Source organism: Convolutriloba macropyga, chromosome 7 (genome assembly GCF_964194025.1).
Source record: "Convolutriloba macropyga chromosome 7, txConMacr16.3, whole genome shotgun sequence".
Taxonomy (NCBI): Eukaryota; Metazoa; Xenacoelomorpha; order Acoela; family Convolutidae; genus Convolutriloba; species Convolutriloba macropyga.
The window spans coordinates 47,465,138-47,537,226 of NC_134474.1; the positions used below are offsets into that span (position 1 = coordinate 47,465,138).

General features: G+C 33.5%; 1 protein-coding gene across 6 annotated transcripts; it reads left to right on the forward strand.

The window, feature by feature from the left end:
* Positions 1-1,788: 1,788 nt before the first annotated feature.
* Positions 1,789-47,359, forward strand: LOC142342323 (uncharacterized). Of its 6 annotated transcripts, none has more exons than XM_075393621.1 (4): positions 1,789-1,858; positions 39,153-39,446; positions 39,944-40,121; positions 46,773-47,359. In XM_075393621.1, the coding sequence occupies exons 2-4, from the start codon at positions 39,293-39,295 to the stop codon at positions 47,332-47,334; spliced, it is 894 nt and encodes a 297-aa protein (XP_075249736.1). In that variant the 5' UTR covers positions 1,789-1,858; positions 39,153-39,292; the 3' UTR covers positions 47,335-47,359. The 6 variants fall into 6 exon arrangements, with proteins under 6 accessions (XP_075249736.1, XP_075249733.1, XP_075249735.1 ...); XM_075393618.1 differs by lacking the exon at positions 1,789-1,858 and adding an exon at positions 25,492-25,779; XM_075393620.1 differs by lacking the exon at positions 1,789-1,858 and adding an exon at positions 28,495-28,643.
* Positions 47,360-72,089: the final 24,730 nt, after the last annotated feature.

The following is a 72,089-nucleotide window of genomic DNA, read 5'->3' on the forward strand; positions in this document are numbered from 1 at the left end:
TGTATGCGATTCGCCGAAGCTGTTTCGGAGACATAAATTTATGGTGTTAAGGGTGGTAGTGATTGTCTGACGCCTCACCCCTTTTCAGGCCCCCCACTTCACCCACCCCCAAATCTCCACGCCGTTCTTTTCGTTCCACCCGTAAACCAGCGCATTTGAGCCCCCCCCCCCCACCACGACCCTTCAATTGAGCTAAAGCTTGCCACACTATACCGTGTTTAGCTATTGATGATGGCAACTGCTTTTCAGTCATTTGAAAGCATTTCCCCCGAGGTAGTCGATTTTTTTATTGATGAGTTTCTGACTATGAATTCGATCAGTACACCAAACTAGGCTAAAGGTAACCATAACCAAAAAACAATTATGAAATCAGTTTTTACCTAATAAAACAGTTTTTAGTCTGTGTCCTTCCAGCACATGATACGTTCGTGTAAGGTGTCAATTGAGTCTGGCATCTTGACCTCTGTCAGAGTATTTATCTAGAATCAGATTTAAAATCGCATATCCTATGATTTCTAACTCGGGCACACTTATACCTCATAATCCTATGCGTGACAGCGTTTTATTTCATAATGTCATGCTATATTGATGCAATATTCATTAAGTCCGCTTCATTTTTAGTTTCCATAGCGAATTTCTCTTTATTGGTTTCATAGAAATTAAACAATGATTTTGGTGAATGGTTTCGACAATGTTTGCTCGGCCAATAAGAGCACAGATAATTGTGACAATTTATTGTAGAATTTATGGACTCTGACAGTTGAGAATTATTTTGTTTGGATATTATGTTGTGTGTTTCAAGTGGCTCTCAACAGAGGTCATTCTTCAGTTCAGGTCTAGTGTACACCAGGGGAACCTCCAATTAGTCAGAAACGTCTTAAATGGCTGCCCAGCTCTCCTTTGACCAACTTTGAGACTTGGCAAGTTAATCGGGAAAATTGAGATGAAAAATCACCTCAGCTTTTGTATTTCAAAAATTAGACGTTAATTATTTATCAAGCGATTCATTAAAAATTAATAAAAGAACGGACCTCACTAAGATTAGGATTTCATCTCGGAATAGGGTAAAAATTATTGGAGGATAGATAAATTTAGTTTTCATAACAGTTAAGCCTTCTGGCAAAAATAAGGGAATCTTTTCCAGAATATGAGTTTGACAATCCAAGATTTGTCTTCCATGAATACCTTTTGGCCTTGCTTAACTAAATTTTATCCATAAATTCCCCCCTCTCCTCTAATTTTGTGGTTATTAGTATTCCAATAGTGCATTTTGTTCACAGTGGCGAAAAATCAATAAATTTGGAGTAAATTATTTGCTGGAGGCTGGTAGAGGGATTAATCGGGAGACATTTATTGATTTTATTTATCTATTTAACCATCTATCGATATTAAGAGATTACGGGGTTGCACACTTACTATTGCTGTTACTACTACTACTAGATACGAATTATTTACTAACTCACCTCTAACCATTATAACTTGTTGTCATTGTGGCTATAACTCATACATATATAAGCTGATAGGTGTGGATTTTGGAATTAGAAGTTGGTCTGCAAAATGGATTCCTGTTTACGTTCCAGACAATTTCTTGATAAATATAGGCCAACCTGAAAGTTCTAACGTGTTAATCGTTGTTAATACATTTGATTCGAACTGCCCTGTTCCTGTTCAGTTGCATTGAAATTGAAAACATTCGCGTCATCAATAAAAAAAACAGAAAACAGAAAAAATACAGAAACCGTGACTAATTTACCGTGCATAATTTAGCAATTGAGTGTTACAATTAGTAAATATGCGAGTAATGCAAATGAGCATCAGTGGCCATTGTTGGATCTGGACACGATTGAAGTGGATGATGGTAGGTACTGTTAAGTAACCTAAAACATGGAATAACTGACTTTACATACTTTGAACCCACTGCCTTAGGTTCTATGTTTTCCAATTCAATTTATTAATTTTAAGTTTTTAGTCGATTACATTAAACAGTCAATTAGGTGCTCTATTGACTCAACTAACTGCCTCACATAGCTGCACTTTCTTCATCAACGAAAAAAAGCTTTCAATCTTTTATTGGAGCTGTCGGATGCGATAACGGAACTACATGGGATTAGTTTTAGCCATAAATTTTTCAAAAATAAAATGTGATCAGTTCTGTAGATAGCAGATCTAAATTATGCATATCGTCTGATTTAATTACCTTCAATTGTTGGGTACATGGAAAACATTGGACAATTGAAAGACTGAGGAAAATTTACACAACATAAGTTTCTCCCCGGGCCGAGATGTCAACGCTAAAAACGCAAAATTAACCAAGATAGGCGGTGCATGCGTTGGTTTAATGTAAGATCTACGCTTGAGGAGCTGAAAAGAAACTATTATCGTTTCTAAGCGTAGGTAGACCTTGCATAAATCGAGGAAGCTGGTTGGGGGAGGGGTAGTATGAGGAGGTATAGAGTACAAAAATGGCTATTATTGAAGCGCCAACGTTATGTAAGATCAACGATAAGAAACGCAGTCTTATGTAAGATCTGCACTCATAGACCGAAAATGTTTTAAGCTTTAAGATTGAAAACGCAAAACTATATAGGATCTACGCTTCAAAACGCTAAATTATGTAAGATCTAGGCTTATAAATCAAAATTATGTGAGATCAGCCGTAACGCGGTAAGTAACACTGACAATTTCGACATTTAAATGAAACTTTCTTTAAAAATTTGGCGTTGAATGCATGGACTTTAGCGATATGAATCCATTACTAAAAAAAATTCATTTAAACAAAATGCGATTAACTTTGTAACTTAACAAATCTAGTTATCGCTTCTCTTACACAATGTTAACAAAATTCCTTGGCTCAGGTCTAAACATTTTTCCGCTGCATTTTTTTTACGTATTTCGAAAGAGTATACACAATGATTTGAAAGTAATCCTTCATTTTGCGTCTGCGTTTAGCATTTATACTAAACTTTTCAACATTGCTATAATTTGTCCAACATAAGGTAACAATAGAGTGTTTATTATCAGACACTGAAAATTGCGTTGTCTAGAATTTGAAAGTCTGGCGTTAGGAACTTTCTCTTCCCAATAAACAAAAAGAATCTTAATATTCGTTGAAATAAAATAATAAAAGACTGTTACCTCGTTTAATGGAGAGGGTCATATCAAGCCCTTCCACCACTCTTATGATTAAAACTGGGAGGCAATAGTTTGTTTTTTCAAGGAATAAGCGAGTTTGATACCAACTTGTCTAATCTCAACTACCAAAAAACAATAATAAAAACAATACAGCCAAGTTATACTAAGAGATCAGTCCAAAACCCAAAGAACAAATAAGTAAGGGTGGCCAAAAAAATAAGATTGTCGTTGATGGTTTTACTAGCCAAGCAGAATAGTATCAATTTTTTCAAAGAACAACCATGTTCTAGTGCCCTTCAGCTATTTCAGGGTTACCAAAGAAAGTTTCATTTGTCTACTTGATAAACCCCTCATGACTACATGCGTTGGTCCTACTAGGCAAGTCAGCAGTGAGCAGGCAACCTTAACCTCGGAGTAGCATCGCTAATTCCGTTACCAATGAAGCGCAGCAATTGATGCTCTTCGAACCATTCGTCCAATGACATCGGCTGTCGAGCTTTTTCATTTTCGAATCCCAAGAGATCTTGATTTAAACCATCAACTGATTGATTACTCTATAACCAACTATTTTTTCTAGAGATTCCATGCTCTGCTTTGATTTAAATCTACACACGTATTGTGGGAAAATAGATTTTCCAAATAAACATTGAAAAGCTACCAAACCCTTTTTTCTTACCAAATTGAAAACTAGAGTCAGTCAAACATATCATCGGAAAACTTCTTCTATTTTTCTTCTGAAACTCAATCACCATGTCTATGTTACTTTTTTGGATAATCAAAGACACTTTAAACTGATGAAACGTTTATATCATTTTGAATTAGAGCTATTGTAAATTAGTTGTAATTTTGTTTAATTTCAAGATTTTTGGTTACAAAAATTGAAAGGGCCTAAAAATTAACGTTATTCAAACTCTCTTATTTTTTCCTCTGCTAAAATAATTGACTCGTCAGGCTCTGTTTAGCTTGTGAAAAAAATACCTGCAAGGGCCTTAACTTGGCTTGATTTCAAGGGTTTTTGTAGATACGTACGCGTTAAGTGGGATCTGAAAAATACGCTCCGAGAACTTTTGTCATGACTTCGTAATACTTCAATTTTTTGTGTGTGTTGAGACGTGTTGTTTAATACTTAATTAGGATCGAAGAACTGATTTTGTTTAAGTTTGTTACCTAATTACTTTGAGAAAACCATATTATTACTCTAATGTTGATCTGTGAAAAAGAAGTCTTTCTCTTCAGTTTTTTTGGAGTTGACTTACACTGTTGATCAAAAAAATATTTATAGGTTGTGGTTTTCATTTTTCTGTTTCCTTCTTTAATTCTTAAGTTAAAATTTTGCCACGTTGTTCATGAAGCCCACTTATAATTTACGAGCGTCTGCGCAACAATCAATTGGAATTAAATTGAAACCTACTTCATAAGATCAAATAGTTTTTAAATTGATCAAATAGTTTCTTCCAAAACAATGTTGAGCAAAAAGGGGGAAATAATAAGCTTCAAATTTTCAGACAATTTTTTAAAGTTAATGGCGCAGAAGTATAGAAAATCTTCGTTACAGACTATATAATGAAAAATTTTCAACACTTCGACAATGTAAATCCAGCTGCTACCCAGGCGGAAGATCTAGACGGATTATACCTCTAATAAGACAATCCCAGACTGAAATCAGCTCTGATGAGACTGTTTCGAGCCGAAACCGCCTCTTTTGTGACTCAAGACAGCTCCAAATTTTTCTGCGCTTCATTTACGCTCCAAATTATTAAATGTATCATATTAATTGTCTGAATATGAAGGAATATACTCACTTGCTAATTTACATCTTTGTTGTCGAGAAAACAAAGCTAATTTCACGTGCAGTTTCAACTGATGTTTTCCAGAACTATTTCGTTTATACGTAAATGCTTGATGTTGATGTTTGATTGATACCTATGATAAAATGCTAGTAAACATCACAGGTCACCGAAAGTCATTTATATGTAATGTAAAAGGGCGGTAATAACAGGGTATATAATTCGATCAAGATTTGTGCCTATTGCCACAGTTGTCACACATCAATTCTAATCGAATTATTTGATTACAAGATTTGTCTCTGCGATCGCATTAACCAATAGGTTATGGGCCCATAGATTTTCTGAGATAAGTAATCAGCCCTCCCTAAAATTGACACTATGCTGTTTTGTCTCTGGGCTGCATTAGAGGATTGCTGACGTCAATTGGAAAACGAACCGAACGAGAGGACAAGGAGAGACAAGACTTGTAGTCAAGCAGTTGTCAAGAGTGAGAAGGAAAGCAAGTGGGTCTGAAGCTCTGGTGTGCTCTAACTACCTTGGAGGACGAGTTTGTGTAGCTGATTAGAGGACTCTGATTGTGGAGAGGGAGCATCTAGTTAATTGTGGACTCTGTTTGTGTGGAGGAGATTGTGTAGCTGATTAGAGGACTCTGTTTGTGGAGAGGAAGCATCTGTAGCTGATTGTGGACTCTGTTTGTTTGGAGGAGATTGTGTAGCTGATTAGAGGACTCTGTTTGTGGAGAGTGAGCACCTGTAGCTGATTGTAGACTCTGTTTGTGTGGAGGAGATTGTGTAGCTGATTGGAGGACTCTGTTTGTGAAGAGGAAGCATCTGTAGCTGATTGTGGACTCTGTTTGTTTGGAGGAGATTGTGTAGCTGATTAGAGGACTCTGTTTGTGGAGAGTGAGCACCTGTAGCTGACTGTAGACTCTGTTTGTGTGGAGGAGATTGTGTAGCTGATTAGAGGACTCTGTTTGTGGAGAGGGAGCATCTGTGGCTGATCGTGGACTCTGTTTGTGTGGCGAAGCTTGTGTAGCTGAATGGGGGACTCTGTGTATGTGCCTTTGTTTGTGGAAGCGTGTGGGGTTGTTTTGTGTCAGAGTAGATGTTTGTGTAGCAGAACTTTCTACGATGACTTCTCCGGCTTACTTAGTATTGCTGAGAACAGCTCAGTTTAAACAACTGTTTTTTTACCCTCATTTCTCATTGTGCTATCCTTACTGTTCTCATAGTGCTATCTTGTTGCTTTCTCAATGTAGTAAAGCATTTTTTCGGCTAACACAACGACACACCGATTCGTCGCTTAATAAAAAGGCCAACAACAGGTAACACATTTATCTAAACGCTAAAAAGACGGCTAGGAGTTTTGCTCTAAGTCCGAATAAATTTCACCTTAAACTATAACAAACGAGCAAATTCTTACGTAGATCAGTACTAGTTTTCATTGAACCAAGTAACTCAGGTTACATAGGCTAAACTACTAAAGTTTGAGTTATAACTAAGTAAAACGGGAAAAACTATAAAAAAAGAATTTAGGACAAACAGACAGGTTAAAATTGAGTTCAGGGATGAGTTCAAAGTCATAAACAATAATTTTTAGTGGACGTGAGGATATTTCGTATATTTTGCAGAACAGTTTGAAGCTCGTATGCACTCGTTGAAATTAGGAAAAGTCTTAGCTGGCGATGCCACACATGAAGATTATATGCCTAGTGTTACAAATGGCGCATCAGAGGAACAATGAGAACAAGCTGTAGATAAAGGAAGGGAAGAGCTAGAGGAGAGGAAAAGGACATTATGGTACAAACTTGTTCAAGCATTGCATAAAAAGTCAGTTCTGTTTCTGAGACCACATAAAGGTGATGGTACTAATGCTTGGGATATACTTTGCAAAAGGTTTAAGAGTTTCGAGAGGCCGCAATCACAAAAACTAGTATAAAACTAATATCAGAATTAACTAGCCTTAAGAAGAATTTTAATGAAAGCATATTAGACTACTTAACAAGAACAGAGGAAAGGAATTACAAATTGACACTGGTGAAAAAAGGCATGAGCAAGAAAATGTTTATTTCAAAAATTATGAGGGGACCACATAAAGAATACGAGAGCTTCACGACACTCGTAAAATTTAGTAAAGAAGAGAAAGGTTTAGAAGAAATGAAGCGAGACCTTATCAACTTTGATAACGAAAATGTTCAAAAGAAAAGTGAGAGTATAGTCTACGATAACGAACGAAAATGCTTCAATTGTCAAAAGGTCGGACACATAGCTAAGGATTGTCGACTTAAGAAGGCAAAACCAGAACAAATAAGGGGGCAGCCAATAAATTGTTTTAACTGTGGTTAGCAGGGTCACATCTCCAAGTTTTGTAAGAAGCAGAAACCAGAGAAAAAATTTGTAAGCCAGAGCAGAAAGTTTAGTAATCAGTCAGGGTCTCAGAGTTTAGCTGAAGAACCAAAAGCTGATTGCGAAGAGTACTTCTCATTCTTTCAAACCACAAGTAATAATCCTGCCTGTGAACTAGTGTTAGACTCTGGAGCAACAAGTCATATGATTAAGGATGAAAGTTTATTTATTGAGATTGACAAAGAATATAGCGAGATAATAACTAACGCAAATAGTAGCACGAGTTCAATTGAAGGACGGGGGACAATTGAGATAAGAACAGAGGACTGAAAAGGGTATGAGCGGAAAATAAGATTGTCAAATGCATTACTTGTACCTGATAACTCCAAAAATTTGTTCACGGTGTCGAAACTTAGAGCGGCTGATAATGAGGTTTTGATCGGTAAGGACTTAGAAATAAGAAATAAAAACGGAACAATTTTCCCGTTTGAGGAACATGACAATCTTTTCTTTTGGAAAACAGCCAATTCAACAGGTTCAGAAAACTGTAACTTAGCCAGTGAAGACCGGTTAATTTTATTGCACAAACGTCTAGGACATATTAATATTGAAGATCTTTTGAAATTAAAGGATCATGCAATAGGACTTAAAATAAGTGAACATGACCTAGGGAATTGTAAGACATGTCAACTGAATAAGTCAAGGATGCTTCCCGTTCCGAAAGATTATGGGACAAGAGCCAAGGATGTCTTAGAAATAGTCCATACTGATATTTTAGGGCTTATCAATCGAGAAGCTGTAGATGGCCATCGATATGCAATCGGTTTCGTAGACAGCTTTAGCAGGTATCAGAAAGTGTACTTTTTAAAGACAAGGGATGATGCAATAAAAAAGGTCAGGCAATTCTTTGCAGATATAGGAAAGCCAGGAACGTTGGTGTGCGATGGTGCGGGCGAATTCAATTCGAATGAGATTAGGCAATTATGTATAAAGCAAGGCGTAAGTTTTGAGCTTTCAGCACCTTATACACCTGAAGAAAATGGTAAAGTCAAACGTAATTGGGGAACAATAACACCAATGGCGAGATGTCTAATTGAGCAATCAAGACTTGATAAAACATATTGGCCTTATGCAATAAACATGTCAAGTGACATTAAAAACTTTTGTTACCATTCGGGGATCAAAAGAACACCATTTGAAGCAATGTATGGACAAAAACCAAACTTAGAATCACTAAAAAATTTTGTTTGTACTGCTTACGTTCATATTGAGAAATAATTCCGAGGAAAAATAGATAGGACTCACAAAAAGTTATATTCTTGGGATCATCAGATAACAGCAAAACATCTTATAGGAGTAAAATATGAAAAAGGCACATTTAAAGTTAGAAAGTCCAGAAACGTAACTTTCAACGAACAGAAAATGTTCAATAACAACACATTGAGTGCAGGTGAAACACGTTTAGAACAGGAGGCAGATCTGAATCCAGTAGCATTCCTAAATGAATTAATAAATGATAATGCGATACCTAAATCAACAGAAAAAGCAATACAAGACATAAATTGTTTTGAAGCAATAAAAACAGAGTATAATTCATTAGTTCAAAACAACGTCTGGGAACATGTAGATAACCAGGAAATCAAAACTATTGGTAGTCGTTGCCATTTTGCTCTAAAGTGCGGGCCTAGCGGGGAAATAGTGAGATATAAAGCAAGATTGGTAGCTAAGGGTTTTAACCATATACCAGGCAGAGACTACAACGAGACCTATTCACCCACAACGCGCCTCTCAACTATCAGTATACTTTTAAGTTATGCACTCCGCAATGGTTCTGGGCACAAAAAAATGGACATTAAAACTGCATTCTTAAATGCTGACATTGATGAGGAGATCTTTATGCAGCAACCCGAAGGTTTTGAAAAATACAATCTGCTAAGACTTGGTTCCTAACAATAAAACGTTTTCTTGGGGGTTTGGGTTTTGCTCCATCTATTCAAGATGAGTGCCTCTTTATAAAAAAGGACAAAGAGAAATAGAGGGAATGATCTGTCTTTGGGTAGATGTTATGGTTATATTAGGAACGCGACATAACTTTTGCGAAAATTTCAAAAACAAAGTTGGTGGGAAAATCAAAATAAGTAACTTTGGTGACTTGAGTTGGTTCTTAAATATTAAAACAGAAAGGACAGAAAACAAAATAATGCTAAGTCAAGAGACTTATATAGAAAAACTAATAGAGAAGTATAAAATGAGTGACTGTAGGACACTGGAAACACCTCTAGATGTTAGTTCAAAGCTTTCAAAACTTGATTCATCAGAAATAGGAAGCAAAGAATATCAAGAAATGCAGTCTCGTGGTTATAGGGGAATAGTAGGATGTTTAAATTATTTAGCATTGACTACCAGACCTGATATTGCACATACGGCTAATATTTTGAGTTCGTTTGTAGAAAATCCGGGGAACAAGCATTGGAACGCCGCAAAAGCATGTCTATGCTACTTGAAGGGTAAAAAATCCAAAAAATTTATTTATAGGAAGTGTGATAAATTAGATCTAAAAGGTTTTTCGGATTCGGACTGGGCTGGTAACTTAGGTAGCAGAAAAAGTACAAGTGTTTATTATTTCAAGCTTGACAATAGTTCAGGAGCAATAAGCTGGGCTAGTAAATTGCAAAAATGCGTGTCGACCTTCACAGCTGAAGCTGAACTCAATGCAGTAGTAGAGGCAAGTAAAGAGGCGGTACACTTAGCAAACCTTTTGAAGGAAATGAATATAGATGTTGAGCAACCTTTACAAGTGTTTGTAGATAATCAAGCATGTATTGCTCTTAGTAAGAATTCCATGAACCACGGCAAGACTAAGCACTTTGCGTTGAAGGTGCACTTCATTCGGAACTTAGCCGAGACTAGACTGTTACAGCTCAACTAATTGCCTACCGATTGCATGCCCGCAGTCACCCTAACAAAAAATTTGGGGAAAACAAAATTTTCACTTTTCCGTGATGTTCTCTTAGGTTCAAACACTTAGTATGGTAGGAGGGCTATTAAATGTATAATAATAATTGTCTGAATATGAAGGAATATACTCACTTGCTGATTTACATCTTTGTTGTCGAGAAAACAATGCTAATTTCACGTGCAGTTTATACTGATGTTTTCCAGAACTATTTCGTTTTATACGTGAATACTCGATGTTGACGTTTGATTGATACCTATGATAAAATGCTAGTAAACATCACAGGTCACCGAAAGTCATTTATATGTAATGTAAAAGGGCGGTAATAACAGGGTATATAATTCGATCAAGATTTGTGCCTATTGCCACAGTTGTCACACATCAATTCTAATTGAATTATTTGATTAAAAGATTTGTCTCTGCGTTCCCATTAACCAATACAAAGAACCTCAGCCTCAAGTGCAATTAAAGTCCGATACTGATCGGACACATATGTTTTCGTCCTTGATGAGACCATCCTTTGCTCGAAATACTCTCTGATCACACTCTTCTGCGCTCGAAATTGATCTGATGAAAGCAACCAGCGCCCGCACTGGTTCTTGAGTTTATTTTGCGCTCGAAGTTTTCTTTGATCCCAGCATCCTGCGTTCAAAACTGTCTCTCATCAAACTATCTTGTTCGAGATAGTCTGATTAGAGAATTGTTCAGTGTGCGAGACTTTTCCAGTTTTAGAATTATCTATATATTTCGTAAAGATTTAAATTTTCTTCAAAACATTGATGCAAGTTGTAAATTAAGTTAAAACACGTTTTGCCTGAAAAAACCTTATAAACTTTATAATTTTGCACTTTTTGTATGTCATTGTAGCAAGATGTGTGCTCAGTGACTGATGGCTGGCAGATTTGCGTTATAACGCTTTTTCCACGTTTGTTATACTTCGTTTTGAAGGCATGATTTCGCGATTCAGATTAGAACCAATTGATTTTCGGAGACTCTCGCTGATCCGACCGACAATTCTGCCTAATTGTCTTTTGGTAGAGCCGTCAACTTTCAATTAATTTTTAATCAAAAATAATAAACTTAAAAGTTTTTTTGGGCTCCCATTAGGCAAATGTGTGCTCAAACTGAATCTGACTAGACCCAATCTGAATCTGATTAGACCCAATCTGAATCTGACTAGACCCAATCTGAATCTGATTAGACCCAATCTGAATCTGACTAGACCCAATCTGAATCTGACTAGACCCAATCTGAATCTGATTAGACCCAATCTGAATCTGACTAGACCCAATCTGAATCTGATTAGACCCAATCTGAATCTGACTAGACCCAATCTGAAACTGACTAGACCCAATCTGAATCTGATTAGACCCACTCTGAATCTGACCAGACCCAATCTGAATCTGATTAGACCCAATCTGAATCTGACTAGACCCAATCTGAATCTGACTAGAACCAATCTGAATCCGATTAGACCCAATCTGAATCTGATTAGACCCAATCTAAATCTGACTAGACCCAATCTGAATCTGATTAGACCCAATCTGAATCTGACTAGACCCAATCTGAATCTGATTAGACCCAATCTGAATCTGACCAGACCCAATCTGAATCTGACTAGACCCAATCTGAATCTGATTAGACCCAATCTGAATCTGATTAGACCCAATCTGAATCTGATTAGACCCAATCTGAATCTGATTAGACCCAATCTGAATCTGACTAGACCCAATCTGAATCTGATTAGACCCAATCTGAATCTGACTAGACCCAATCTGAATCTGATTAGACCCAATCTGAATCTGACTAGACCCAATCTGAATCTGATTGGACCCAATCTGAATCTGACTAGACCCAATCTGAATCTGACTAGACCCAATCTGAATCTGATTAGACCCATTTTGAATCTGATTAGACCCAATCTGAATCTGACTAGACCCAATCTGAATCTGATTAGACCCAATCTGAATCTGATTAGACCCAATCTGAATCTGACTAGACCCAATCTGAATCTGACTAGACCCAATCTGAATCTGATTAGACCCAATCTGAATCTCACTAGACCCAATCTGAATCTGATTAGACCCAATCTGAATCTGACTAGACCCAATCTGAATCTGACTAGACCCAATCTGAATCTGATTAGACCCAATCTGAATCTGACTAGACCCAATCTGAATCTGATTAGACCCAATCTGAATCTGACTAGACCCAATCTGAAACTGACTAGACCCAATCTGAATCTGATTAGACCCACTCTGAATCTGACCAGACCCAATCTGAATCTGATTAGACCCAATCTGAATCTGACTAGACCCAATCTGAATCTGACTAGACCCAATCTGAATCCGATTAGACCCAATCTGAATCTGATTAGACCCAATCTAAATCTGACTAGACCCAATCTGAATCTGATTAGACCCAATCTGAATCTGACTAGACCCAATCTGAATCTGATTAGACCCAATCTGAATCTGACCAGACCCAATCTGAATCTGACTAGACCCAATCTGAATCTGATTAGACCCAATCCGAATCTGATTAGACCCAATCTGAATCTGATTAGACCCAATCTGAATCTGATTAGACCCAATCTGAATCTGACTAGACCCAATCTGAATCTGATTAGACCCAATCTGAATCTGACTAGACCCAATCTGAATCTGATTAGACCCAATCTGAATCTGACTAGACCCAATCTGAATCTGATTAGACCCAATCTGAATCTGATTAGACCCAATCTGAATCTGATTAGACCCAATCTGAATCTGATTAGACCCAATCTGAATCTGATTAGACCCAATCTGAATCTGACTAGACCCAATCTGAATCTGATTAGACCCAATCTGAATCTGACTAGACCCAATCTGAATCTGATTAGACCCAATCTGAATCTGACTAGGCCCAATCTGAATCTGACTAGACCCAAACTGAATCTGACTAGACCCAATCTGAATCTGATTAGACCCAATCTGAATCTGATTAGACCCAATCTGAATCTGACTAGACCCAATCTGAATCTGATTAGACCCAATCTGAATCTGACTAGACCCAATCTGAATCTGACTAGACCCAATCTGAATCTGACTAGACCCAATCTGAATCTGATTAGACCCAATCTGAATCTGATTAGACCCAATCTGAATCTGACTAGACCCAATCTGAATCTGATTAGACCCAATCTGAATCTGATTAGACCCAATCTGAATCTGATTAGACCCAATCTGAATCTGACTAGACCCAATCTGAATCTGATTAGACCCAATCTGAATCTGATTAGACCCAATCTGAATCTGACTAGACCCAATCTTGATCTGATTAGACCCAATCTGAATCTGATTAGACCCAATCTGAATCTGACTAGACCCAATCTGAATCTGATTAGACCCAATCTGAATCTGACTAGACCCAATCTGAATCTGATTGGACCCAATCTGAATCTGACTAGACCCAATCTGAATCTGACTAGACCCAATCTGAATCTGATTAGACCCATTTTGAATCTGATTAGACCCAATCTGAATCTGACTAGACCCAATCTGAATCTGATTAGACCCAATCTGAATCTGATTAGACCCAATCTGAATCTGACTAGACCCAATCTGAATCTGACTAGACCCAATCTGAATCTGATTAGACCCAATCTGAATCTGATTAGACCCAATCTGAATCTGACTAGACCCAATCTGAATCTGATTAGACCCAATCTGAATCTGATTAGACCCAATCTGAATCTGATTAGACCCAATCTGAATCTGACTAGACCCAATCTGAATCTGATTAGACCCAATCTGAATCTGATTAGACCCAATCTGAATCTGACTAGCCCCAATCTGGATCTGATTAGACCCAATCTGAATCTGATTAGACCCAATCTGAATCTGATTAGACCCAATCTGAATCTGACTAGACCCAATCTGGATCTGATTAGACCCAATCTGAATCTGACTAGACCCAATCTGAATCTGATTAGACCCAATCTGAATCTGACTAGACCCAATCTGAATCTGATTGGACCCAATCTGAATCTGACTAGACCCAATCTGAATCTGACTAGACCCAATCTGAATCTGATTAGACCCAATCTGAATCTGATTAGACCCAATCTGAATCTGACTAGACCCAATCTGAATCTGATTAGACCCAATCTGAATCTGATTAGACCCAATCTGAATCTGACTAGACCCAATCTGGATCTGATTAGACCCAATCTGAATCTGATTAGACCCAATCTGAATCTGACTAGACCCAATCCGAATCTGATTAGAACCAATCTGAATCTGACTAGACCCAATCCGAATCTGATTGGACCCAATCTGAATCTGACTAGACCCAATCTGAATCTGACTAGACCCAATCTGAATCTGATTAGACCCATTTTGAATCTGATTAGACCCAATCTGAATCTGACTAGACCCAATCTGAATCTGATTAGACCCAATCTGAATCTGATTAGACCCAATCTGAATCTGATTAGACCCAATCTGAATCTGATTAGACCCAATCTGAATCTGACTAGACCCAATCTGAATCTGATTAGACCCAATCTGAATCTGACTAGACCCAATCTGAATCTGACTAGACCCAATCTGAATCTGACTAGACCCAATCTGAATCTGATTAGACCCAATCTGAATCTGATTAGAACCAATCTGAATCTGACTAGACCCAATCTGAATCTGATTAGACCCAATCTGAATCTGATTAGACCCAATCTGAATCTGATTAGACCCAATCTGAATCTGACTAGACCCAATTTGAATCTGATTAGACCCAATCTGAATCTGATTAGACCCAATCTGAATCTGACTAGACCCAATCTGAATCTGATTAGACCCAATCTGAATCTGACTAGACCCAATCTGAATCTGATTAGACCCAATCTGAATCTGACTAGACCCAATCTGAATCTGATTAGACCCAATCTGAATCTGACTAGACCCAATCTGAATCTGATTAGACCCAATCTGAATCTGACTAGACCCAATCTGAATCTGACTAGACCCAATCTGAATCTGATTAGACCCAATCTGAATCTGATTAGACCCAATCTGAATCTGACTAGACCCAATCTGAATCTGATTAGACCCAATCTGAATCTGATTAGACCCAATCTGAATCTGATTAGACCCAATCTGAATCTGACTAGACTCAATCTGAATCTGATTAGACCCAATCTGAATCTGATTAGACCCAATCGGAATCTGACTAGACCCAATCTGAATCTGACTAGACCCAATCTGAATCTGATTAGACCCAATCTGAATCTGATTAGACCCAATCTGAATCTGACTAGACCCAATCTGAATCTGATTAGACCCAATCTGAATCTGACTAGACCCAATCTGAATCTGATTAGACCCAATCTGAATCTGATTAGACCCAATCTGAATCTGATTAGACCCAATCTGAATCTGACTAGACCCAATCTGAATCTGATTAGACCCAATCTGAATCTGATTAGACCGAATCTGAATCTGACTAGACCCAATCTGAATCTGATTAGACCCAATCTGAATCTGATTAGACCCAATCTGAATCTGACTAGACCCAATCTGAATCTGATTAGACCCAATCTGAATCTGACTAGACCCAATCTGAATCTGATTAGACCCAATCTGAATCCGACTAGACCCAATCTGAATCTGACTAGACCCAATCTGAATCTGATTAGACCCAATCTGAATCTGATTAGACCCAATCTGAATCTGATTAGACCCAATCTGAATCTGATTAGACCCAATCTGAATCTGACTAGACCCAATCTGAATCTGATTAGACCCAATCTGAATCTAACTAGACCCAATCTGAATCTGATTAGACCCAATCTGAATCTGACTAGACCCAATCTGAATCTGATTAGACCCAATCTGAATCTGATTAGACCCAATCTGAATCTGATTAGACCCAATCTGAATCTGATTAGACCGAATCTGAATCTGATTAGACCCAATCTGAATCTGACTAGACCCAATCTGAATCTGATTAGACCCAATCTGAATCTGACTAGACCCAATCTGAATCTGATTAGACCCAATCTGAATCTGACTAGGCCCAATCTGAATCTGACTTGACCCAATCTGAATCTGACGAGACCCAATCTGAATCTGATTAGACCCAATCTGAATCTGATTAGACCCAATCTGAATCTGACTAGACCCAATCTGAATCTGATTAGACCCAATCTGAATCTGACTAGACCCAATCTGAATCTGACTAGACCCAATCTGAATCTGACTAGACCCAATCTGAATCTGATTAGACCCAATCTGAATCTGATTAGACCCAATCTGAATCTGACTAGACCCAATCTGAATCTGATTAGACCCAATCTGAATCTGATTAGACCCAATCTGAATCTGATTAGACCCAATCTGAATCTGATTAGACCCAATCTGAATCTGACTAGACCCAATCTGAATCTGATTAGACCCAATCTGAATCTGACTAGACCCAATCTGAATCTGATTAGACCCAATCTGAATCTGACTAGACCAATTCTGAATCTGATTAGACCCAATCTGAATCTGACTACACCCAATCTGAATCTGACTAGACCCAATCTGAATCTGATTAGACCCAATCTGAATCTGATTAGACCCAATCTGAATCTGACTAGACCCAATCTGAATCTGATTAGACCCAATCTGAATCTGATTAGACCCAATCTGAATCTGATTAGACCCAATCTGAATCTGTCTAGACCCAATCTGAATCTGATTAGACCCAATCTGAATCTGACTAGACCCAATCTGAATCTGACTAGACCCAATCTGAATCTGATTAGACCCAATCTGAATCTGATTAGACCCAATCTGAATCTGACTAGACCCAATCTGAATCTGATTAGACCCAATCTGAATATGATTAGACCCAATCTGAATCTGATTAGACCCAATCTGAATCTGACTAGACCCAATCTGAATCTGATTAGACCCAATCTGAATCTGATTAGACCCAATCTGAATCTGACTAGACCCAATCTGAATCTGATTAGACCCAATATGAATCTGATTAGACCCAATCTGAATCTGATTAGACCCAATCTGAATCTGATTAGACCCAATCTGAATCTGACTAGACCCAATCTGAATCTGATTAGACCCAATCTGAATATGATTAGACCCAATCTGAATCTGATTAGACCCAATCTGAATCTGACTAGACCCAATCTGAATCTGATTAGACCCAATCTGAATCTGACTAGACCCAATCTGAATCTGACTAGACCCAATCTGAATCTGATTAGACCCAATCTGAATCTGATTAGACCCAATCTGAATCTGATTAGACCCAATCAGAATCTGATTAGACCCAATCTGAATCTGACTAGACCCAATCTGAATCTAATTAGACCCAATCTGAATCTGACTAGACCCAATCTGAATCTGATTAGACCCAATCTGAATCTGACTAGACCCAATCTGAATCTGATTAGACCCAATCTGAATCTGACTAGACCCAATCTGAATCTGATTAGACCCAATCTGAATCTGACTAGACCCAATCTGAATCTGACTAGACCCAATCTGAATCTGATTAGACCCAATCTGAATCTGATTAGACCCAATCTGAATCTGACTAGACCTAATCTGAATCTGATTAGACCCAATATGAATCTGATTAGACCCAATCTGAATCTGATTAGACCCTATCTGAATCTGACTAGACCCAATCTGAATCTGATTAGACCCAATCTGAATCTGATTAGACCCAATCTGAATCTGACTAGACCCAATCTGAATCTGACTAGACCCAATCTGAATCTGATTAGACCCAATCTGAATCTGATTAGACCCAATCTGAATCTGACTAGACTCAATCTGAATCTGATTAGACCCAATCTGAATCTGACTAGACCCAATCTGAATCTGACTAGACCCAATCTGAATCTGATTAGACCCAATCTGAATCTGATTAGACCCAATCTGAATCTGATTAGACCCAATCTGAATCTGATTAGACCCAAACTGAATCTGACTAGACCCAATCTGAATCTGATTAGACCCAATCTGAATCTGATTAGACCCAATCTGAATCTGACTAGACCCAATCTGAATCTGATTAGACCCAATCTGAATCTGACTAGACCCAATCTGAATCTGATTAGACCCAATCTGAATCTGACTAGACCCAATCTGAATCTGATTAGACCCAATCTGAATCTGACTAGACCCAATCTGAATCTGACTAGACCCAATCTGAATCTGATTAGACCCAATCTGAATCTGACTAGACCCAATCTGAATCTGATTAGACCCAATCTGAATCTGACTAGACCCAATCTGAATCTGATTAGACCCAATCTGAGTCTGACTAGACCCAATCTGAATCTGACTAGACCCAATCTGAATCTGATTAGACCCAATCTGAATCTGATTAGACCCAATCTGAATCTGACTAGACCCAATCTGAATCTGATTAGACCCAATCTGAATCTGATTAGACCCAATCTGAATCTGACTAGACCCAATCTGAATCTGATTAGACCCAATCTGAATCTGATTAGACCCAATCTGAATCTGACTAGACCCAATCTGAATCTGATTAGACCCAATCTGAATCTGACTAGACCCAATCTGAATCTGATTAGACCCAATCTGAATCTGACTAGACCCAATCTGAATCTGATTAGACCCAATCTGAATCTGACTAGACCCAATCTGAATCTGATTAGACCCAATCTGAGTCTGACTAGACCCAATCTGAATCTGACTAGACCCAATCTGAATCTGATTAGACCCAATCTGAATCTGATTAGACCCAATCTGAATCTGACTAGACCCAATCTGAATCTGATTAGACCCAATCTGAATCTGACTAGACCCAATCTGAATCTGACTAGACCCAATCTGAATCTGATTAGACCCAATCTGAATCTGATTAGACCCAATCTGAATCTGATTAGACCCAATCTGAATCTGATTAGACCCAAACTGAATCTGACTAGACCCAATCTGAATCTGATTAGACCCAATCTGAATCTGATTAGACCCAATCTGAATCTGACTAGACCCAATCTGAATCTGATTAGACCCAATCTGAATCTGACTAGACCCAATCTGAATCTGATTAGACCCAATCTGAATCTGACTAGACCCAATCTGAATCTGATTAGACCCAATCTGAATCTGACTAGACCCAATCTGAATCTGACTAGACCCAATCTGAATCTGATTAGACCCAATCTGAATCTGACTAGACCCAATCTGAATCTGATTAGACCCAATCTGAATCTGACTAGACCCAATCTGAATCTGATTAGACCCAATCTGAGTCTGACTAGACCCAATCTGAATCTGACTAGCCCCAATCTGAATCTGATTAGACCCAATCTGAATCTGATTAGACCCAATCTGAATCTGACTAGACCCAATCTGAATCTGATTAGACCCAATCTGAATCTGATTAGACCCAATCTGAATCTGACTAGACCCAATCTGAATCTGACTAGACCCAATCTGAATCTGATTAGACCCAATCTGAATCTGATTAGACCCAATCTGAATCTGACTAGACCCAATCTGAATCTGATTAGACCCAATCTGAATCTGATTAGACCCAATCTGAATCTGATTAGACCCAATCTGAATCTGACTAGACCCAATCTGAATCTGATTAGACCCAATCTGAATCTGATTAGACCCAATCTGAATCTGACTAGACCCAATCTGAATCTGACTAGACCCAATCTGAATCTGATTAGACCCAATCTGAATCTGATTAGACCCAATCTGAATCTGACTAGACCCAATCTGAATCTGATTAGACCGAATCTGAATCTGACTAGCCCTAATCTGAATCTGACTAGACCCAATCTGAATCTGATTAGACCCAATCTGAATCTGACTAGACCCAATCTGAATCTGATTAGACCCAATCTGAATCTGACTAGACCCAATCTGAATCTGATTAGACCCAATCTGAATCTGACTAGACCCAATCTGAATCTGACTAGACCCAATCTGAATCGGATTAGACCCAATCTGAATCTGATTAGACCCAATCTGAATCTGACTAGACCAAATCTGAATCTGATTAGACCCAATCTGAATCTGACTAGAACCAATCTGAATCTGACTAGACCCAATCTGAATCTGATTAGACCCAATCTGAATCTGACTAGACCCAATCTGAATCTGATTAGACCCAATCTGAATCTGATTAGACCCAATCTGAATCTGATTAGACCCAATCTGAATCTGATTAGACCCAATCTGAATCTGACTAGACCCAATCTGAATCTGATTAGACCCAATCTGAATCTGACTAGACCCAATCTGAATCTGATTAGACCCAATCTGAATCTGATTAGACCCAATCTGAATCTGACTAGACCCAATCTGAATCTGATTAGACCCACTCTGAATCTGACTAGACCCAATCTGAATCTGACTAGACCCAATCTGAATCTGATTAGACCCAATCTGAATCTGACTAGACCCAATCTGAATCTGATTAGACCCAATCTGAATCTGACTAGACCCAATCTGAATCTGATTAGACCCAATCTGAGTCTGACTAGACCCAATCTGAATCTGACTAGACCCAATCTGAATCTGATTAGACCCAATCTGAATCTGATTAGACCCAATCTGAATCTGACTAGACCCAATCTGAATCTGATTAGACCCAATCTGAATCTGATTAGACCCAATCTGAATCTGATTAGACCCAATCTGAATCTGACTAGACCCAATCTGAATCTGATTAGACCCAATCTGAATCTGACTAGACCCAATCTGAATCTGATTAGACCCAATCTGAATCTGACTAGACCCAATCTGAATCTGATTAGACCCAATCTGAATCTGATTAGACCCAATCTGAAGTTGTCCCTGATCAGACTAGCATCCTGCGCTCAAAGTCAATTCTGATCAGACAGACCATTTTCTGGTCATTGTCGTCTCTGATCAGACTATTCTGCACTCGAAGACGTTTCTGGTCAAAGTCACGTGCGTTCTTGACAGTGCCACGCCTTTGTTATATCGTTGTGCTCTTGATTGAGTCTGATAAGGGGTCATTTCGGTCTGGGACATATTCTTAAAAAAGGACAAATAAATGAAAGAGGAAGCAATGTTTCAAAGTGTTCAAATTCTGGTTGTGTCTGTAAAGGATTGAAAAGGATTGTAAAGGATTGTCTGTAAAGATCGAGTAACTGAAAAAACTCCACAATTTGCTTTAGAAACGATGCCGAATTTCAGATTGAACTGCTCTTTTACAAACCAAATTATTTCATTGGTTTTTGTTTTGGTCAGCTGTATTTGCTTGTTTAGCTTTTTTTTACTTCTAAATGATTTGTCAAAAACTTTGGCATTAATTTGACTTTTTAGCTCAAAGTTGACTAACGTTATAATCGGACGCTAATTTATTTCATTTGAGACGTGAATTAAGGATCCTTGGACATAATTCTTCAAAAATTATGCTTCTTCACATGTTTCCTTAAATTTCAAAAGTTTTGTTCTCGACTTTTCTAATTTCTTTTTTTTCTCCTACTTTCACAATAAAAATTTTCAATGAATTCATTTTCAAAAGTTTTTTGTGAAAGTAATTTCTTCATAAAAATTTTTCAGCAGTGAGTTTCCAAAAATTCAGAAAAGTGAAAAGTGATTGTGTTACGGCTGATATTAGTAGTGAACAACTTTAAAATATTTTTACGCACCTTCTGGTTTGTTTAAAGCTTTAGAAACTTTTCTTGACTGTAATTTCCTTAGGATTTTCGCAAAACTTTTAGGAGTAAGTTCAATTTCATAACTCAAAAGTCAAACATCTTGACTTCAATAACACGAATGTCCGTTCTGTTAACTTGTACAGCAGATGACATTTAAAAGTGGTAATTAAACAGTACATAAACGATATTTGCGACTCGAGGGAGTATCCCATTGAAACACTTCATGTGTTCAAAAAGCAAATTATAAAGTATATATAAACTTAACAGCACTTCGTCAATTAAAATGCTAGGAAGTTAAAATTTCAAATATAACAATATGGCGTCAGAATTGGAGATCCAACAATGATTACACAAATGTTTCTGACTTAATGTCTGGCATTTAAAACACATTTCAAACTTGATTCATTGGTCAAATATCAAACGAATTTTGTTCATAACAGAAAATAAAGAATGAATGCTCTCACATATCAAAAGCAAACATGATCCAAAGACTGCTCGTGACATTTAGAATACATGAATATACAATAGGAAAAGAACTAAAAAAATCATGGACAAAAATTAGGTTAAAAGTTGAAGAAGATCCGTTGGGCTTCAGTTGAAAAACTTTCAAAAAACAGACATTACGAGTAGCAACAAATGATACCATTTTAGCTGGGTTTTGTGCCAATCCCCCTTTTAGGGTCCTAACTTCAAGAATCTAAAAGCTAGAGCGTTCAAAAAAATACGGCAATTTCTCAAGGTAACCCGATTTTTGGTAACAAAAACTGTGACCTAAAGCTAAAAACTACCACAAAAGAGAGCACAGTGCTGAAGTGTTACAATACATATTAGACATGTACACCAGTGACCTTGAAGGTCATTTACCAAGGTTAAACATGAATTTTTTCATCGATTTTGGGAAAATTTGTGCAAAATGGATCGCTCTTGACCCTTTTCTGAGGTCGTTAATAGATGAGAAAAGCAAGAATATAGCATATCTATAAACTTATTCCAAATCGAACTGATAAATTGTTATGAAACAAAAAATATCAATTTTTGACCACAACAGGTTGATTGACGAAAATTTCTAACACTTGTCAAATTTGACCAAACTTTGCCATGAAGAAGCTTTTTTTCTATGATTAAAAGTTCAGTTACTGTTGACATTTTGGTGGTCGCAAATAGCAGTGGAAATGTAACTTATGCTACATTCAATAAATGCTGTCAAGGCGTAGCTGCGGCCAAAAATTAGGCCAGGCGTAGTATGGCAATATACTATCACACCAAGTTCTTGTGGACCCGGCGAACAATGGCGCCAGTGAAGCAAGCAGATTAAAGTCCGACGCACAACAATTCGTCACAGATAGTTAGAAGAAACTGAATGTAAAAAAATCAAAAGCTATAATTTCGAATTTTGTCCTGTTGTGTAATTGAGGATGTGATTTTCGTTTCGGTATATGAGGTTTTGCATTTCACTTGAAATGACAAAATTGTTGGAGACTTTGCGACATTACTTGCCAAAAAATTGTTGTTTTTTTCAATACCTCAGAAAAACGTTAACGATCTTCCATTTTTAAATTGTATTTCTATTTGAAAATAAGTGACATTCAGATCAGATAATGGTGAAAAAAATGGAACACCAAAATATTTTAAATATTTTTTTGTGCCAGATAAAAAACAAAGAGTGCGAATATGAATCTTTAAAGGCAAAACAAAATTAACTATACTTACTTACCATTTGATATTAGCCATCTTAGCATTGATGTGTTTTGTGAAAAAAATTGAGGGCAAGTTTTTGCACTAGTTTAGGCTTAAAAAACAGATGTGCTCAAAAGTATATCATGGCTTAAAAACTTATTGATTTCTCAATTAGAACTCATGTAAGTTGTTTCAAAATTAGTTTTTTATTGTGATTGTTTGTGCTGACAACAGTCCTCGGATAATTGTTACTTTAATGCTGCTATGAATTAGTGACTGTACCCCAGTCAAGACCAGGTGGTTGTCTTGCAAGATTCTGCCAAAATCTTGCAAAAACTGCACATCTTGCAATATTTGCCAGAATTGTTACATTGCAAGTTTCTTGCAAGTTCGTTCAGGTCGCGCTTTCCTCTGATTGGCTCTCGTTCATGCAACACATTTCATTTTGAATTTTCATCAAGAATCAGTTGCGTGTTTTTTAAGAAAAATAATAAATTTAAATAGATTTTAATTCAGGAAATATGAGTTATCTGAAGAAAAGAAATTAAAATCTGCCTTTGAGAACTGATAACACATAATAATTTAATCTTAAAAGCTATTTACATTCAATTTTATCTAGATTTACGGAACTACACGTCTAGATTACCTTTTCTGATGAAAAAATTTTGCGATATTATTCTTGGAATCTTAAACAGCTTCTTTTCATTCAATTCAGCTCCTTACGACTAAGTTTTCTTGCCAATGCCCGAAATATGTAACTATTCACTTTTTGCCATTTTTTTGAGCTTTGAAGGATTTCAGAAGAGCTTTCGCACAAATCTCTTGCTGTCAGAATTACTCGCATTAATCAATTCAGGTTCATCGTGTAGGATTTTGTGCAAAAAATTGATAATTTAAAGAATTTTGACAGAGAAATGATTATCTTGCAAGATTCTGGCAGAAAAATTGCTATTTTGCAAGATTATGGCAGAAAAATTGTTGTCTTGCAAGATTCTGGAAAAAATCTGGCAAGAATATGCATATTCTTGCAAGAATCCGGCAGAATCTGCCAGAATCTTGCAAGATAGTCATTCGATTTGGACCCGGGTAAGCTATGATACTAATTGATAATAAAGACAAAGTCCCAGCATTCGCCTTCGCGTTGAAACAAATTTTCCTTGAGGGGATATCAGTGAGAAAGTTAATCAAAGTTTGAGACAACTATTTGAGGTAACAATATTGCTCAATCGCTTACAACCATAATCTGCAAAATTATGGACAAAAAGTGTTTTAATTGCGAGTATATATACGCTTTCTGAAAAGGGCTATTTATGAAGTTGTTAGAGCGGAACTCGGACAAAAATTGAGCGAGTTGTGAGTACATCTAGAGCAGTCAAACAGCAACGCCTTGAAGATCTGAACGCCTGAAGTATAACAACTGCTAATTTTTATGTTTTTATCTTTACGAAAAAACTTGGATACGATAAAGCACACGGCTTGGAGATCTCCCTGCCTTCTTTGATATTATTCAGATTTGTATTTGATTAGACGTTCATTTGTTTTGACCATCCCACTCTCAGCCCAGCTAATGGGAGAGGAGAATTGCCACATTGTCTTTCATTGATTACAATATTGAAGTAATATAAGCAACATACAGTCGTTTCACTGATAAACAATTTGTTATCAGTTAGAAAATTGAGTATTTGAGAAATATTTAGTTTGATATTTGTGAAATTTGAGTGTAACAGTTATCCTCCGCCCCTAAAAACAATATTCACATTTTTTTTTTCAACTTCATAATTTTCTTACTTATTTGAAATGTAATTTGAATATCCTTGGTTTTCTATTATATTTTGTGCTGGTTAAACTGAATACAAGCAAATAAATAGCTATGATCTGGTGTGAGTGAATTTTGTCTTCTAAACATGCGAAGGTTTAACTTTCCCACTTGTGTACTCTCTTCACCATCTGTTCACAAATTTAACCAATTGAAAACCCCTGAAAAAACTTGCGTTTTCATTTCACGTGGTGGATATTTAGTAGTCAAAAGAATTAACTTTCCCATTTCATCGTTATTATTTATTGGAAGCGGAAACTACATACATTAACTTTGAATTTTAACCTAATTTCTACTCGTTCACGTGCGCCTCAAATATGGAGACCTGTCGCGTCGCCGTGGGCAACAAATAAACAACAGAGTGTTTTATTGATTTTTCAACCATCAAAATCGTGGTTAGTACATACAGCTAGAAGGTGGTTAGTAGATGGTTAGTAAATTTGCTATATCCTTGTGTGTTGCAACAACAAAGCCACTGATCAACTTTGTTCCTACTAACACATTTATTACCATGCGGTTAGTACTGTTTAGTACCAGTTTAGTTACATTAGTAGTTGGTTGTGTATTTACTGGCAGAATTGGTTATACTAGCTCATCAGAGGCAAGATTATAAATTGTGGGTGCGCTACTATAGTAAAATACCCGCAGTGCATGTGCGCTGAGTGATCAAAAAGAGCTGACCAATTTTAATCCCTGTTTATCAAACCGGATATTGATTTAGATTAAATCAATCAATGAAGATTTTTCAGCTTTGTTCCTTTTTATTATTATTATTCTTGATTGAAATGTGCCGCTTGCAGCTATATGTGGTGTTCCTACCAAAACTAGCCTGCCTCTGACTACAGCCTAGGTAATTTTTTATCACAGCGCCGAAATTTTTGCTATATAAACATTTTCTAGACCTAAGAATTTCTAGACCTAATAAACATTTTCTAGTCAAAGAACTTTTCGGTTGGTAATTGATAGTTGCGTGGCTTGAGAATAGTTGATTGGCCGATCGTAATTTTTGAAAAATTATAGCAACAGAAAATTTCAGGACTGGGTTACGGAGTTACCTGTGTCATATAAGTCTGAAAAAAATTAAATGGGACTCCGTTTTCGTTTTTGATTGTTTTCGATGTTTAATGAGAGCTCACCCAGGCTTAGGGCTCGACTTATGAAAAGACTTTTAAAGTCTAGTAGGGGGAGGAAATATTGACTATAATTACACGGTCGAGCTTCCTAGTTAAAGTCGAGCTAATATCTTTTCATGGGTCGAGCTTAAGTCTTTTCATAACGAAGAAAGTCCAGCTAAGGTCTTTTCATGGGTCCACAATTAGTCATTTCATGACCAACAAAGTCGAGTAAAGGTCTTTTCATGGGTCCACCATTAGTCTTTTCATGGGTCTGTTATTTCATTCAAAATTTTTCGTTTTTTCTGCTCCTGTACATAAAGAAGCAGAGCCGGAGCAAGACTAAATAGCTTTGCACCAGAGGAGTTCAACTTAAGAAACAGTTGGAAAACTGCCAAAAGCCTTAAGATCTTCATCAAATCGTAAGATAAAGAGTTATGGCAGCTCGAGTATATTACCACATTACTTGGTTCAATGAAACCAGCTAGCTTAGGTGTATTGGTCCTAGTCCCATTAGCCATGACAAAGTTTCGGCGTTATTCAGTTCGTTTTCACCTAAAAAATTATGAACTATCTTTTTCCAAAATAATGCAGGTTTTTGAGGGATTAGTGGTTCTTCTGATTCGTAAAAAATGAAGGAGCATACACGCTGACTACTTTATATACAGTATTGCACGGACACTTTTTTAATGGCAAAAAGGCAGATTTATGAAAAGACAAATGATGGGCCCATGAAAAATCTCTAACTGGACTTTGTTTGCAAACATTGTGTCGAGCTTAAGTCCAGCACAAATATTGGGTTGATCTAAAGTCTTTTGTAAATTTTTGGGTCCAGCTGAAGTCTTTTGCAAAAAATCTGACTCAAGCTAAAGTCCAGAATGTCTTAATGTCCAGCTAAAATCTTTTAATAGCTCACATGAGTCGAGTATGGTCTTTTCACAGTACATTTGAGTCGAGTATTGTCCTTTCCTAAATCTGTATGTAGACCTGGGCAATAATTTCGTGCATGCTAACTTTGGTAATCCGGAAAAAAAGAAAAGTTAACCAACTTAAGAAAGGTCGTTTGATTTAATTTCACCCCTGCTGCGAACAGCGTGTCTTATTGTTCCAATTTTTTTTTCAAAATAAGAGAATATATATATATATATATATATATATATATATATATATATATGTATATATACACTGGTCCGGCATTATTTTTTTCTGTCAAACTTTCACTTTTTGGTTGCGTATCGTACAGATAAAAAGAAAAACATCTTTTTGTAGCCCTTAGAGGCTAGTTGTGAATATTATAAAATACTTTCTTTTATTGCAGTTTAAAAAGGTGAGCTAATTAGAAAATCGAAAGGAAAACAAGAAAAGAAAAAATCTGGGCGGCGTAGGTTGAGCGGGTATGATCTTATGGGTATAATTGCTAGAAAAAATGACATGCAACTGCGTACTAAAATATATTTAATTTCAGTTATGCAATAGTTTTAAAAACGAAACAAAGAAAAGACTTCCTTATTAAATTAAGTATTCAAAAGAAAAATGGAAAGATGTGAAACACGCCTTTCAAAACTTTTTGCCACGTCTTTCTGTTCTTCTTATTACTCATTTTCACATTTTACTGTTTTGTATTTCAAGGGATATTGGATGTTAGAATCCAATAACTAAACAGATAATAAACTTTTATAAGAGATTTGAAAAACATTCAGTTTTCTTTACACTTTAAAACCATATATGAAAATTTTTTTATTGTCTGATAATTGTTTTCTACAAATTGATTTGCCGCAAACCATACCCAAAGAAACGTCTTTGATAATCCTTACAAACCAGAAAATTGCCGAAAACCAAACCAATTTTCTGGAGATAAAAAGAAAAGAAATCGAAAAAAATTTTGTTTATAATTTTTCTCTGGCTTCTCAAGAAACTGTTGATCTTATCAATCAATCAGAGCATGTGCATGTGCGCTGAGTGATCAAAAAGAGCTGACCAATTTTAATCCCTGTTTATCAAACCGGATATTGATTTAGATTAAATCAATCAATGCAGATTTTTCAGCTTTGTTCCTTTTTATTATTATTATTCTTGATTGAAATGTGCCGCTTGCAGCTATATGTGGTGTTCCTACCAAAACTAGCCTGCCTCTGACTACAGCCTAGGTAATTTTTTATCACAGCGCCGAAATTTTTGCTTTTTAAACATTTTCTAGACCTAAGAATTTCTAGACCTAATAAACATTTTCTAGTCAAAGAACTTTTCGGTTGGTAATTGATAGTTGCGTGGCTTGAGAATAGTTGATTGGCCGATCGTAATTTTTGAAAAATTATAGCAACAGAAAATTTCAGGACTGGGTTACGGAGTTACCTGTGTCATATAAGTCTGAAAAAAATTAAATGGGACTCCGTTTTCGTTTTTGATTGTTTTCGATGTTTAATGAGAGCTCACCCAGGCTTAGGGCTCGACTTATGAAAAGACTTTTAAAGTCTAGTAGGGGGAGGAAATATTGACTATAATTACACGGTCGAGCTTCCTAGTTAAAGTCGAGCTAATATCTTTTCATGGGTCGAGCTTAAGTCTTTTCATAACGAAGAAAGTCCAGCTAAGGTCTTTTCATGGGTCCACAATTAGTCATTTCATGACCAACAAAGTCGAGTAAAGGTCTTTTCATGGGTCCACCATTAGTCTTTTCATGGGTCTGTTATTTCATTCAAAATTTTTCGTTTTTTCTGCTCCTGTACATAAAGAAGCAGAGCCGGAGCAAGACTAAATAGCTTTGCACCAGAGGAGTTCAACTTAAGAAACAGTTGGAAAACTGCCAAAAGCCTTAAGATCTTCATCAAATCGTAAGATAAAGAGTTATGGCAGCTCGAGTATATTACCACATTACTTGGTTCAATGAAACCAGCTAGCTTAGGTGTATTGGTCCTAGTCCCATTAGCCATGACAAAGTTTCGGCGTTATTCAGTTCGTTTTCACCTAAAAAATTATGAACTATCTTTTTCCAAAATAATGCAGGTTTTTGAGGGATTAGTGGTTCTTCTGATTCGTAAAAAATGAAGGAGCATACACGCTGACTACTTTATATACAGTATTGCACGGACACTTTTTTAATGGCAAAAAGGCAGATTTATGAAAAGACAAATGATGGGCCCATGAAAAATCTCTAACTGGACTTTGTTTGCAAACATTGTGTCGAGCTTAAGTTCAGCACAAATATTGGGTTGATCTAAAGTCTTTTGTAAATTTTTGGGTCCAGCTGAAGTCTTTTGCAAAAAATCTGACTCAAGCTAAAGTCCAGAATGTCTTAATGTCCAGCTAAAATCTTTTAATAGCTCACATGAGTCGAGTATGGTCTTTTCACAGTACATTTGAGTCGAGTATTGTCCTTTCCTAAATCTGTATGTAGACCTGGGCAATAATTTCGTGCATGCTAACTTTGGTAATCCGGAAAAAAAGAAAAGTTAACCGACTTAAGAAAGGTCGTTTGATTTAATTTCACCCCTGCTGCGAACAGCGTGTCTTATTGTTCCAATTTTTTTTCAAAATAAGAGAATATATATATATATATATATATATATATATATATATATATGTATATATACACTGGTCCGGCATTATTTTTTTCTGTCAAACTTTCACTTTTTGGTTGCGTATCGTACAGATAAAAAGAAAAACATCTTTTTGTAGCCCTTAGAGGCTAGTTGTGAATATTATAAAATACTTTCTTTTATTGCAGTTTAAAAAGGTGAGCTAATTAGAAAATCGAAAGGAAAACAAGAAAAGAAAAAATCTGGGCGGCGTAGGTTGAGCGGGTATGATCTTATGGGTATAATTGCTAGAAAAAATGACATGCAACTGCGTACTAAAATATATTTAATTTCAGTTATGCAATAGTTTTAAAAACGAAACAAAGAAAAGACTTCCTTATTAAATTAAGTATTCAAAAGAAAAACGGAAAGATGTGAAACACGCCTTTCAAATCTTTTTGCCACGTCTTTCTGTTCTTCTTATTACTCATTTTCACATTTTACTGTTTTGTATTTCAAGGGATATTGGATGTTAGAATCCAATAACTAAACAGATAATAAACTTTTATAAGAGATTTGAAAAACATTCAGTTTTCTTTACACTGTAAAACCATATATGAAAATTTTTTTATTGTCTGATAATTGTTTTCTACAAATTGATTTGCCGCAAACCATACCCAAAGAAACGTCTTTGATAATCCTTACAAACCAGAAAATTGCCGAAAACCAAACCAATTTTCTGGAGATAAAAAGAAAAGAAATCGAAAAAAATTTTGTTTATCATTTTTCTCTGGCTTCTCAAGAAACTGTTGATCTTATCAATCAATCAGAGCCTCTATATCTGACACTAATTGATTCAACGCAAGATGTGTGAGAGCATTTTTATAGTTTTTTTGATTTTCATAGGACTGCAAAGAGAAAACAAATATTGGAAAATAAAAAATCATTTCAATTTCGCGGGGAAACAGTATCGAAACCTTCAAAATCACAATTAATTCATCAAAATATTGAATATAATCGAAACGCTGCGCCCTTTTTCTTTGCCAATAAAACGATATGGAACTTGTCATTTATGGGTCATTAATGAGATGATCGGACAAAACATCAAACAAGAACCTCAAAAACAAGAACCTTCTTCCTAAATATCAATTAGGAAGAAAATAAACATGTCATTGGTGAGACTAAGTAAATTGACTAAAAATAAACATCGAAAACAAGCGGAATCCAAAATTTAGCAAACGATTATACGCAAACGGTTTTGAAGCCAGAATACGGCGTTGAAGCATAATAATCAGAGTTTTTACATCTGACAAGAGTTCATTAAACGGAAAAAATGGGAACGTATTAATAGTTATCTAGAATTTCATACGGCTACAATTAGAACAAATACAACGAAAATGCCTTCACTCCCACGTAAATTTGAACGGTCAAAATGGAGTTTTGATTTAAAATCGTTCTGTAGCAATCATAACAAATCGAACAAGGCATTCGAAAGGAAAACAAACAAAAAACAAAAAAGGGTTCAGAAAAGATATAGAACGCACCATTAGAATCCGATAAAGTTTTCAACTAAAAAGTTCCACAATTAAACAAAATTTGTTTTGCTCTAGCTTCTTCTTTTAATCCAGAAGGTGTTTCAATTGTCACTGGATTAGCTAATTTGACCTGAATTTGACTGAATTTTTTGACTGAATTAGCTAATATCAAAAAAGAAATTGAATTTTGGATACTTATCGAGTTACATTACCGATAAAACATCATGAATTAAGTGAAGGTACTAAATTGTTTTTTAGAAACTCTTTCGACGCCAAATTGTACATTTCATTAATTAGCCTCAGTCATAACACTACAAAAAGAACATTAAACGCTGGCAAAGCTCAAGTTTTAATTAAAAATTTAAAAGAGAAACAATTTGTCGGAGCCATATAAACCACGAACTTCACTAAAACACAATATTTAATCCCATGATTTTTTTGAAAATAAATGGGACCTCTTATTAATTGAACTTTAAAATGAGAACTGACTTGTAAAAAACTAATTCTTCTAAAATTTTGCGTAATAATATTGCGCAATGTGACTATCGTTAAAGATTTTATCAAATTTTCAGCAAAAATTGTTCTAAATTTATGCAAAAATTACAAAAAATGTGAATAATAAAGGAAGTTAGGCTGACTTGCACAAAATTCTAAACCTTTAATTTGAAATTTTGTGCTTGACAAGCTCTCTTATGATACCGCTCACAACCCTGCGCGATGAATATATCGATCGGCGAAAATTGACCAAATTGAACAAAAAACCCAGTTGAGCATATATTTCCTCCGCACTAAATTAGGTCGGAACAATTAGGAACAATTTGTGGATTACCTTACTGGCTAAAGTACCATACTCAGTCTCCAATTTCCTTACAAAGTTCTCTGTAGAAGACGGAGAGATGCATATGAAAGCATTAAAAATTAATATACGAGCAGCGATTATAGATTTTCAACACGGTAACTTCCGTTCCCTAGAAGTTTCAGTTGCAGTGCAGGCTCCCGAATTTTATCAAAGAAACAACTTACTGTTTTTGCTCGTTTGCGAATTTTTGTGGTTCAATTTAAGGTCTCAGAACACGTTCAACTGCCTATCATAGATTCTAAATCCTTTGTTTGTGCCATTAATACCAAGCTGTTCTTCTAATCAAACAAATTATGCTTTTGAATACAACTTAATGCCCCTTTGTTGGATTTTTTTCGCTAAGCCAATTAAAATGTGCTGCATATCACTTTCTCAGTTGATTGTTTTAGGATTGAATGTAATGTGTGAACAAACTAGTGCGTGTGAATTCTTAAGTGATCATAAGAATATCAGTAAAAAATGGTTATTTCCGAGGAAGTGGTTCCAGCAAATTTAGTAGTGTCTCATACCAAAAGAATAGAGCTTTTGTGCGTTGAACGCAGCTAATTGTCTCCACAAGCTCATTTTTTGCTCTAAACAAAAGAAAGTTTCATTGGATGTTCTTCATTTACTTTAATTGGGCTTTCGTGGTTTTTTTTAAAAAGTGAGGTTTTTTAAAGCTTTAAATTTACAACACTTTATGTTGGTTTGACAATTTGACTTGTTTCTATGCAAACGATGGTATTCTGACAGATTTCTCACGATTGCTTGTCTTTTCCTTAAAATTTAACTTCTCCTATTAGTTTCAACTGCCTAATTTGTCTCAAAATGTAAGGTTTTATACATGTCATTAGGTGAACGAAGACATGTTCCCACATTTGAAGCCTATGTTACTATTATCATTCCGTAACCACTTAGATTCAATTTTATTTATCAAGATATAACTCAGAAACCAAATCTCCTGTCAAGTCTCAAAATGACATGCATTTTAATACCCTCAGTCCATTTTCTTCAGCTCCTCCTGGGCAAATTTGTTCAGACGAAAGGACGGACAGAATTTAAAACAAAAGACACGCTGGTAGATTTGCGTATGAAATTAGATTGGGAAGTTCATTAGGAATTTATTGAAAAGGGAGAACATTGTGGGATGAGGGGAGAAAATTGGTGCGGATGTGGCTAATAATGAATTCACGTGGTGAAGAGAAGAAAGAATTTCCGAAATTTTGATTAGTTTTGCCCTTAATCTTCCCTAACCCCCTCCTTGTTACAAATTTACACAAAAGAATTACAATTTTCATTTCATCTTTAAATTTTGCCCTATTTTCCGCCATATTAGCCCAAATTTGGTCAGGTTTTCAAACAAATTTTGCTTAAATATCCCTTTTTCACGAAAAAGTTAATTATCTTTGATCTGAGATTTAAACTGTGTGAAATATTTGTATTTTTATGTTTATCGACAATTTTTTTATTTCTTATCTGCATTTTAGTTTAAAATTGAGTTTGTATAATCTGCTTTGCAACCCAAAAAACCGCTTCAGGATTCATTCTCAAGTAATTTATGAAAATTTGTGATTAGCTTTCTGTTAATTACTTAATAGCGGCAGGAAACGGCTGAGCGAGACCTGATTTGACGAAATTGTGATTTTGTTCACTCGACTTAGACGCCAAATTAACATTTTTCATCTCAATAATTTGCACATTTTTAATCATTACAGTCACCATGGTAGCAAACAAAAAGCAGCAGTTTTAAGAGCTTCAGGCAAATTTTAGATAAAAGAGAGAGCTAAATAAAATTCAGCAGCTTTGCATTTATTGATAATATCAACTTCATTTCCTTTCTTTGAAATTAAATTGTTGTGAGCAAAAGGAGCCAAAACTAAACAACAAAATTATTCCTTTTATGTGATCGGTAAGTTGAAAAAGGAGTCAATTTTCTTTTATTGGATAGAGTTACTTCATTTTAATAAATTAGATTGTATTTGGATCTTTTGAACAACTAAGTGAGCATCGCCAAGTATCTGATTGCACAGAGTAATTTTTGTATTACATCTTAAGAAATCATTCAATCGATATGCTAGTTCTTTATATCCCAGGTCGGTTTCTCTTTAATTTTAGTTTCTCCATTCTTTCTCATTCTTCGTTCAATAGTTAAGAAATTGATCAAAAGAGGCTGTCAAGCTTCTATGAGATATTCGTACTCGTAAAAATAGTAAATAATTACTATCAATCGACTCTTATAACACTTCTTTCAATTTTTGAGACTGTATATTAATTCGTGGTAAAAATTTTAAAATTAATTATTAAATTTTAAAATTTTAAAAATTCGTAGTTTTTGTTTTTGACCTGTTGAGGGTTTTCATATGGTCTTTTGTCCAAATAATTCCAATCAAATTTTGGAAAATTTTTGCGCCACTTCAATTGTTCTTCTGAAAATAAATTATAATCCTTCAACACTAAGTTTGAAAATTATGAGAATGAATTCTTTTAATCTTTTAATTGCGGCAACTTGTTGCAATGACGCAAATAACAAATATACGACCTGAAATAAGTTATGTTACAGATAATGATATTTTATATCTCTCGTACTCATTAATTCAATTCCTTAGCTAAAACATATTTCTATGGGATGTTAAACCTGAACAAAATGAAATTCCTTGATTTGACGCTATTTGGTTACACTTTTTCTTAGCCCTCGTGGGATCAGTTGCGTAGGTTTTTGACTTTATCAGTAAAATTTACAAAAATGGTCACTAGTTCCTCTTCTTTTAGTACATTTAAAAATTTGACTTGCGTCTTGAAACTTAAGACTTGTTGGGTTCGCTATTAATGACAAACAAGCACTAAGCACCTCAGGGGCGCATTTCCTTGTTTCTTTTCTATTGTCACATATGTCTAAATAAAAAGAATCTAAAAATTATAGCAAAATCTGTGATAGAAACAGTGTGAGATCAAAACTTGCCTTCAATTTGTTGAGAGGAAAACGCAATACAGAAAGTTTTGCGAACTAATTAAGTTTGTAACGTTTTTATGAATACTTGTATCCAATTTTTTTTGACACTGACGGAAAATTTGGTACCGGCATTTAAACCAGATATTTTTTTACATTTTTCACGTGACTACAGTGCTCAATTGCACTTTTAGGAGTTTGTTCTCGCCCGCTGGCTAATTATTAGAACATTTCCTGTTAAAATAAACTATTGAAGAAACAAAACATTTTAAGAATTTTGACTAATATTTCCTAAAGTCTTATTTATATGTGATTGGCAAGGTAAGCAAGGTCAAAAACGAAAAAAACAACTGCAAAAATAATAGCTCATAACTGGGGTTTAAAATGTTTCTGCTATTGCAAGACTATTTCAGTTTTTCAGTTTTATGCTTTTTTGCAAAATAAACACTAATGTAACTGTAAAAAACAATTTCGGATGCAGTGTACAGTGAGTGCACGTTGCAGAAAATTCTAAAGTTAAAACAAAAAACACAAAACAAAATTTAAAAAGCTAGTTTTCTGGAGATAATAGAAAACCAGCCCTAATTTGAAAAAAAATCAGTTTTAAAAAACTAAAATTCAGAATGTTTGCTCGTAGGTAGAACAACACGACGGCAATATCGGCAAGAGGACAAAAGCCCTCTTCAAAACGAAAATTCGTTTTTTTTTCAAATTATTGTCTCTGAGGACTTGTTGAAGTTAGAGACAATTGAGAAACTGAAAAAATTCTCATAGTTTTTAGCCAAACTTAATTCCTGTTTTTGAAAATGTTCAAAGAAAATAAGATTTGCGTTATCCTTCTTTTTTTTCACTGAGTGTGCTTTAAATGCTTCAAATTCATTTCAACAGCTCCGAAAAAAAAAGCTTTGAAGTGAGTCAGAATAACATTGAGTATGGTTACTTGTTAGCGAGACCATACGTTTCAAAAGTCATGTTTTAGGAATCGCTTTACATAATTTCTTCATATTGTTGATCAGCAATATGATAAACGTTAGAATGATAAATGTTGGAATCAAGTCTTTTGAAAAATTGATATACGTTGAAATCAAAATTTTTGCAAATAATTAGTCATTAATACGGCTTCCGAAAATGAACTAAGCTTGGTTAGCATCGAGCACAGCCTTGTGTAGGTTTAGGTAAAAATACAGAACAATTTTCCATTAAATTTCATCAATTGTGCCAATAACTTTCCAGGTTCATTTTTGAAATAATTAGCAAACTGCGGTAATGACTCCATGAGTTTTGCCTCAGTTAAGGCACAGTAAGCCAAAATACTAAAATTTAAAACAATCTTGGTTTTAGAATGATCTCTGCTCGCTGAGTTTCTATCTCAAATAGTTGAAAACATTTCAATGTATGGAAAATTACCGTAAATTTTTACCAAGTAGGAAATAAAACGTCCAATTTGGTCGCCCAATTGAACAAGATAGTCACTGAATGAACGATGTCAAACTTTACAATTACAATGCTCGAGGGAAGATTATTGTGAAAAATCCTGGAGCTGATACCACCTAGAAAATTCTACATTCAATAGTTCAATGGACCAAAATTGACTTAGCAGGAATACCGGTTGAGCATAAAGTACCTTTAATAGAATTCTTTTACAAGATAAGAACCTGAAATAAATGAGATAGAATTGGAACAGTTTGCAATAAAATCTCTTTTTAAAGAGCTATAGAGTTCAGTTTTTTCAAAAATTAAATCCGACTTTTGATCTAACCATTCTGTTTTTTTCGTTCTTGTCGCTTTTATCCTTTATTTAATCAACTTCATAGAACGCTCAAATGTACAACAACGTGAGCTTGTCAACTGCTCATTCAAAATGAAGGTTCACTTTCTTTTTGTGTAATGGTGTAAAATGAACGTTTTTATAACGCTAAATATTTAAAGCGATTTAGCCTGAAGAGGTTCAGGCAAGGTTTTTAAAATGCAGGTTTGCAAAGTATTTTTTGGTTGATATTATTTTGCCAAAGTAATCGGATTTGATTTTGGGCACCAAGCCCTGGTGACAGAAAAATTTATCATCTTTAGTTAATGGCAGAAAGCAGTTAATCTAATCAAACAACGTTGATTATTTTAAGAGCCTTTGATTAATTTTAGGAAGACGCAACAAATATCTCAAATGCATCTGTAAATATCATATCTTCTATCTTCTGATTGTAAATAACATTTATTTTTAAAATAAATTAATCGAAAGAATTAATACAGTTTTGGTTAACTTAATCATGGTCAACTACCAATTATTTTGAACTATTATTATATCAATCAACATTGTAAATCATAGACTATATGGTAGTACGATCTTAATAAGATTTTCATTTTTTCATATATGACTTTGTGTGATTTTTAAGTAATCTTAAATGATCGTTGTATTAAAACAAAGAAACGATTAACAATGCTGTTCGGTTAAAGGACGAATAATCGCATACGATTTCGCTGTGAGTACTAGTAAATCATTAAGGGTCTTAGTATGATATTTAAGAAAGCACATATGATCTTAGTATGTTTGCTTAGAAATCGTTAACGGTCTTAGTATGATTTTTAAGATATAGGATGAATGTGACAGAGTTTTTTCTTGATACTTCTTGCTATCTCGAAATGCAAGAAAAACAGTCCGCACTTTAGGCGAGTTTTTTTTGCAGCCCAAGAAAAAAACAGAGGCTCTGATACTAAAAAGACACGAAAAGGTTCCGGATTGGCCAGAACCTAAAAACAAAGCAAGAGAAATGTAGCACCATAAAATATAAAGGCGAGAGAAGCACACAACAGAAGGGGAGAAGTCCCTATATGGGCACAAAGAAAGGGCACAAATCAATCAATTTTGTTTATGATATTTGTCAAAAGTCATATATGACTTTGTATTGTTACTTAGAATCATATATGACTTCGTATGATCGCTAAGAAACAATTATGTTGAGCAACACGGGATAAATATGCATAGTGAGTATAAGAAAACTTGAATCCTCAGAAATAGCCTCAACGGCGGTACTTTTTCCATTTTTGTTCGGATAGGTCTTTTTGTAGTTTTGTTTTCCAACACGGATGTTGCTGGCAACTTGGTTTGTTTTGATGGCTGCTTTGGTTGTCACCAATTGGCTCAGACAACATGGCGCCTCTTTTTAGCGTCCCGCTTAGCTTAAAAATTCGGCTGGTTATATCTAATTGAACTATCTCACTACCAAAGATATAAAGCAGCATCGGTTTTCACTTAATAGGAACTCTAAGATTATCTGAAACTGTAGTTTTGTTGTTAAATGAAAATTACAAAATTCTATTATTTAGGTTTTTTGTTACCAAGATTGCTAGTATCAAATAAAGGTACAAAATGTGTAGAATGAACGCAGCTTTTTAAAACAGTTTGATCGTGACTAACCCTAAATCTTTAAAAAGACTGAGATAGCATCACCCCGAATTCGATTTTTTTGTAGACTGATATACAACTCTGAACTGGCTTCAAGTAATATATTTGTTCTGCTTTGCAAGAGACTCAACAGCTCATATAAAGTCTTCTTAAGTCCTTTTATTTGTTTTTAATTTGTTGTTGTTTGTAAAAATGACCTGTCATCTATTCTTGCAATGTAAAGAGCAAATTCGTTCATTCATCTTGAGTAAGGAGCGATAAATAGGCTACGATAATCACTTAATCTAACTCTGAATTCGGTTGGATTAATTAGATTTGGTTATTTTGTTTGAAACAATAACAAAAGCACCTTATTCTTTGTTTACCCCACTACGCGCCGATCCAAACAACACCGACAAACAGCATTATTTGTTTTTCCCAGGACGCAAGCCTATGAAAGGACAACTTTTCCCTGAATTCCGTGACAGCCTCCCGCAGCTGGTGGTAACAAAACAATGTGTGAAGAGATAGTTATAAATAAGTTATGACTTATACGAGTTAGAGCTACTGTGTGTTTGCAATATGATAGACATATTTACGATTCTTCACACAGTTGCGAGACTGTTCAACGAACCCTCGTCTGTTCGGACGGACGACTGTTCTATTTGTACGTTGGACTCGGAGTGGAGTATGTGTGATTGTGCTTATGCTGACGACCACATCATTAGCCGCATTGGTGAGTCCCCTTTGTATTGGTTTTATCAAGGATATATGGGAAGATTGTGGTAACAAACTATATATACCGATGTCCCCTTCAGATGAGTTTAGATGAAGCGCACCAGAGTTGAAACGAATTCGGGAATTCTCTGGGTCAAGGAGTCAGCGTTAATTGAGAGTTTTCTTAAGATGAAAGCGCTGAATTTTACAAATCATGATACTTCAGTGTCTCTGCGAAAAATGTTGCTGCGGATATTCTTAGCACTTAGATCGGGATTCTATCAACAAATTGGTAGATACCCCGATCCGAGACTGGATGATATCTTCCGTAAAAGCTTAAAAACTATAGCTTACTAAGATCTGGCTAACTAAAATTAGCAAGATTTAAGCAAGTCAATTTTTCAATACAAATGACCTCAAAACCTGGTTGAGACCTTTTTGTCTTGTAACGCATGCAGAGAGTTTGAACATATCGTCACTGGAGTCGTCCTTTTAACTGCAATGGACTATTGACAGATTGTTCCAACAAGGGCTTGAGAGAGATCCCCCCATGGCCCAACTCCCTCGGCTGCACAGCTGAGAAGCTGAAGTTGGTTGACTTCTCCCACAACCACATCACCCGAATCACTCACTCCCAGTTTGCCAATTTCAACTGTCCTCGAGACAACGATTCCCCAATCATATTCGACTTCAGGTAACAGACATGAGCAAATTAAAATACTAACTGGAATACACAGGTAAAAGCGCCCAAGTTCCTCCTGCACAAAAATTTCCATGTAATACTCGCAAACATTCAAGTAAACCCACTTGCAACTGCTGCATGCAAATTGCAAGAAGAATTACTAAGAAAGCTAATTTGCAGGTAATATTTCAGGAGCGAATAACTGCAAACTCTAAATAACTTGTAGGTAGTTTGACTGTGAATTGCAGGTTAATGTTAAATGCTTGCAGATAAACTTTAGGCACGCTACTTTAACTAGAAAAATTTACTTGCTGTTTCTATATGAATTTACATGCATTTTAAGATAAGTTTATGATATGTTTACAGGTAAGTTTTTCCAGTTTCACGAAACTTTTTCACTCCTTTAATGACTAGAAAAAGCATAAAAGACTTGCATACCAACACTGGGAGAAGAATAGCCATTAGGGGGGCAAAATTAGTGATGTCTGTTCACGATTTACTGCTCAGCAAGGAGGCTCATTAATGTGCGTTCGCACATGATGTTCCGACCCGCGCTCATCTACATTTTTAACTTAACTGTCTTTTGACTTAAATTTTTGACAAAGAGATAATCAAAAATAGATGTTTGAGTTTTAAAAAATCTTTATACAACCAACTAATAATTGAATTAAATAATGCCATGCCTCATTACGACGAGATCTGCCAGTAAAAAGATTACGAGAAAAAACAACAGCAACAACAAAAAACAAAAGCAAAAATTTTACGGCAAAAACTCATATCCAAATTTAAAAGCACCTAGTGACAACGTCAAATTACAATCAGACAAAACCCTAAAGCAGATGGGTTTGTTCCTTAATGAGACTAGGTAACAAGTTGACAAAAAGAAGAATTAATGAGGCGAAATTCAAAAATCAATCAAAAATTTTGAAACCAAACAATTTCAAAAGTCTTTAAAATCATTAGTTTTTAAGGAAATAATTCTTAAAAAATATACAAAAAGTCAAAGCCAAACCAGTAGAACCTGACTTTGGTTGGACTGAACCTTAGGAACGGACTAAAGATGCAGAAAACCTCAAAAAAATACGAACAACAAATTACAAACATTCCTAAACCCAAATTAGTGAAGCCATTAAAACCATTAGCTATTATCTGAATATTAAAGTTTATAATTCAGTTTTTATTTACAATTTTTCAGCTAAAATTATTCTGAATGAATAAATAAGTTCAATTACGCAACACTTGAAAATCATTGTAATCTGTTATTACGCGATTGTTCTAAAGGACGAGAATAAGAAACACAAATACACCTTTCTTAATTTTTATGAAAACGCACATTGTCCCAGAAACAAAACAACAGTTACCTCTTAATACCAGTAAACCTGTTGGTTCTTAAAATACAAGGAAATTTATGGGACCTCTCAATGATGAGAATAAGTTACAAGTTGATGAAAAGAACAACAAAAACCAAAAAATTGAAGAGTCTTTGAAACTTTGAAAAATGTGTAATGTCGTAAACTTTAGGTCTCTTTGCTATAAATTGACTGCTTTGGGTAAAATCATTCATTCAATCCTCAATTTTAACCTTAAGAGACCAATTTTTTTTTACTGCTACATAAAGAATAAAAGAAACAGGCGAAAACAGCAATCTCAAAAGATTGAGTTAGAAAAGTGTCGAAGCAATTAAAAACGAATTAAAAAAACTGTTCCACTTTCAATTTATATCAGCATTTGGATTCTTCTATTTAACATCTTTGCTCCAATAAAACAACAAACATGAACAAATACACTAAAACCACGAAAGTTTTGAGAAAACCATAGTATCAACGCCATTAAATTCAATAGCTGTCAAAGGAAGCTAACAAATATAATGAATTTTGAGTTGTTGAGATGGCAAGGATGTCTGTTATTTATAAATCATCAACATGAAATTACAGTAAGTCAATGACTATGGAAACAACAACAAATTCAATCAAAATCCAAAAATAAAGTAGAAAAGTGCGAGAAGAAAGTGTCGAAGTCATTTAAACCATTAACTTTTCTCTGGAAATTTTATCCGTGATGCATTGAACGTCTTTTCTAAGCCAATATGAGATAGCAAAATCAGGATAATGTGATAAGATTTTAAGAGGAAACAATAGTACGACGAAAAACTTGAAGCTTTTAAGCGATATAAAAAATAGTTTGAAGATAAAACCGCTAACCAGATTTATATTGGTTGCAGTTGAAAGGAAGGGGATCCTGTCATTACTGAGACTGACTTAGAATTCACGAAAATAGGTTTATGATCGGTTTATGTTATAAAGTTTCTCGGAAAACATTTTTAAAATTCTTAACATCCATTAGCTGTCAACTCAGAGCTCTAGATAGGTTCTCATATTGCTCATCACAAAACCTATTGCACATTTAGTCAATGACCATGCAATTAGTCTATGCCAAAAAACTCCAAAGTTTTAGTAAAGCTCAAAAACAAAATCGAAATTTCTTTTAAAATTACGAAAACTCAGAGTCGAATATATAAAAAACACAAGCGATTGCTTGAAAACGAATTTTTTGTTCACCGTGATTCATTAGACTATAAATCAGGTTTTTAATTAACAGAACCTCGATATGAAAATGGACTAGTCTCTATGGACCTAAAAAAACAAAAAAAAATATAAAAAATTTTCTAAAAGATAGCTCTCAAATAGAATTCAATTTTATTATGGTAAACTTCACTATGAGACCAGAACTAGTCTTTTTTATCGTCTTTCGTCTATTAGGAATTTAAAATTCATTCAGTTTGTGCCTGAAAGGTAATTTTGAATTAATATTTTATATAAAAAAGAACTCAATTTGAAGAAAATGTACAGTAAAATTGAACAAAATATCTGGTGTTCACACAGAATTTCAATCCTCGATAATTCCTCGAAAAAAATGAAATTAAAAAATCTTTTTAGTTTCGAATTCTACGCTGGACGAGCTTTTTAGTGATACCACTCACCTTTCTCGGCGATGAAGATATCGATCGGCCACAAAATGCTTGAACAAAAAAAACCTATTTGAATACATAGTTCCTCCCACCACAAGTGTGGTCGGAGCAATAAATTTTGTGGCTGTCAGAAACTTTAACTTTCCCATCATAACACATCTATGGAACATTAAAATTGCGAAAATTCTTTTAAAATTACGAAAACTCAGAGTCAAAGATATGAAAAACACAAGCGATTGCTTGAAAACGAATTTTTTGTTCACCGTGATTCATTAGACTGTAAATCAGGTTTTTAATTAACAGAACCTCGATATGAAAATGGACTAGTCTTTATGCACCTAAAAAAACAAAAAAGTATAAAATGTTTTCTAAAAAAGAGCTCTCAAATAGAATTCGATTTTATTATGGTAAACTTCACTATGAGACCAGAACTAGTCTTTTTTATCGTCATTCGTCTATTAGGAACTTAAAATTCATTCAGTTTGTGCCTGAAAGGTAATTTTGAATTAATATTTTATATAAAAAAGAACTCAATTTGAAGAAAAAGTACACTAAAATTGAACAAAATATCTGGTGTCCACACAGAACTTCAATCCTCAATAACTCCAAAGTTTTAGTAAAGCTCAAAAACAAAATCGAAATTTCTTTTAAAATTACGAAAACTCAGAGTCGAATATATAAAAGCACAAGCGATTGCTTGAAAACGAATTTTTTGTTCACCGTGATTCATTAGACTGTAAATCAGGTTTTTAATTAACAGAACCTCGATATGAAAATGGACTAGTCTCTATGGACCTAAAAAAACAAAAAAAAAAATATAAAAAATTTTCTAAAAGAGAGCTCTCAAATAGAATTCAATTTTATTATGGTAAACTTCACTATGAGACCAGAACTAGTCTTTTTTATGATATGAAAATGGACTAGTCTCTATGGACCTAAAAAAAACAAAAAAATATAAAAGTTTTATAAAAAAGAGCTCTCAAATAGAATTCGATTTTATTATGGTAAACTTCACTATGAGACCAGAACTAGTCTTTTTTATCGTCTTTCGTCTATTAGGAATTTAAAATTCATTCAGTTTGTGCCTGAAAGGTAATTTTGAATTAATATTTTATATAAAAAAGAACTCAATTTGAAGAAAATGTACAGTAAAATTGAACAAAATATCTGGTGTTCACACAGAATTTCAATCCTCGATAATTCCTCGAAAAAAATGAAATTAAAAAATCTTTTTAGTTTCGAATTCTACGCTGGACGAGCTTTTTAGTGATACCACTCACATTTCTTGGCGATGAAGATATCGATCGGCCAAAAATGTTTGAACAAAAAAAACCCATTTGACTATATAGTTCCTCCCCCACAAGTGTGGTCGGAACAATAATTTTTGTGGCTGTCAGAAATTTTAATTGCTCCATCATAACACATCTATGGAACATTAGAAACAAGAAAAAGAACAAATAACAAGCACAGAAAGCATAAAAGAAAAACCCGAGAGAGAAAAAACAAGAAAAGACTAAGGAGAGAGATTATTAAACCACCAATCAATGAGAAGAGGGAAAATGAGACCACAGGAACTCAAAAGGAACTCAAAAGATGTGAATTTATGCATTGAAGTTACAAGTATCATGGTTGCATCATGCTGTGGGCATATTCCAATTTTGTACATTTCTTGTTTTTCCCTGAATTTTTGATTTGGATTCAAGTAAAATTGTTGCCCATAATCGCAACAATAGCAGTTTTGTCTTATATTATCTCCAGTACAGCTCTTTTGTCCAATATTAGCCTTGTGTTCAAGAACTGGTTTTTCTCTGATACAAATATTTGAAGTTTTTTCTTGCTTAGAGTGGTTTTTCGACGTTCTTGGAAATCTTCAAAACTTTATGCGGATTCTTGTATTTTTGTCTTGTTTCTGAGTTTTATGCTGCTGGGAAAATCAGTCTTCAATGAGCTTAATAGTCATCAGACTTTTTCTGCAACAAATTGTTTTTTTGCTCATTGAGTGGTAGCCCAAATATATATTGTATTTCAAAAAAAAAGAATTTAGAAGAGAGAAAGAGAGAGCCAGTTTTGAAGGGTTGTTCAGTTCATCCAACGATAAGGCGGCTTAATTATTATGAAGCGCATTTAATGAGTGGCGACAGATTTTTTCTTTTTTTAAAGAAATTAATTGTCTCGCTCAATGCGAGGGAGCCCAAATATAGTTCACGGCATCTTTTTATCGAAAAAAATGAAGAGAGAGAGAGAGAGAGAGAGAGAGAGAGAGAGAGATAGGCAGAACAGCATGGGGTTTGTTTATGAGTTTATATAAATTTTTATCTCAGAAAACGATAATGACCGAAATTCACTGAATCTTTGACCAAGATTCCGAAATTACATCTATTGTTAATTGGTAAATGTTTTCTTTGTTCACACATTATTAATAGCAGCCCTCATCCTCTCAGCTGGCTATTCTTTTTTTTACAATTCAAAAAATTTAAATTGTAATGGGGCGCGGTTTTTGTTTTGAGATCTTTTAAAACATTTTCATAATTTTTGAAGTCAAAATGAAGTGATGATGTTGGTCACGGTGAAACAAGAAGTAGAGCGTAAAGGTTTTTCCATTCCTATCAGAGTCCATTTAAGTCAATTTTTTTATTAGTCGATAGGAATTCTTTGAATTGTTTCAGGACTTTTCCTGCTATGTTTTTTACAATTCAAAGTATTTGAATTCTATTGAGGCGATGTCTTTTTTGAAAAATCTGTTCACACATTTTCATGATGTTTGAAGTCAAATTGGAGTAGTGATTTTGGTCACGCCGAAACAGTAAATGGAGCCAAAAAGCGAGTTGTTTTGCGACGTGAAATTTTTTCGCTCTAACTTTAAAGCAGACTGAGAAAACGGTGTTTGAACTAAAATTTGCTTTGCCGCTAATGGTTTTTTGTTCACGTGCAGCGATTTCATTTTGTTTTTTTTTAAATTTTTTTTCGGTTTTCTAAATGGTTTTCCCAATCCATTCTTACTTCATTCTAAGCCTAGTTTGTTGTGTAATCCAAATATCCATTTCTCGCCAGTGATTTTTTTGTTCACATGCGGCATTTTGACAGTGATTTTTTGTTTCTTCTTCATTTTTCTGATTTGATTTTAGAAATAGTTTTCTCAATTCACGCATAGTCCGTTCTAGGTCTAGTTTAGTAAGTTAAAATTCTTTGAATCGTACGTCAGGACTTGTCCTGTTATGTTTTTTTACTTCGCCAAATGAAAATTTGTTTCGTTTGACCTTTGTTCACGGCTTGTTTCTCATTTGCGTGAAATCTTTTTTGTGTGTCTGGGCTAATTTTATTCTTCGCTCATTTTGCTCAAAGTGCTTTTAAACAGCAGTTGCTCACCAAACTACGAATCCAATCAAAATATTTGCACTTCAAAAAAGTTTTTGTACAACTATCAATTTTTATCATTGTTTTTCTGTTCCTTCAATCTCAACTGGTGTTATGGGAATAATTGGCGGCTATTTTCCGGCAATCTGTTGGGTATGTTTAAAAAATTGCCATAAATTAAATATCTATGTTCAACTGGACACTTAAATCAAAATTGGAACTGGAACGTTCTTTTAGCAACGTTTGTTATGCATGAAGAAAATTGGCTCGCTTTCCTAAATCCTCAGAAGTTAAAGAATTAGACCTAATCAATAAAAAATTTATCACATCACTTGTTTCAGCAACAACAAAATATCGACCATCGAGAATGCAAATTTCGTTGGATGTGCCGGCGACTTGAAACTCGAAAACAACCAATTGTCATCAAAATCTCTTGCAAAACTCAACTTCAACCGAATGCCCGAATTAGTCACCCTCAAAATTGGCAACAACCTAATTTCACACATTCCTCAAAAAATTTGCCGAGCTCAAAATTTGAACACCATCAGCTTAGAAGGGAATTCTTTGAAGAGTTTTGAAGAATTGGGCAAATTAAAACGATGCGTGAAATTAAAGCGGGTTGAAGTTTCTTACCAAGAAGTTCCTTGTTCGTGCGGAGTTATTGGCCGCGTGAACAACAAGTCTTTGCCACTTAAATTATCATCAGCGAGCGCTTTATCACTGGAATTATCAGTTAAATGTAGCAGCAATAGTGAATTGCCTAATACTCACTCAATGTCTGTGGAAAACATTCCGTCTCGAATAATTGCAGAAAATTGTAAATTTTCATTTTGTTTTAATTTAGTTAATCCTTTCCCTTGTCTTGCTTTTATTGTGATGCTCGTTATTTCTTTAGTGCAATAATTGATGTTTTCGTCTGTTAATAAATTCTGACAAAATGAAGTTTTGCTAAAGAGAATGTTCTAGCCGATCTTTTAATACTCGTAGAAGGCAACAAATTCAATTCCACGATGAAAGCTCCGAATCAAACTGGTGACAAAAGCCTTTCAAGTTGATTCAAAATTTTAAAACTCTTGCCCAAATCCCGTAAGCTGTATGTCTTTGCGAAAAATTTTAACGTGAGTTCTAATGCTTTAAATATCAGGCTTATAGTAGCCCCTAAAATCTCAACTCCTTTTACGCTGTTCCTCCTGATTGTAGAATCAGTTTTGTTTCTGCTTTCCATATAGGTTGCATTTATCTTTCTTGAAATCCAAACCGCAATTTGTTCTTGAGTTTTCTTTTAGAAACCAGCCCTTCAATTGCTTCGTTTTCAGTATATACAATAACCGCATCAAAACGTTATCAGCAGTTTACAGACAGAGTTTGCATGTGACGTACAATTTAGGTAATAAAAGGCCAGATGGTTAAGGGAAAAAATGTACCTAAAGGATCTCCGTGTTCCACCCCAACTGGCCACCAACCGCTCAGCTATTGAATAACAAATCAATATGCTGACAGTAACGAAGGGAGGCAAAAGACACTAAACTACGTCAATGAATTCGATTCGCTGGGGATGATTCCACACATGACCGAATTAAAATTCTCCTTTTAAAATTCTGGAAAAAATTGAATTACTCTAACCAATTTAGTGTATTCCCCAATGTTTTTTTTTTCTCATTTTCTCCAAAGGATGTTTTTGTAGCTTTTACCATGTATTCATCTCCTCTATTGGCTGTGGCTCCCAGTTGTTTTGCTCAGAATAAGTCAATCGCCTCGGAAACTGTTTATTTGACACGGCACTTTTTGACTAGATGCTGCCGAAAAAAATTACCTGCAGTAATAGGTCGAACATTATTATTTTTTTGGTTTTCTTCATTGCTCTTGAGGTACTGCTGAAGTTTGGTGTGACAACCTTGTGAGCTGGCCTCTGCTGGCTAGATTCTTTGTTTTGCTGATGGGTGACATTTTCCGCTTAGATTGATAAGAAAATGAAGAGTTGATAGTCTGAAGAAGGCCCTTGTGTACAATTTTGATGGCCAACTGGTTGCAAAGTTGGAAAACGATTGGTATCATGGATCCTTTGTGCTTCATCAAATTGATAGCGCCGGCCACTGCCTGCGGCTGGATCCAGGATTTTGTTTTGTTCTATGCTGTAACTTTTGACATTCCTTCTATATTGAGATACAAAGCCGTTGAGTAACAGGATTTTTGAGGCACGATCAAATAGTCTTTAACGACAAGTGTTTTGGCTCAAGAAGCAAGCGCTTCCAATGTATCATTGCTCATTGCTTTCATTTTTTGCTTCTTACCAACAACAGAGCGCGTGGTGAATAAAATCCCACTATTACAAGATCTATCAACTCATCTATGTGAGGACACTAAGCTTGTCGTAAAGTTGTTACTGTTGATATAAAGGTGAGAGAAATGCGTATATCCTCACACTTTTTTTTACAGCGCACTCCACTTTATCAAAAGAAGATCCATTCAATAAATTCGGAATTGAATAACTCGAATAGATTTTTAGCGCCAAGAAAGAGTCAAGAATAAGAATCACTTAAATTAATTTGAGAAGACCCGTCAGCAAGAACAAGTTGAATTTGACAGCAGGTTGAACTTATAGAACCCCCCTCAACTTGATCATTCTCACCTAAATGTCTCTTTGAGCAGACTCTTTTCATGCAAACTTGCTTGTTACAGTTGTATTGTATTTTCTCTGAAAATGCTTTGCTTACTATGCAAACAAGTGATGCGAAAAAGATAATGCAGCTCTTCACTAGATTTTTTTTCATTGACACTGAAGTAAGCTAAACTAAATATCAGTAAAGTTGAATTCAAATTCTGAGAATAACTCATAACTTGGTCAAGTTTCTTGAGCATATTTCGTTGGTCTTACGTACTAAGTGCCAGGCAGCGTAGTGTGTGCTTGAACATATGGGTTTCAATGAATTAGTGTTTTCTTAGCTTAGAGAGTAATGTGTATATGGTGACCTCCGCAACATAGAGTCGCGAAACGGTCACGATATACACATTACTCTAATTCCCTTTATATATCCACTACTCTATATTCACTTCTTTTATATTTTAAATCTATCATTTCTTGTCTCAATTAGTGCAATCCACTAGTGTCGAGTTAAGCTGGTAATTATCCATTATCAGACGGATAGTTCGGGTTCTATCCCCACTGACTCCAGTGGACGTCCCCAGAAACTAGTATAAAACTAGTGAGACCGTGTAACAAGCACGTAAACAAACTTGCGAAAAAACTTGAACAAAAAAGAAAACTTGAACAAAAATTGAAAGAAATATTAAAATTATAAAAATTTCCATATATCCCCTAATCAATATTTAATCAATTTAAAACTAAAACTTTCTGTCTCAATTGGTGTAGTGGTTAAATCATCAAGTCTAGTTAAGTTGCTTTAGGAAACGGAAGGTTTGGGGCTCCTTCCTCACTGACTCCAGTGAACGTCCCCCGATCGGCGATGCCGCCTTTCAGGATTTGATGAAATACTATAAAAAACTAAGTGAGATAAAAAAACCAAGTTCACAGTTCTTAAAAAGGATGATCCCTGCTGTTAGACTGTATATGGGACACACTGTAATGGGTATACAGTCAAAAAACACTGATATCGGTGGAAACACAGTGATTAGTGTTTTTCAGTATAACTAGCGAGACCGTGTAACAAGCACGTAAAACCAACTTGCGAAAATTGTTGTAACCACTTTGTGGATAACTTCACTAAAAAAAACCAGCTTTACTTTTTTATAAATTTTAACTTTTTGCTAATATTTTATAAAAATTAGTTGTAAAACCTAAATTCACCATTACTATCTCTAATACTTTTATGATCAAATTGATCAATAGCTATTTTGTATTGTTCTTTAGTTTCTAAATGATGTTTATTACTATCAATAGTATAATTAGTTATATACTTAGTTTAAACTTCATATATAACATTAGTATAATCTTCAATTGTAATCTGTTTTTTAATAATGGCTTTAGTTATACCTTTTAACTTTTTCTCTTCTTCTCTTTTAACAGTATTGTAACAAAATGCTTTAGCTTTAAGGAAACATGCTTCTATAATAGTATCATTAGGTAATTCATCCTTCATCTTACCTAACTCATTATTATGTAAAGTATCTTTTATCTTATTAAATTTCAGTTTCTATATTACTATCTAAAGGAATATTTATGTTTTTAAATATACTATCTGTATCTGTGTAATGATAACTACAATCTAACTCTTTCTCAAAGTTATCATATATAGCTTTTTACATGAATAGTTTAGCTTTTTCTAATATAACAAATCCAATATAATTAAAATTATCTAATTTAACATTACCTCTTCTTTTATGTACAGCTACTAGATCATCATCAGACTCTACAGAATATTTAAAACCAATATTTTCTACTAATTTAATATATCTATCTACATCATTAACTAACTCTACATCTTGTCTATTATATGCATTCTCTATTGTTTTTCCATAGAAGGCATTATTCAATAACTTAAAGAATACATCCCCAAATTTATCACCCATAGCTTTAGCTTCTTTTCTTTTCTTAATATTAAACTCAATATAAGGTTTTAACCATTCACTCTTACTATATTCTAACTTTTGCTTAATTGTAATATCTTCCAACTTCAAGCCAGTTGCTAAATACCAATCTAACATCTCTCCATCAATTACATAATCTACCTTATCTGTTAACTTTAGCATTAACTTCTCATTAATTTATATCCTTTCTTTTTATTTACATTTTGATAATCTGTTAACTGATCTACATTTGCTTTTGTCTTCTCTGGAAAGAATGGATACTTGTTTGTTTTCTGTTTCAAGTCATCATTATACTTTATATCAATATTATAGATATAACCCTTTGTAGAGCTAGATTGTGTAAAATCTGCGCAACCAGTTCCTGGATCACATACTTTGATCTCGCCAGTAGGTTAGGCTTGAACCATAGCAGAAGCATATAATGATTTGAAGTCTAAATACTTTAAATAATTCTCTTTCCCAATATACTCAGGATCTATTTCTTTATTTTTTTATTTTACATGACAATCACCTATTACTGAAGCTAACCAACCCCTAATACCATGTTGTATTGTCTCATAAATATTAACTGTGTTTTCTTTATAATATTTAAATCCAATATTAGTATAATTCAATCCACATAACCAAGTTAAACCTGGAGTAGAATATGTATAACAAGGATCTATTTCATTATATTCTAAACACTTATCTCTTAAACTTTCAAATACATCCACCAATAATAATACATCTAGGAATGATACATCTTTACATAGGAAGTAATGATTATCCCAGTGTAATATATTACATTTTTAGGATCATTATGATTGAGTAATACAGGATTAATAGTTTTATTTTTATTTAGATTGAATACACTAAATAATACATTGTCTTTATTTAGTTCTTGTATTTTCTTTAAGTGATAATAATCATATGGAGGTGTAACTCCATTTGGTAATTTTATCTCATTAATATATTCTGGTTTATTATAATTACTAACTCTACTGGGATTATGTGGTGCATGATGTAGATAAGCAATTAGACACCATAGTAAACATTTACTATTATGTATATTAAGTATATATCTAGATGTGAATGGTAACTCAGTATCACATCCACCACTAGGATAAAACCTATGTATATACATTGCTTTTTTTTAATAAATCGTTGCATACTCCATCCAGATTGACTCATTTCTTGTTCCTGCATTCTTGTCTCTAGTTCCCCATTCAATAAATCCAAGTCATGTGCACCATTATATTGTTTGGTCATTAACCTAAATTTAAAATCATTTTCTTCTAACTTATCATCTGTAGGTTTTGTACACTTAACTACATCAAAGTTGTTAAACTTAATATGGGGATATATAATATGCAATGACTCCAAATTATTGAAGAAATTAGGATCTTCATAATTACTACTAGTTATTATTATTTGATTATGCTTCATGTTATGATCTAATCCTAACTCACTAACTTTATCTCTCCACTTCTTATCAACAAGTTTTTTCTGTTTAACATTTTCTTTATGTTGATCTGATCCACTGTGTTCCTTTTTATTGTTATGTCTAGTATTACATACATCGCAATATCCATCAGTTATATTATCAGTGAAACTGCTTTGCAGATCTTTACATATATCCTTATCTATATCCTTATCTTTACCCTCAAAATTATCCAGATGCATTTTTGTTTTTAAATGTTGATCCACACTATATTGACTCAGAGTAGTCTTGCAAGTTACACAATCAAACTTACTCCCATTCTTTATTATTTCCCCATTAACTAGTCTTACATTATTTCTATGTTTTATTGTTGTTACATGTTTATTATAAGTGGTATTATTATCAAGATACATATCACAACTATCACAAAACTTTATTCCCTCTTCAAGGATACTGCTCATCAACATTTGTTCTATATCTATATTAGTAACTTTTATTCCCTCATCCTTAGCTTCCTCAATAATTTTATTTCTGTTATATAGTCGTGCGTTCCTTTTATGTTTAAGTGATTGAATATGTCTGTTACAATTCTTTAGAGTTAATTCTTCATTACATTCTTCACACTTAAACTTATTGGTTTTAGGCTTTTGGATATGGACAAAATCATCAGATGAATCTGAGTCTAAATCTGAGTCCTTATCCTTATCAGAATCTACATATTTATCCTTATCAGAACCTAAATCCTTATCCTTATCAGAACCTAAATCCTTATCCTTATCAGAACCTAAATCCTTATCTAAATCTGGATAATATTTTGCTTCAGTCTTTCGCAATGACTCACGCATATTTTCTTCTCGTTGTTTTAATTTTGCATCCTGTTTATCATACGACTCCTTTATTTCTTCATTTAGACAATTAAATCTTCTGATTGATTCTAAAGATTTCTCTAATTCTATCTTTTGTCTTTCCTTATCTACTGGTTTGATTTCTTCCCTTGGTTTGTTTTTACTTTTTAACATTTGGACCGCCATGCTAGTAGAACTAGATTGAGCTTTCTCACTTCCAGATGGGACTTGTCCACTTCCAAATTGGACTTGTCCATGAGATTGAGCTTGTTCACTCGTGGAATGAATGTAACCGGTATAATCTTGTTGATTCAATTTTATATGCCAAATTTTGAAATAATATTATTTATATACCTTTTCAATTTTAAAAAAAATGATTAGTACCAAATGTGATAAATGTAACATTAAGGCTTGGTGTTGGAGTTGTGATGAGTGTCAAAGTAAACCATTCCAATGTTTTGTATGTAATAACATTATAGCATATAGAGAGACATAATCATTTGCAAGTGCACTTTAATAATCCCAATCAATATTTAGTATGCAGAAGGTGTAAAGTAAACAAAAACACATCACTCCTTATAGATTTAAACATTTCTATTGTACGTTATGCATATATCTCCATAGATATAGGTTTCATCATACAAAAGAAAGATTCTCAGAACATGCAAAGAAATATAGTATCCGCGAAGCTGGTTCCCAGACCGAAGTTTAGTCCTATTAAAATGTTGCTGATGTTTCCGCTTATTATTATGTTGATATTTAAAATTATTATTGCTTATTGGAATTATGATAAATATTCCGATTTAAGGAAGAGATTCAAAGGATATAGGAATGTTGTACCAGAACCATTTGAAATTAAAAAACATAACTTTATTATTTATGGTCCATCTAACACTGGTAAAACAACTTTATAAAAGATTTCTGTGGTTTGTATGATACTGTTCATGTACTCTGTATTGACGGTAATGAGTGGAAGGGATATAATGTATATGGAATTGATGATTTTAAATTATTAGATAATTTAGATAGTTTTGCTAATAGTCTTATTATATTTGATGATATGGGAGAAAACATTAGATTACCAGCTATAGACTCATTGTATTCTAAAGGTAGACATCACAATATTAATAGAATATGTGTAGGTCACACTGTAGCAGATTTAAATACTAAAGCAAGAGATAACACCCCAGCTATATATATATATATTGTTTTAAGTAGTTCACAACAATTCTTTGAAAGAGTACAAGAGAAGTTTAAAATCGATTCTAACCTATATAGATGTAAACATTATAACTATGGTGTAATAAATCATATTAGTATTAGTGACTATTATATTGTATTAGATAAAGATAAAAATGTTGTATATTGTTCTAGAATAGTTGATATTGATATTGAGAAGTATGTTGATTATACAGAGTTTAAGGAAAAGGAATATAATATAATAAGGAGTTATTTAACAGATAGAATTATAGAACCAACACATATTAAAACAAAGGAGTAAATGTTCTATTTTGAAGAATATTTAGAGTTTAAGGGAATACATAAATCAATTAATTTACATAAAATATATACAAATATTAAAAAATGTACTTAGTGAGATACATTGTGGATATGTTGCTGTATTTGGTATAACTGCTTTAGTAGGAGGTGTATATACTTACCTTCAGAAACGTGGTAATAATATTAATAATAATGTTAATGGTATAGATACAATGGATATAGATAAGGCAAAAATTAAATTAAAAAATGGTAAGAATATGACAATAGGTTATGGTTTGATTGATAAAAACAATTATGATCTCAATCATCCATTTAATATAGTGTGTAAGTTAGCTAGTTGTCTTGTAAGTATTTATGGAACTCATAATCATATTAATTCTAAATCTAAAAATGAGGGTAATATGTAGAGAATGTAATATTGAAATTGATACTAGTAGTGGATATCCAGAACATGAACTATTGGATCATTATAATATTTCTCATAAAAAATTAATTGAAAGATTTATGAAATGTATGTATAAAACATATAGTGGTTATCACTTTTTCGATAAATGTAAAGTTAATAGAACAGGCCTTATATCATCATTACATAGTTAATTGATTATACTGATACTAATGATAGTGATAGTAATGATAATTTTGATATTAAAAAAGGTAAAGATGAAGAAGATTTAAATAAGGTTTTGAATAGTCTAAAAGATAATATTATAGAGAATTTAAAAGGTTACATTAAAAATGAATTAAAAACAGAAATTATAAATGAAATAAAAACAGAAGTTATAAATGAGATAAAAACAGATATTTTAAATGATTTAAAAACAGAAAGTAATATTAAGAAGAAAAGTAATGAAACTAATAATAAAACAACCGGAAATTGTTGTTTATGTAAAATTGAAAAGAATAGAGATTGTTTTTATAAAACTGGTGGCTTATGTAATTAATTCTCTATAATATTATCTTTTAGACTATTCAAAACCTTATTTAAATCTTCTTCATCTTTATCGTTATTGATTTCAAAATTATCATTACTATCACTATCATTAGTATCAGTATAATCAATATAACTATGTACTTGTTATATAAGGCCTGTTCTATTAACTTTACATTTTTCGAAAAAGTGATAACCACTATATGTTTTATACATACATTTCATACATCTTTCAATTAATTTTTTATGAGAAACATTATAATGATCCAATAGTTCATGTTCTGGATATCCACTACTAGTATCAATTTCACAATTACATTCTCTACATATTACCTTCATTTTTAGATTTAGAATTACTATGATTATGAGTTGCATAAATACTTACAAGACAACTAGCTAACTTACATACTATATTAAATGGATGATTGAGATCATAATTGTTTTTATCAATCAAACCATAACCTATTGTCATATTCTTACCATTTTTAAATTTAATTTTTGCCTTATCTATATCCATTGTATCTATACCGTTAACATTATTATTAATATTATTACCACGTTTTTGAAAGTAATTATATACATCTCCTACTAAAGCAGTTATAGCAAATACAGCAACATATCCACTATGTATCTCACTAAGTACATTTTTTTATATTTGTATATATTTTATGTAAATTAATTGATTTATGTATTCCCTTAAACTCTAAATATTCTTCAAAATAGAAAATTTACTCCTTTGTTTTAATATGTGTTGGTTCTATCATTCTATCTGTCAAATAACTCCTTAGTATATTATATTCCTTTTCCTTAAACTCTGTATAATCAACATACTTCTCAATATCAATATCAACTATTCTTGAATCATATACAACATTTTTATCTTTATCTAATACAATATAATAGTCACTAATAGTATTATAATTTATTACACCATAGTTATAATGTTTACATCTATATAGGTTAGAATCGATTTTAAACTTCTCTTGTACTCTTTCAAAGAATTTTTGTGAACTATTTAAAATAATATATATAGCTGGGGTGTTATCTCTTGCTTTAGTATTTAAATCTGCTACAGTGTGACCTACACATATTATATTAATATTGTGATGTCTACCTTTAGAATACAATGAGTTTATAGCTGGCAATCTAATGTTTTCTCCCATATCAACAAATATAATAAGACTATTAGCAAAACTATCCAAATTATCTAATAACTTTAAATCATCAATTCCATATACATTATATCCCTTCCACTCACAACCGTCGATACAGAATACATTAACAGTATCATACAAACCACAAAAATCTTTTATAAAAGTTGTTTTTACCAGAATTAGATAGACCATAAATAATAAAGTTATGTTTTTCAATTTCAAATGGTTCTGGTACAACAGTCCTTTATCCTTTGAATCTCTTCCTTAAATCGGAATAATTATCATAATTCCAATAAGCAATTATAATAATAAATATCAATATAATGATAAGCGGAAACATCAGCAACATTTTAATAGGACTAAACTTCGATCTGGGCTGGGAACCAGCTTCGCGGATATTATATTTCTTTGTAGGTTCTAAGAATCCTTCTTTTGTGTGATGAAACCTATATCTATGGAGATATATGCAAAACTTACAAAAGAAATGTTTAAATATATACTGAGTGATGTGTTTATTTACTTTACACATTCTGCATACTAAATATTGATTGGGATTATTAAAGTGCACTTGCAAATGATTATGTCTGTCTCTATAGGTTATAATGTTATTACATACAAAACATTGGAATGGTTTACTTTGACACTCATCACAACTCCAACACCAAGCCTTATTTTTACATTTATCACATTTGGTACTAATCATTTTTATAGTATTGAAAAGGTATATAAATAATATTATTTCAAAATATGTCATATAAAATTGAATCAACAAGATTATACCGGGTACATTCATTCCACGAGTGAACAAGCTCAATCTCATGGACAAGTCCCATCTGGAAGTGAGAAAGCTCAATCTAGTTCTACTAGAATGGCGGTCCAAATGTTAAAAAATAAAAACAAACCAAGAGAAGAAATCAAACCAGTAGATAGAGAAAGACAAAAGATAGAATTAGAAAAATCTTTAGAATCAATCAGAAGGTTTAATTGTGTAAATGAAGAAATAAAGGAGTCGTATGATAAACAGGATGCGAAATTAAAACAAAGAGAAGAAGATATGCGTGAGTAATTGCGAAAGACTGAAGCAAAATATTATCCAGATTTAGATAAGGATTTAGGTTCTGATAAGGATAAGGATTTAGGTTCTGATAAGGATAAAGATGTAGATTCTGATAAGGATAAGGACTCAGATTTAGACTCAGATTCATCTGATGATTTTGTCTATACCCACAAGCCTAAAACAAATAAGTTTAATTGTGAAGAATCTAATGAAGAATTAACTCTAAAGAATTATAACAGACATATTCAATCACTTAAACATAAAAAAAACGCACGACTATAAAAAAGAAATAAAATTATTGAGGAAGCTAAGGATGAGGGAATAAGAGTTACTAATAAAGATATAGAACAAAAGTTAGATGAGCAGTATCCTGAGGAGGGAAAAAAGTTTTGTGATAGTTGTGATATGTATCTTGATAATAATGCCGCTTATAATAAACATGTAACAACATTAAAACATAGGAATAATGTAAGACTAGTTAATGGGGAAATAATAAAGAATGGGAGTAAATTTGATTGTGTAACATGCAAGACTACTCTGAGTCAATATAGTGTGCATCATCATTTAAAAACGAAGATGCATCTGGATAGTGTTGAGGGTAAAGATAAGGATATAGATAAGGATATAACTAAAGATTTGCAAAACAGTTTCACTGATAATATAACTGATGGATATTGCGATGTATGTAATAATAGATATAACAATAAAAAGGAACACAGTGGATCAGATGAACATAAAGAAAATGTTAAACAGAAAAAACTTGTTGATTAGAAATGGAGAGATAAAGTTAGTGAGTTAGGATTAGATCATAATAGCAAGCATAATCAAATAATAATAATTAGTAGTAATTATGAAGATCCTAAATTTTTGAATATACTGGAGTCATTGCATAATATACAGCCCCATATTAAGTTTAACACCTTTGATGTAGTTAAGTGTACAAAACCTACAGATGATAAGTTAGAAGAAAATGATTTTAAATTTAGGTTAATGACCAAACAATATAATGGTGCACATGACTTGGATTTATTGAATGGGGAACTAGAGACAAGAATGCAGGAACAAGAAATGAGTCAATCTGGATGGAGTATGCAACGATTTATTTAAAAAAAAACAATGTATATACATAGGTTTTATCCTAGTGGTGGATGTGATACTGAGTTACCATTCACATCTAGATATATACTTAATATACATAATAGTAAATGTTTACTATGGTGTCTAATTGCTTATCTACATCCTGCACCACATAATCCCAGTAGAGTTAGTAATTATAATAAACCAGAATATATTAATGAGATAAAATTAACAAATGGAGTTGCACCTCCATATGATTATTATCACTTAAAGAAAATACAAGAACTAAATAAAGATAAAGTATTATTTAGTGTATTCAATCTAAATAAAAATAAAACTATTAATCCTGTATTACTCAATCATAATGATCCTAAAAATGTAATATATTATACTGGGATAATCATTACTTCCTATATAAAGATGTATCATTCCTATTAAGAACATCATCTAATCATAATAAATGTTATCCCTGTCTAAAATGTTGTGTATCATTTAGAACAGAAGATGCAATAAATAAACATTTGGATTTATGTAATACACAGAAACACATAGGTAGAAAAAACTTCCATAAAGATGATTACCTAAAGTTTGATAAGTTCCACTATAAGAATTGAGTACCATTTGCTATATATTATGATTTTGAATGTATAATAAAAGATAGTAAACACTTACCTATTGCTTGTGGTTTATATATAAAAAGTGACTATCCTGATATATTAGTAGATAAGTATGAATCTAACTGTGGTGATAAAGTAGTTAATTGGTTTATAAGTAGAGTAGATTTTTAAAATAAATTGTTTAAAGATATAATTGAAATTATTATTCCACTTAATGAAGATAGTATTACTCTTTTATATAGTAGTTGTTACTATTGTAATGAGTGTATGGGTGAAGACGCCGCTAGAGATCATGATCATCTAAATGGTAAACTTAGAGGTTATGCTCACAATAAATGTAACCTCCAAGCTAAGAATACATTCGTACCAATTTATGCATTTAACTCTACTAATTATGATAATCACTTATTTATAACTAAACTAGCAAAGAAGATTAGACTTAAAGTATTAACTAAAACTGATGAGAATTATATTAGTATTGATATGGGTTACGTAAAAGCATTAGATATGTTTAGGTTCTTCCATCCACTTAGTTTAGATGCTATAAGTAAAACATTGAGTGATAAAGAGTGTGTAACATTAAAGAAATTTGGGTTAGAGAGACGTAAAGGTATATTCCCTTATGAATGGTTAGATAGCATAGGTAAACTAAATGAAACAACATTATCACCTAAGGAAGAATTCTATTCTAAATTGAAACAAAGCGGTATTACAGATAAAAAATATAAGCAAGCAACAGATTGTTGGAATAATACTGGAAGTAAATCAATTAAGGATCATATGATGTTATATCTTAAAACAGATGTATTATTATCGGTAGATGTATTTGAAAGGTTAAGAGATAAGTGTTTAGAATATAATGAAATAGATCCTTGTTATACATATTCTACTCCAGGTTTAACTTGGTTATGTGGATTGAATTATACTAATGTTAGACTTAAATATTATAAAGAAAATACAGTTAATTTTTATGATACAATACAACATGGTATTAGGGGTGGGTTAGCTTCAGTAATAGGTGATTGTCATGTAAAAAGTAAAAATAAAGAAAAAGATCCTGAGTATACTGGGAAAGAGAATTATTTAAAGTATTTAGACTTCAACTCATTATATGCTTCTGCTATGGTTCAAGCTTTACCTACTGGCGAGATCAAAGTATGTGATCCAGGAACCGGTTGCGCAAATTATCCACAATCTAGCTCTACAAAGGGTTATATCTATACTATTGATATAAAGTATAATGATGACTTGAAAGAGAAAACAAACAAGTATCCATTCTTTCCAGAGAAGACAAAAGCAAATGTAGATCAGATTACAGATTATCAAAATGTAAATAAAAAGAAAGGATATAAACCTAATGAGAAGTTAATGCTAAATTTAACAGATAAGGTAGATTATGTAATTGATGGAGAGATGTTAGATTGGTATTTAGCTAGTGGTTTGAAGTTGGAAGATATTACAATTAGGCAAAAGTTAGAATATATTAAGAGTGAATGGTTAAAACCTTACATTGAGTTTAATATTAAGAAAAGAAAAGAAGCTAAAGCTATGGGTGATAAATTTGGGGATGTATTCTTTAAAATAATGAGTAATGCCTTCTATGGAAAAACAATAGAGAATGTATATAATAGACAAGATGTAGAGTTAGTTAATGATGTATATAGATATTTTAATTTAGTTGAAAATATTGTTTTTTAATATTCTGTAGTTTGATGATGATCTAGTAGCTGTACATAAAACAAAAGGTAATGTTAATTTAGATAACTTTAATTATATTGGATTTGTTATATTAGAAAAAGCTAAACTATTCATGTATAAAGCTATATATGATTACTTTGAGAAAGAGTTAGATTGTAGTTATCATTACACAGATACAGATAGTATATTTATAAACATAAATATTCCTTTAGCTAGTAATATAGAAACTGGAATGAATAAAATAAAAGAAACTTTACATAATAATGAGTTAGGTAAGATGAAGGACGAATTACCTAATGATACTATTATTGAAGCATGTTTCCTTAAAGCTAAAGCATATTGTTACAATACTGTTAAAAGAGAAGAAGAGAAAAAGCCATTATTAAAAAACTGATTACAATTGAAGATTATACTAATTTTATATATGAAGTTTAAACTAAGTATAAAACTAATTATACTATTGATAGTAATAAACATCATTTAAACTCTAAAGAACAATACAAAATAGCTATTGATCAATTTGATCATAAAAGTATTAGAGATAGTAATGGTGAATTTAGGTTTTACAATTAATTTTTTTAAAATATTAGCGAGAAATTAAAATTTATAAAAGAGTAAAGCTGGTTTTTTTTAGTGAAGTTATCCACGAAGTGGTTACAACAATTTTCGCAAGTTGGTTTTACGTGCTTGTTACACTGTCTCGCTAGTTATACTGACAAACACTAATCACTGTGTTTCCACCGATATCAGTGTTTTTTGACTGTATACCCATTACAGTGTGTCCCATATACAGTCTCACAGCAGGGACCATCCTTTTAAGAACTGTGAATTTGGTTTTTTTATCTCACTTAGTTTTTTATAGTATTTCATCAAATCCTGAAAGGCGGCATCGCCGATCGGGGGACGTTCACTGGAGTCAGTGAGGAAGGAGCCCCAAACCTTCCGTTTGCTAATACAACTTAACTAGAATTGATGATTTAACCACTACACCAAGTGAGACAGAAAGTTTTAGTTTTAAACTGAAAAAATTTTGATTAGGGGATATATGAAAACTTTTATTATTTTAATATTTCCTTCAATTTTTGTTCAAGTTTTCTTTTTTGTTCAAGCTTTTTCGCAAATTTGTTTACGTGCTCGTTACACGGTCTCACTAGTTTTATACTAGTATCTGGGGACGTCCACTGGAGTCAGTGGGGACAGAACCCGAACTATCCGTCTGATAATGGATAATTACCAGCTTAACTCGACACTAGTGGATTGCACTAAGTGAGACAAGAAATGATAGACTTAAAATATAAAAGAAGTGAAAATAGAGTAGTGGATATATAAAGGGAATTGGAGTAATGTGTCTATGGTGACCGTTTCGCGACTCTATGTTGCGGAGGTCACCATATACACATTACTTTAGAGCCTTTCAAAAGTTAATTTGACAGGTTTTTATCAAGAGGATGTTTTTTAGTCTGGAGAAAACTGATGTTATGAATCCTCGGTTTCTCGCAAAGAACAGGAGTGGTTAAATCAAATTAATTTGAAGGTCGTAATAATAATAATACATTCGTAATAATGTAATGATTAGATTCTCAACAGATCTGTGTCGTTTAAAATGCCCTTGAGTCTAGACGAGCTTATGGTTATTAAGTCTCTCTGTATTTGTTCCAACCCGCACTTTATTGGGGAGGGAGGAACTATATAATCCATTTTGTTTTTGCAACAAGAAAATTAAATTTATAACCATACGGTTAATCATAATTGAAACAAAAAATACTTCAAATTATTCAAACAAAATGAAATAATGAACATCAATCTATTTCTTAAAGGGTCAAATTATAAAAATTTTTCCGATTGTTCTCTTCTTAAAAATGAAAATAATTTTTATAAGCTCCTACGTTTCTATTCAAAGGAATTTTCATTTTGTGGGAGCAGGAAATCCTTCAACCTTTTCCTAAAAACTTTTTAATTTTCTGCCAATCGAAGGCACTGTGGTAACTTATTCCATTTTTTTACGCCTTGACGAACAATCAAAATCATTTCAAATTTGTTTGACATTCTGTCTAAATTTGAATTGTTTTGTTCGAGAATTTTGACGAAGACTCAGATAACCGGGAAAATTTTCAGAGTTTTGTGGCCTGGCTATATCATAGAGAAATTTGATTAGCGACATTTTTGCTATTATTAGCTCAGCTGGTAGATTTTTTGTCTGGATTAGCCAATCTCTCGCTTTGTTATACTTTTTGTGTAGAAAGCACACCTTTATACCCCAGTTAATCGGTCGGTTAAGGTGTTTTATGTTTTTTTTGCAGATAAATTTTGAAAAAAGATTGCCGAAAACGATAAGTGTGAAAGCACATGTGATTTAAGAAGAAAAAAGCGCGCATTCAGGGGAATTTGATGTCTTATTAGGTGTATTGATCATATAGCATGAGCCAACTTTTTAAAGGTTTTATTCAGTTGCTGATCAAAACTAAGATTCGTATCAGTTTGAATACCAAGATAACTGCAACTTTTTGTATTGTGAGAACTTCGTTTTTGTAAAAAAATAGATCCGAAATCAGAATTATCGCGCGAGAAAAAAATTAATTCTGTTTTGTTTGTATTCAAAGTTAGTTTTTTCATCTCTACACATTCTTCTGTTTTTTTTGTAATATTTCCGTGACTTTTCCATGTAAGCTACTTTTCTGTCCACAACAGACACTTGTGTCAACTGCGAATTGAATTACTTTTTCAGTTGTGTTTATGTTAGATGAGAAATCGGTCACATATAAAAGAAAAATGAGTGGTCATAAAACATTTCCTTGTGGCACACCGTGATTCACAATTTCACAATCAGATAACATGCTTTTGATTTTTTCCATTTGTCTGCGGTTGGCAAGAATTGAAAATAGTAATTCTTTCGCTTCCTGGGAAAATCCGCGAAATTGCGAAATTGCGAAAGGAAAATTGCGAAAGGAAAAAATGCGAAATTGAATTAAAGGCTTTTGCGAGGTCTAGAAGAATAGCAACAGTTTCTTTGCTTTGATCTAAATTAGACGAGACTTTTTCAACCAGTTCTAAAATTGCATCTGTTGCTGACTTTTGTTTCTAAAATCCGAATTGCTCTTTGCCTTTAATTTTACGCTTATCAGTAAAATCCATCATCTGAGTCAGAAGGATGCGGTCAATTTTTATTTTTGCAAAACTCAGAGTTACAGAAATTGATCGATAGTTTGTTCTATCTAATTTATTACTTTTTTGAAAATTGGTGTTGCATATGCTAGTTTCTTTTTAGTTTTCTCCTTAATGAACTTATTCAAGGCGAACTGTAAATGTACGTCTATAGCTATTTTGCAAGCCTTTATGTGACGAATTGAGACTTCACCAGGTTCTGCTGCTTTGTTATTATCCAGCGAGTCAATGATCGAATAAAGTTCTTTTCTAGTCACAGTTCTGGTTGTGAATTCAGGTATAATTATTCATCAGGGTACTTACAAGCGATATCTGAACCTTTTAAAACACCTAGATTAGCAAAAGATCTATTCAGATAATCGACGAAATTTTTTGGTTTCCTTGAAATTTCACCAAAATCTAATCTGATGTCATCGACCTTGACAGTTTTTTCAATCGGAGTGATCTCCTGCTCAACGAATTTCTTTCCATTGTTCTTTACTTGTTGGCAGTTTTTGGAAGAAATTGATGCAGAAAGTGTTGTGCGCCTCCCTTGATCTCGTATTAACTAAATTTCTTAAGCACTTAACTTCTTTTTACGTCTCCCTGTCAGGACTTTTTTCCTATTTATTGAACAAAATTGTTTTCGGGCAATCAAATGTTTCAATTTTTGTGTTACCAGGGCCTGGAATTCTTACCATTTTACCCCTTTTTAACAGTCTGAATAAGTGCGTGTTTTTCAACAATTGTCTCAAAAAAATTGATGAATGAATCAAGAATATCGTTGCCATTATCAAATTGGTACAATCTCCACCATTCGGTGAGGGCAAGATCTCTGTTAAATTTAGAACGTAAGAAAAGTAGAAAAACTCTTGTCGTTATCAGGTTGTGACTCTCAGATTTCAATGAGAGGTTTGATTCAAAGATAACGAGAAAATGGTCGTAGTTTAAAGGTGTTGTTGTGATATTGTAAGCAATAATCTGATCTTCTGAGATGAAACAGGGATCAATAAGTGTAAATGCTTTTTTAGTACATTTGGTTGCATCCCCTAGGGTAACAATTCTAATCCTGAATTTTTATGAATTTGTATGAAGACAAAAATGTATGAATCAACTGTTAAAAAAAATATCAAACGTTAGGTTTGATGGAATAAAACTTTTCAAATGTTCGTTTATGAATTTCAGTATGAGTTTCTCTTCGCATAAGTATATTAAAATAAAAAATTATCAAGAAAGGTTGCACTGTTCTGTAGTTCAATAAACCATCAGCCAAATTTATAATTAGTTGGAGGTAAAAAAGCTTGTTTTGGATGGAAACCAAAAAAATTGTTGTTATCATAATGATAAAAATTTTTCCAAAAATTTGGTTGATAACTCTCGGTTTTTGTTTCACTTTCCGACATTGTAAGCCCATGATATACGTAAAATTTCCAAGCATTTCTTTCAAGTTTTGGTACACCACGCATAATCTTGTATTAACTAAGTTTCTTAAGCGTTTAACTTCTTTGTACGTCTCCCTGTCAGGACTTTTTTGGCATTTATTGAACAAAAATGTTTTTGGGCAATTAAATGCTTCAATTCTTGTGTTAAAAAGGGTTTAGAGTTCTTACCATTTTCACCCCTTTTTTCAACAGTCTGATTGGGTGCGTGTTTTTCAATAATTTTCTCAAAAATATCGATGAATGAATCAAGAATTTCGTTGCCATTCTCAAATTGGTACAATCTCCAACATAAGGTGAGGGCAAGAACTCTGTTGAATTTAGAACGTGGGAAAAGTCAAAAAATTATTGTCGTTATCATGTTGGGTCTCTCAGGTTTCAATGAGAGGTCTGATTCAAAGATAACGAGAAAATGGTCGGAGTTTAAAGATGTTGTTGTGATATTGTAAGCAATAATCTGATCTTCTGAGATGAAACAGTGATCAATAAGTGTAAATGTTTTTTAGTACAACTGGTTGCTTCCCTTAGGGTAGCATTTTCTAATCCTGAATTTTTATGAGTTTGTATGAAAACAAAAATGTATGAATCAACTGTTTTAAAAAATATCAAACGTTAGATTTGTTGGAATAAAACTTTTCAAATGTTCGTTTATGAATTTCAGTATGAGTTTCTCTTCGCATAAGTATACTGAAAATTAAAAATATCAAAAAAGTTGCACTGTTCTTTAGTTCAACAAACCATCAGCCAAATTTATAATTAGTTGGAGGTAAAAACGCTTGCTTTGGATGGAAACCAAAAAAATTGCTGTTATCAAAATGATCAAATTTTTTTTCCAAAGTTTCGGTTGATAGTTTTCGGTTTTTGTGTCAGTTTCCGACATTTTAAGCCCAAGATATACCTAGAAATTTTGAGCATTTCTTTCAAGTTTGGGTACACCTTACATAATCTCGTATTAACTAAGTTTCTTAAGCGTTTAACTTCTTTGTACGTCTCCCTGTCTGGACTTTTTTGCCATTTATTGAACAAAAATGTTTTTGGGCAATCAAATGCTTCAATTCTTGTGTTAACCAGGGCTTAGAGTTCTTACCATTTTCACCCCATTTTAACAGTCTGAATGGGTGCGTGTTTTCAACAATTTTCTCAAAAATACCGATAAAAGAATCAAGAATTTCGTTGCCATTCTCACATTGGTACAATCTCCAACATTCGGTGAAGGCAAGAACTCTGTTGAATTTAGAACGTGAGAAAAATCAAAAAATTATTGTGGTTATCATGTTCTGACTCTCAGATTTCAATCAGAGGTCTGATTCAAAGATAACGAGAAAATGGTCGGAGTTTAAAGATGTTGTTGTGATATTGTAAGCAATAATCTGATCTTCTGAGATGAAACAGTGATCAATAAGAGTAAATGTTTTTTAGTACATCTGGTTGCAACCCTTAGGGTAACAATTTCAAATCCTGAACTTTCACGAGTTTGTGTGAAAACAAAAATGTATGAATCAACTGTTTTAAAAAATATCAAACGTTAGATTTGTTGGAATATTACTTTTCAAATGTTCGTTCATGAATTTCAGTATGAGTTTCTCTTCGCATAAGTATACTGAAAATTAAAAATATCAAGAAAAATTGCGCTGTTCTATAGTTCAACACACCATCAGCCAAATTTATAAGTAGTTGGAGGTAAAAACGCTTGTTTTGGATGGAAACCAAAAAAATTGTTGTTATCATAATGATCAAAATTTTTTCCAAAGTTTCGGTTGATAGTTTTCGGTTTTTGTGTCAATTTCCGACATTTTAAGCCCAAGATATATTTAGAAATTCCGAGCATTTCTAACAAGTTTGGGTATACCACGCATAATCTCGTATTAACTAAGTTTCTTAAGCGTTTAACTTCTTTGTACGTCTCCCTGTCAGGAATTTTTTCCCATTTATTGAACAACTATGTTTTGGGCAATCAAATGTTTCAATTCTTGTGTTAACCAGGGTTTAGAGTTCTTACCATTTTGAACCCTTTATTCAACAGTCTGATTGGGTGCGTGTTTTTCAATAATTTTCTCAAAAATATCGATGAATGAATCAAGAATTTCGTTGCCATTCTCACATTGGTAAAATCTCCAAAATTTGGTGATGGCGAGAACTCTGTTGAATTTAGAACGTAAGAAAAGTAAAAAAAAATTCTTGTTGTTATCATGTAGTGACTCTCAGATTTCAATGAGAGGTTTGATTCAAAGATAACGAGAAAATGGTCGTAGTTTAAAGGTGTTGTTGTGATATTGTAAGCAATAATCTGATCTTCTGAGATGAAACAGTGATCAATAAGTGTAAATGTTTTTTTAGTACATTTGGTTGCATCCCCTATGGTAACAATTTCTAATCCTGAATCTTATGAATTTGTATGAAAACAAAAATGTATGAATTAACTGTTTTAAAAATATCAAACGTTAGATTTGTTGGAGTAATACTTTTCAAATGTTCGTTTATGAATTTCAGTATGAGTTTCTCTTCGCATAAGTATACTGAAAATTAAAAAACTCAAGAAAAATTGCGCTGTTCTGTAGTTCAACAAACCATCAGCCAAATTTATAAGTAGTTGGAGGTAAAAACGCTTGTTTTGGATGGAAACCAAAAAAATTGTTGTTATCATAATGATCAAAATTTTTTCCAAAGTTTCGGTTGATAGTTTTCGGTTTTTGTGTCAGTTTCCGACATTTTAAGCCCAAGATATATTTAGAAATTCCGAGCGTTTCTAACAAGTTTGGGTATACCACGCATAATCTCGTATTAGCTAAGTTTCTTAAGCGTTTAACTTCTTTGTACGTCTCCCTGTCAGGAATTTTTTCCCATTTATTGAACAACTATGTTTTGGGCAATCAAATGTTTCAATTCTTGTGTTAACCAGGGTTTAGAGTTCTTACCATTTTCAACCCTTTATTCAACAGTCTGATTGGGTGCGTGTCTTTCAATAATTTTCTCAAAAATATCGATGAATGAGTCAAGAATTTCGTTGCCATTCTCACATTGGTAAAATCTCCAAAATTTGGTGAGGGCAAGCACTCTGTTGAATTTAGAACGTAAGAAAATTAAAAAAAAATTCTTGTTGTTATCATGTAGTGACTCTCAGATTTCAATGAGAGGTTTGATTCAAAGATAACGAGAAAATGGTCGTAGTTTAAAGGTGTTGTTGTGATATTGTAAGCAATAATCTGATCTTCTGAGATGAAACAGTGATCAATAAGTGTAAATGTTTTTTTTAGTACATTTGGTTGCATCCCCTATGGTAACAATTTCTAATCCTGAATTTTATGAATTTGTATGAAAACAAAAATGTATGAATTAACTGTTTTAAAAATATCAAACGTTAGATTTGTTGGAGTAATACTTTTCAAATGTTCGTTTATGAATTTCAGTATGAGTTTCTCTTCGCATAAGTATACTGAAAATTAAAAAAATCAAGAAAAGTTGCACTGTTCTATAGTTCAACAAACCATCAGCCAAACTTTTAATTAGTTGGAGGTAAAAAACGCTTGTTTTGGATGGAAACCAAAAAAATTGTTGTTATCATAAGGATCAAAATTTTTTCCAAAGTTTTGGTTGATAGTTTTCGGTTTTTGTGTCAGTTTCCGACATTTTAAGCCCAAGATATATTTAGAAATTCCGAGCATTTTTAACAAGTTTGGGTATACCACGCATAATCTCGTATTAACTAAGTTTCTTAAGCGTTTAACTTCTTTGTACGTCTCCCTGTCAGGAATTTTTTCCCATTTATTGAACAACAATGTTTTGGGCAATCAAATGTTTCAATTCTTGTTTTAACCAGGGTATAGAGTTCTTACCATTTTCAACCCGTTATTCAACAGTATGATTGGGTGCGTGTTTTTCAATAATTTTCTCAAAAATATCGATGAATGAGTCAAGAATTTCGTTGCCATTCTCACATTGGTAAAATCTCCAAAATTTGGTGAGGGCAAGAACTCTGTTGAATTTAGAACGTAAGAAAAGTAAAAAAAAAATTCTTGTTGTTATCATGTAGTGACTCTCAGATTTCAATGAGAGGTTTGATTCAAAGATAACGAGAAAATGGTCGTAGATTAAAGGTGTTGTTGTGATATTGTAAGCAATAATCTGATCTTCTGAGATGAAACAGTGATCAATAAGTGTAAATGTTTTTTAGTACATTTGGTTGCATCCCCTATGGTAACAATTTCTAATCCTGAAATTTTATGAATTTGTATGAAAACAAAAATGTATGAATTAACTGTTTTAAAAATATCAAACGTTAGATTTGTTGGAATAATACTTTTCAAATGTTCGTTTATGAATTTCAGTATGAGTTTCTCTTCGCATAAGTATACTGAAAATTAAAAATATCAAGAAAAGTTGCACTGTTCTATAGTTCAACAAACCATCAGCCAAACTTTTAATTAGTTGGAGGTAAAAAACGCTTGTTTTGGATGGAAACCAAAAAAATTGTTGTTATCATAATGATCAAAATTTTTTCCAAAGTTTCGGTTGATAGTTTTCGGTTTTTGTGTCAGTTTCCGACATTTTAAGCCCAAGATATATTTAGAAATTCCGAGCATTTTTAACAAGTTTGGGTATACCACGCATAATCTCGTATTAACTAAGTTTCTTAAGCGTTTAACTTCTTTGTACGTCTCCCTGTCAGGAATTTTTTCCCATTTATTGAACAACAATGTTTTGGGCAATCAAATGTTTCAATTCTTGTTTTAACCAGGGTATAGAGTTCTTACCATTTTCAACCCGTTATTCAACAGTCTGATTGGGTGCGTGTTTTTCAATAATTTTCTCAAAAATATCGATGAATGAGTCAAGAATTTCGTTGCCATTCTCACATTGGTAAAATCTCCAAAATTTGGTGAGGGCAAGAACTCTGTTGAATTTAGAACGTAAGAAAAGTAAAAAAAAATTCTTGTTGTTATCATGTAGTGACTCTCAGATTTCAATGAGAGGTTTGATTCAAAGATAACGAGAAAATGGTCGTAGATTAAAGGTGTTGTTGTGATATTGTAAGCAATAATCTGATCTTCTGAGATGAAACAGTGATCAATAAGTGTAAATGTTTTTTAGTACATTTGGTTGCATCCCCTATGGTAACAATTTCTAATCCTGAAATTTTATGAATTTGTATGAAAACAAAAATGTATGAATTAACTGTTTTAAAAATATCAAACGTTAGATTTGTTGGAATAATACTTTTCAAATGTTCGTTTATGAATTTCAGTATGAGTTTCTCTTCGCATAAGTATACTGAAAATTAAAAATATCAAGAAAAGTTGCACTGTTCTATAGTTCAACAAACCATCAGCCAAACTTTTAATTAGTTGGAGGTAAAAAACGCTTGTTTTGGATGGAAACCAGAAAAATTGTTGTTATCATAATGATCAAAATTTTTTCCAAAGTTTCGGTTGATAGTTTTCGGTTTTTGTGTCAGTTTCCGACATTTTAAGCCCAAGATATATTTAGAAATTCCGAGCATTTTTAACAAGTTTGGGTATACCACGCATAATCTCGTATTAACTAAGTTTCTTAAGCGTTTAACTTCTTTGTACGTCTCCCTGTCAGGACTTTTTTGCCATTTATTGAACAAAAATGTTTTTGGGCAATCAAATGCTTCAATTCTTGTGTTAACCAGGGCTTAGAATTCTTACCATTTTCACCCCATTTTAACAGTCTGAATGGGTGCGTGTTTTTCAACAATTTTCTCAAAAATATTGATGAATGAAACAAGAATTTCGTTGCCATTCTCACGTTGGTACAATCTCCAACATTTGGTGAGGGCAAGAACTCGTTGAATTTAGAACGTGAGAAAAATCAAAAAATTATTGTCGTTATCATGTTGTGACTCTCAGATTTCAATGAGAGCTTTGACTCAAAGATAACAAGAATATTTTTGGAGTTTAAAGGGGTTGTTTTGACATTGTAAGCAAAATTCTGATCTTTTGAAAAAAAACAGTGATCAATAAGTGTAAATGTTTTTTCTGTACATCTGGTTGCATCACTTAAGGTAACAATTTCTAATCCTGAATTTGACGCAAAATGGTCTAATTTAATTTTTTTCAATCATGTTCAGATACTTCAATTTGTAATCTCCTAGCAAAATAACGTTATCTGTTGTATTATATGCCTTCTGTACTCAGTTGATCAAGAAAATACTCGCCAAGACGTTTGTTTGGGCAATAAGAAACGTTGACAAGCGATTTTTCATTCAGGAGTCTG

What these genes read in the sequence shown, in the direction of transcription:
- LOC142342323 (XM_075393621.1), top strand. Translation starts at nt 39,293, where the DNA reads ATGATAGACATATTTACGATTCTTCACACAGTTGCGAGACTGTTCAAC. An exon ending in CCACATCATTAGCCGCATTG is followed by an intron (nt 39,447 to 39,943) that starts GTGAGTCCCCTT and finishes GACTATTGACAG; the next exon opens with ATTGTTCCAACAAGGGCTTG. An exon ending in CCAATCATATTCGACTTCAG is followed by an intron (nt 40,122 to 46,772) that starts GTAACAGACATG and finishes CACTTGTTTCAG; the next exon opens with CAACAACAAAATATCGACCA.